The 51,741-nt window shown below is 37.9% G+C and overlaps 2 protein-coding genes across 4 annotated transcripts; one reads left to right on the top strand and one right to left on the bottom strand.

Annotated features, from left to right (window-relative positions):
* Positions 1-9,855: 9,855 nt before the first annotated feature.
* ENKUR (enkurin, TRPC channel interacting protein) lies at positions 9,856-40,787 on the bottom strand. 3 transcript variants are annotated; one of them, XM_081226988.1, is made up of 5 exons: positions 40,711-40,787; positions 31,692-31,837; positions 25,971-26,194; positions 17,134-17,277; positions 9,856-11,177 (listed from the first exon to the last, which is right to left on the bottom strand). In XM_081226988.1, exons 2-5 carry the CDS (start codon positions 31,777-31,779, stop codon positions 11,004-11,006), a joined length of 630 nt encoding a protein of 209 aa, XP_081083114.1. In that variant the 5' UTR covers positions 31,780-31,837; positions 40,711-40,787; the 3' UTR covers positions 9,856-11,003. The 3 variants fall into 3 exon arrangements, with proteins under 3 accessions (XP_081083114.1, XP_081083113.1, XP_081083112.1); XM_081226987.1 differs by lacking the exon at positions 40,711-40,787 and adding an exon at positions 40,421-40,548; XM_081226986.1 differs by lacking the exon at positions 40,711-40,787 and adding an exon at positions 39,980-40,410.
* A 23-nt stretch (positions 40,788-40,810) lies between these two features.
* THNSL1 (threonine synthase like 1) lies at positions 40,811-51,533 on the top strand. Its single transcript, XM_081226985.1, has 2 exons — positions 40,811-40,951; positions 48,037-51,533. Exon 2 carries the CDS (start codon positions 48,085-48,087, stop codon positions 50,314-50,316), a length of 2,232 nt encoding a protein of 743 aa, XP_081083111.1. The 5' UTR covers positions 40,811-40,951; positions 48,037-48,084; the 3' UTR covers positions 50,317-51,533.
* Positions 51,534-51,741: the final 208 nt, after the last annotated feature.

Genomic DNA, 51,741 nt, shown 5'->3' with positions numbered 1-51,741 from the left:
GGCTCAGCGGCCATGGCTCATGGGCCCAGCCCCTCCACAGCATGTGGGATCTTCCCAGACCGGGGCACAAACCCGTGTCCCCTGCATCGGCAGGCGGACTCTCAACCACTGCGCCACCAGGGAAGCCCTGAGCCGGGTTTTAAAAGAAAGGTAACATCTAGGAGGTGGTGTGATGTTTTAGAAGAAGGGCTACTACTATATTACATCTACTTTAAGATGCATATTTTTCACATCAAAACATCTCTGAAATGAGGCTGCCTTAGAATTCATGGTATCTCATAGTCACTATCGACTTGGTGCAGTTGTGATGTTTCATTATACACACATGAGCAAACTGAGTCATTGTCACTTCAGCTGAGTTTTGTCCATTGTTGGCTCTCTCTATATGTCCATTGTTGGCTCTCTATATATGTTGAGTTTAACTGACATTTATAAATGATTATACTACTATTTGTCCTGGAAATGAAAAGTTTTTGTGTCTACAGAAAAGCATGGAAACAAAGCAGAGATATGGGCATGAGAAGGATGAATAAGCAAAATATGATCTTAAGAACATGCAATAGTAAAGTTCAATGTGTAAGGTGGAAGAGGGGATAAAAAAATCACACTACATAAGACCCGCATAAGAATACTGGATAGCAAGTGTAATAATTTTAGAATTAGTTTTCTCTTAACATTTGAATAAAATATCTTGAACACATGAATTCTGATGTGACTTTTAAAAGAATCTAACCATTTAGTTTTTAAAAAATCTAACTCTTAAGATAATTAGCCTCAATGTGTGTATTAAAGGGATTGTAATAATAAAATATCAATCTGAACACTCACTATAATTAAGCTCCATTTACATGAAAAATACGTGAGTCCTAAAACAATACCCAAAGTGCCATATGATGAATCAATGTCAGATAACTGCTTAAAATATACTTAAACTTATGAGATATTACTAGAAACACAAGACTAAATGATGCTAGAATAATGCGTTTTTTACAAAGAGGATTATTCTCTTTAAGGCCTGTGGCTTACATTTTTACTGTATGAAAAGTTTCCATTTTATTTAATTTTCAAAAAGTGTATGGGTCAACTGTCATTAACTTGTTTGGCTAATTCTGAAATAACTAGAAATTTGGAAAACTTGGAACCTTGGCACATTATTTTTTACGTTATAAAATACACTTAGAAGAAATAGAGTCTTTTAAGCTTTACTACTGTATTTTAAATCCCCAAAGGGTGTGTCACAGTGATTTTTGGAAAAGCTATGGGTGCACTGAAAAAGAACTACAGCAGTTTAATGATATAGCAAGATGATGTTCCAAATTCTAAGATAATTTTATAATTTGAAGCCTAACTCACCAGTCTCACTGTCTACCACCCACATACTATAAGGCCTTCATGTTAGTGCTGGACACCATCTTACCACGTGGGTGGCAGCTGCCTGTCATCTCCATAATTCTGAAGAAAAGCCAGGGAATTTGTTTTAAAGTGTTTGTCCAGATGGAACCACATGTGACCTCCAGGGTGCTGGGCCTGAATCCTAGCCTGCTGGCTGTGTACAGCCATAGAGCTTACCCAGGAGAAAATTTCACTGTCTCCTCAAAGCCAATGAAGATAAAAGAAACCTGTGTTAGTCCAAAAAGCACAGCTCATACATGTGGGAATTGCACAAGATTAAGGTTTGTCCTTTGTGTTGTCCTCAAAAAGGCCAGGAGATAGAAAGGAAACCAGACAGCTGCTGGGTCCCTCTGTTTTGTTGCTTTCCTTGCTTAAAAGAAACTTTGAATCCTATTGGTGAATAGGGGGCCTTGAGCCTGTAATAGCAAACTCTGGTTATTATGTCCACTTAGGTGATACAAGAACCACATCATTGGAACAGGATCCTATGAAAGGTAAGACTTGACAGACTTCTGAGACATGAAAGGTCCAATTCCTTTTAATAGTCATGAACAGGGTGGCATAGGCATGATAGGAAAGATTCTTGGGCAGGCTGGGACGCTGTTGACCCTTGTTATTCCACGGCAAAATATTTGGTAAAATTGTCTCTTGTACTGTCAGAAGAGAAACCACATGACTTAGCTACACTCTCAAGGGGGACTGTTTGTAAAAACTTAGGATGTTGTGGTGGGTCGACTACTCCTTGTTTTTAACAAGATACTAAGGAAGAGGAGAACTCAGGCCAGTTTGCACAGAAAGATGGGAGTGAATAGAGTTAAGGGAAGTTCTCTGAATGTGGCCTGCAATCTAAAGTTAATAAATGTGTAGGCTTCCAGTGTTTCTAAGAAAGAGAAGAACACCAAACACAGGAATCAGTAGACTCAGTGCACACCCCACCACTAGGAAGATGAAAGCAGATCTCAGATGGCTGCAATGAACCCAGATTGGAAATTCAACATGGTGTGGCCAAGGACAGGGCAAGGTCCCATATCCATGGCCTCTCTTCCATCCAGAATGAACACACAGGCATAGTGAAAGTCAATAAAACCTCTGCTTTCTTGATGGAACCTACAGATAATGGCTGATAATGAATGATGGGACGATAGAAAAGCTATTCCTTGCCTGAGTGCTTACACTGACTATATGATACCTCTCTTGGCAAGAGTCTTCTGATCTCCACCGACATAACAGAAGAAAACCACATATCTGTTGAATTGGAGTAATTCTCCTATAGACACATATATCATTACTTTTATCTTACACACATATGCCTAGAGTATTATTTGGAAAGTACACAGAGGCTGGTCACAGTGGCTGCTTCTGGGCAGGGAGATTCAGTGGCTACAGGAAAGAAGCATGAGGGAGACTTACTTCTCCTTACTCACCTTTGGGTAGTTATGAATTTTGAATTTTTGACCATGTATATACATCACCTATTCACTCACACACACACACACACACACACACACACACAGAGCAAAATTTAAAAGAGTTTCTAATAAAATTACAAGTGTACATACCTTTTGACCTAGTTATTTTACTCCTGGGAATGATTTTCTACAAATATAGCCAAATGCATAAAATGAGGTAGGTTCAAGGTCAGTTACTTCAGCATTGCTTTTAATAGGAAATACTGAAAAAACTTAAATAACTTAAATGTCCATCAATAGGGTGCTGGTAAAATATATTATATACACCCATACAACTTAATACCATACATCTACAAAAAGGAATGAAGAACATTATGTATTGATAAAAAACGAGCTTACTAACTGAAAAGGCAAGTGTTATTGTGTGCTCTTAGTTGAGTTTTTAAAAAGTGAGAGAAATATGTATGTATATATAATATACATAATTAGGTGTATTTCATGATATATATGTATATATCCATCCATGTATATATGTACATATATCATATATATACACACCCATATAGGTATATATACATTTATACATCCATATATATACATACATATATTCATTTGCTTTTCTTTTAATTTGATTTTTTCTTTTTCTTTTTTTGACCACGCTGCAAGGCTTGCAGGATCTTTTATATATATATATATATATATATATATATATATATATATATATATATATATATATATATATATATATATATATATATATATTACTTATTTTATTTTTGACTGTGTTGGGTCTCGTTGCTGCACGCAGGCTTTCTCTGGTTGCAGCAAGTGGGGGCTACTCTTCGTTGCGGTGTGCGGGCTTCTCACTGCGGTGGCTTCTCTTGTTGTGGAGCACGGGCTCTAGGCTCGCGGGCTTCGGTAGTTGCAGCACGTGGGCTCAGTAGTTGTGGCTCGTGGGGTCTAGAGCGCAGGCTCAGTAGTCGTGGCGCCCAGGCTTAGTTGCTCTGTGGCATGTGGGATCTTCTTGGACTAGGACTTGAACCCGTGTCCCCTGCATTGGCAGGCAGATTCTTAACCATTGTACCACGAGGGAAGTCCATTCATTTGCTTTTATATTTCTGAAAAAGCCCATAAAAAATTGAAGCATTGGCTGTCTCAGGAAAGGAGAACTTGGTGGTAGAGGTTCAGGGGTGGGAGGAATGCTTTTTATTCCAAAAGAATTTCACAGATGTTTTCCACATCAGCAGCATCATTTAGGTAAGTGTATACCCTAACTTCACAGACAACACTCATCTGAGTGCCTAAGTGAGGGCAGGTAAACAAACAAACAAACACCCATCCAGTCTCATTTCCTATAGAGGCAGCATCTTTTAGAATAAAAAGTCTGTATCTAAAGGCCATATCTGCATGTGCAGTTTAAACAAATTATTATGTGCATGGTCTTTTTACACCAATCCTGTGAAACATTATCTTTAGTTTTCAGGGATAATTAGCCTTAACTTAGTCTGTTGCTAATTTCAGTTCTTTCTCATCAAGCACATTATGTGTGAAGAAAAAAATGACCTCATTCAGTTTTTTGTTATTATGAAGACAAGTTTTTTGTTTTTTGTTTTGTTTTGTTTTGTCCCAGATACCGTCTAAAAGCATAGAGGCTCTGGCACGGTCAGAGAGAATCTTCTTCTGTAACTGGAACCACTCTTTCTAGCTAAAGGGATATTATCCCATTTCTTTTTAAACTCCTCCTCCCCTCCCTCTCCCTGTCCCTTTCCCTCTCTCCTGTTCTCCCTTCCGTCCTTTTTCCTTTCAGCACTAGTTTTCTAGAGAGACCATCTACTTAAAATCCTTACAGCAAAGACACACTGTGATTGAAAACCTCAAATGACTATTATTAAGAAAATTTTCATCTAAAAAGATCGGAAAACAAGTGATGGTTTTCACTTAACATTTTTTCCAGTTTGTCAAATGGTGGGTTGAGCTGAGGGCTGGTGAAAATCATTGGCTCTGGATCCTCTAACGATTTTCTGCATTCTCATCAGTCTAAAGACCAAACTTTTGCTTAAGCCAGGTTGCAAATAGTCACATAGTTTTATCGTGATAGGTCATTAGAACCGGAAGGAGGGTGAGACAGAATCTAGTTCAGTTTGCTTTATAGATGGAACTAAGGTTAAGGAACACTAAGTGATTGCCCAAAAGGTCACACACCTTACTGCCAGAGTCAGACCTGCTGATTTTTTTCACCATAGCACATCAGAGCAGGAAGAAAGAAATGCTCCAAAAAAACTACCTTGCTCTTTTTGTCCCTTATAAATGTTTGTCTCCAACTTGGAGTAATCAGTATTTATGAATAGACCACCTTCTGTGAAATTAGATTGCCCTCTTAAGAGTTAATTATGATATTAAGCAGCATTGGCTTCCTTAACTGTTGAAAAATGTCCTTGAGCTGCTGAAAAGTTTCCTTCACTTTGGTAGTCGAATTGTGTTCATGTGGGCTGTATTAATGGGCACCTTAAGTCACATGCTAATTTTGGGACATCGATCAATGAGATTAACATACCTAGAGAGATAAAAGATTGCAACATAAGAGTTTGGACTGCAAATAGAAAACAGGAGCGGAGGAGCCCATAAAGAAGGTGACCTGTATCCTGCTCAGAGCAGGGAAGAGGAAGGCGTGGCCAGGAGTTGAGAATTTCATTCCCATTGTCAAAGTTCTACCTTAGGAAAAGGGTACTCCTTTCTTGAATTTTCTTGGCTTCCTGGTTTTCTTCTGACCTCTTGGGTCGCTCAATCTTTCGTCTCCTTGCTCCTTCCTGCTCTCCCATCTGACTTCTAAACACAAGAGTTGATGGGAGCTCATTCACTGTCTCCTCACTCAATTCTTTGTCCCAAGGTGATCTCATTCACACTGCTGAATTTCAAAATTTATCATTCTACCCCAGATCTCTTTTCTGACTCAAATATCTACCTACCTATCTAAATTTCCAACTAGATGTCACAAGATTATCATAAATACAACATGTCAAAAATCGTATTCGTGGGACTTCCCTGGCCCAGTGGTTAAGACTCCATGCTCCCAATACAGGGGACACGGGTTCGATCCCTGGTTGGGGAACTAAGATCCTGCATGCCGCATGATGTGGCCAAAAAAGAAAGAAAAAGAAAGAAAGAACACTAGCTTAAAAAAAATTGTATTTTTCATTCTTCACCATAACCTCCTCCAATCTGCTCCTCCTTTAGATTTTTCCACCTCAGAAAATGGCGCCCTCACTGCCCAGTTGCTCAAATCAGAAATGTAGCTGTCGTCCTTGAAACCACTCTCTTCTTCTCCTTTCAATCCATCACCAAGTTACATTTTTATTTCTTAAATATTTCTGGAAGCCAACAGCTACTCTTTGCCTTCACTACCACAGCCTTGGTCTATACCACTATCTTCTTTACCTGGAGGACTATGATGGTCTCCTAATTAGTCTCCCCACATTTATTCATTCTTCCACTTTAATCCATATAGCAAGTGATCATTTAAAAATACTCTTTGGGGGCTTCCCTGGTGGTGCAGTGGTTGAGAATCCGCCTGCCGATGCAGGGGACATGGGTTCGTGCCCCGGTCCGGGAAGATCCCACATGCCGCGGAGCGGCTGGGCCCATGAGCCATGGCCGCTGAGCCTGCGCGTCCGGAGCCTGTGCTCCACAACGGGAGAGGCCACAACAGTGAGAGGCCCGTGTATCGCCAAAAAAAAAAAAAAAAAAAAAAATACTCTTTGGGACTTCCCTGGTGGTCCAGCAGTTAAGACTCCGCAGTCCCAACGCAGGGGGCCTGGGTTCGATCCCTGGTCAGGGACTTAGATCCTGCATGCTGCAACTAAAGATCCCACATGTGGCAACGAAGATCCTGCGTGCTGCAACTAAGACCTGGTGCAGCCAAATAAATATTTAAAAAATTAGGGCCTCCCTGGTGGCGCAGTGGTTGAGAGTCCGCCTGCCGATGCAGGGGATACGGGTTCGTGCCCCGGTCCGGGAGGATCCCATATGCCGCAGAGCGGCTGGGCCCGTGGGCCATGGCCGCTGGGCCTGCGTGTCCGGAGCCTGTGCTCCGCAGCGGGAGAGGCCACAACAGTGAGAGGCCCGCATACCGCAAAAAAAAAAAAAAAAAAAAAAAAAAAAAAAAAAAAAATTAAAAAGTAAAAATATTTTTCGCATCGTGCCACCTCCCTGCTTAAAACACACCAATGGCCCCTGCTTCCCTCTTCATCTTCACCTTGAACCTTTCTCCCTTCTCTAAGTACTATCCAGCCCTAATGGCTGCCTTCCTCCTATGGGTTCAGGGTTTCCTGCCCCAGATCCTTTACACATTTTATCCTCTCTGCTTGGATTCTTTTTCCCTCCACAATATTTCTCTTCCCCATCTCTCCTAACTTTTACTCATTTAGTCTATTAAGACTCACTTTAGTCTATTTTTAAGTGTCAGATCCTCAGAAATACATCCCCTTAACTATAAAATCTGATTTAGGACTCACTTTATATTCCCTTGCAAAATAGCCTTCTATTTTTTTTTCTTACCAATCACTAATTTCAATTTCTAATTATAGATGCATTTGTCTGATTACTTCTGTCTTCCAACATAGTTATTTTGTTCACTTTTCTACCCAGCAATCAGAACAGTTCCTGGCGCATTATAGACAGTTAGTATTTGTTGAACGACAATGAATGAGCTTTGTTAGCTGAAGAGATTTTTATAATCTATATTACTATTTTTTTACTCTGTTCTAGCCAAGATACCCTTTTGATTATGATTTTTCTTCCCACATAGCTTGATAACTAGGAGAGAACACACTGATCATTTAAGAGATAGCTCTTAGTTTAAAAAGTGACGTTCACAACACCCTTTCATGATAAAAACACGAAAAAAAAACCCAACAACTAGGAATAAAAGGAACTTATCTTGGGCTTCCCTGGTGGCGCAGTGGTTGAGAGTCTACCTGCCGATGCAGGGGACACGGGTTCGTGCCCCGGTCTGAGAAGATCCCACATGCAGCGGAGCGGCTGGGCCCGTGAGCCATGGCTGCTAAGCCTGCACGTCCGGTGCCTGTGCTCCACAACGGGAGAGGCCATAGCAGTGAGGGGCCCGCGTACCGCAAAAAAAAAAAAAAGGAACTTATCTCAACATAATAAAAGCTATATACTAAAAACCTACAGTGAACATCATGGTGAAAGACTGAAAGCTTTTCCTCTAACATCAGCAACAAGGCAGGGATGCTTGCTTTCCCCACTTCTATTCAACGTAGTACTGGAAGTTCTAGTCAGAGCAACTGGCAAGAAAAAGACATAAAGGCATCCAAGTTGGAAAGGAAAAAGTAAAATTATCTGTAGATTATTTGATATTCCATGTAGAAATCTCTAAAGATTTCACACACAAATAAAACTGTTAGAATTAATGACTGAGCTCAGCAAAGTAGCAAGATATAAGGTCAACACACAAAAGTCAGTTGTATTTCTATAAACAATGAATGACCTAAAAAGGAAATTACAAAAACAATTCCATTCACAATAGCATCAAATATACTTAAGAATGAACTTAACCAAGGAGGTGAAAGACTTGTATAATGAAAATTATAATACATTGCTGAAAGAAATTAAAGAAGACAAAAATAGATGGAAACACATTCCATGTTCATAGATTTGAAGACTTAATATAGTTAAAATGTCAGTACTACTCAAACCAATCTACAGATTCAATGCAATCACTAGCAAAATCCCAATGACCTTTTTTTGCAGAAATAGAAGAACCTATCCTAAATTCATGTGGAATCTCAAGGGACTCCGAATAGCCAAAACGATCTTGAAAAAGAAGAAGAAGACTGAGGATTCAACACTTTCTGATTTTAAAACTTACTAACATCATGTATAAACATTAACTCAAAATGGATCAAAGACCTAAATTTAAGACCTAAAACAATAAAACTCTTGCAAGAAAAAACAGGATAAAACCTTTACAACATTGGATTTGGCAGTGATTTCTTGGATATGACACCAAAGGCACAGGTAACAAAAGAAAAAATAGACCCACTGGACACTTCATGAAAATTGAAAAATTTTGTATATCAAAAGGCACTATCAATAAAGTAAAAAGGCAACCCATAGAAGAAAATATTTGTGAATCCTATATCTGACACGGGATTAATATCCAGAATATATAGGAAATTCCTAAAACTCAGCAACAAAATCAAACAATCCAATTAAAAAATGGGCAAAGGGCATTTCTCCACAGAAGATATACAAATGGCTAATAAGCACAAGAAAAGATACTTAACATCACTAATCAGTAGGGAAATGCAAACCAAACTAAAATGAGGTGCCACCTCACACCTATTAGTATGACTACTACCAAAAAACAGAAAACAACAAGTGTTGGCAAGGATGTGGAGAAATTGGGACACTTGTACAGCATTGGTGGGAATGTAAAATAGTATAGCTGCTGTGGAAAAGAGTATGACATTTCCTCAAAAACTTAAAAATAGAATTACCATATGATTCAGCAAATCTACTTTTGGATATATACCCAAAAGAATTGGAGGCAGGGTCTCTAAGAGATATTTGTATACCTATGTTCATAGCAGCCGTATTCACAACATCTAAAATGTGGAAGCAACCCAAGTGTCCATCAACAGAAGAAAGGATAAGCAAAATGTAGTATATACAGACAGTGGAGTATTATTCAGCCTTAAAAAGGGAGGAAATTCTGCATAAATGAGAATTTATCATATACAGTTGACCCTTGAACAACATGGGTTTGAACTGTGTGGGTGTACTTACACGTGGATTCTTTTCAATAATAAACACTGTGGTACTACACGATCTGTGGTTGGTTGACTCTGAGGATATGGAACCATGGATATGGAGGAACCAAACAGACAGAGGACTAACTATAAGGTATATGCAGATTTTCAACTGTGTGGAGGATCAGCACCTTTAGCCCCTTCATGGTTCAAGGGTCAACTGTACTATTCTTTATTTTATATCTGTCCTAAGGTAATAAAGGAATAAAGAAATGACACCTAGACAGATATGTGAAAAAAAGTTTAAAGTGAGATTTCAAAAATATTTGTATATAAAAATTTTTCTTTAATGAAAGTTAGCTTTTCTACAATGCTCCCAAATTCCGTGTTTGTGAAAAAGCTTGAAAAAATTATCATTTTTTTCTGTGTTGCCAACAGGATAAAAATCAGTGTAAGCAGTAAAAATTGTTATTGCTCTGATATTTTATAGTTTCACATATTTTACCAAATTTCTCTAATTTAAAATTTCATAAAAGAATCTTCTCCTTCTTGGACATTTATAGGCTCATTTATTTTGAGTTGAAGACAGCTCTACTTACATAAACTTATTGCTTAATAAATTATGTAACCTTACAAATAGAAACATTAGAATTCACGAAATAGAGAAAGCCAAAAAGAGAAAGTAATATCCATTTTAGTGAAATACACATAGTAAATTATGGAATAAAGCACCTAGAATAGCAGTTTTTAGAAGCTGGATGTCAGGAAGAAGGCTATTCTCTTCAACAATCCTTAGTGACACAATTTATAAGTTGTCTCCTTGATTTTATGTTATCTTCTTAATTTTTCTTCCTCCAAATGGAAACCTCTCAGCCTATATATAACATTATGGATATTGAAAATATTTATAGCTGTGAATAGCTGCAAATGACATAGGCTACCAGAAAATATATGTAATTTTTGGATCTCTGGAATAATATGTAGAAAATACTTCAGAGTAGTAAAAAAGCTTACACGACTATTTCCAATTCAAAATACTTTACAGTTTTTAACCTTGTATTCCTTGTATTACGCAGTGTAGAAAAAAATGTGAAGTTCTGAGTGTTGACTTTATTTTTCAGGGCCCAGAAATGAATGTTTATGTGAAACAAGTACATAATAATAATGAATTATGCCATCAAACTGGAAAACCTAACATCAAATTTTAATCAGGTTATACATGGAAACCCTGATGCTGGTGAAAAACAATTTTTTTTTCTCTATGTAAGTAAATAATACAACTATTCTTTAAACATTGCCTAAGCGTTTTGGTAAAGATTATTTTTATACTCTTCATGGTATTTTACTTTTTGAAAAAAACTTATGATTTAATTTCTATGTTTTCCGTGGGTTTTTTCTATGTTAAAATGACTGTATTTTTAAAAATCCACTATTACTTATTAGCAATATAAATAATTTTGTGCTTTTCGAAGACACCAATGTCGTGTTCCAGCTGCTTCATCTCTTCTTCCAGCTTCTGCTTGCGAATCTTCTTTGATATGGAGTCGATGAAGACCGGGAGGGACTGAAACTCCTTATGTACTTCTTCCCAGTTCTTTTTCAGCCCCTGCAAATGGTAAAGAAAACTGTACATAGCAAAGTAAACTGAAGAAGCAGAGTAAATAGCAAGGAAAATTGCACTGGGAAGGAAAAATGTAAACAGGTAAAGAAAGCTGACAAAAATAACTAAAAAATGATATGTGTTTATCAAGTTCTTGGCCACAGTAACAAAAAATACTGTACAGAGGCCAAACCCTGTCCTTGATTGTGTGCTCAATTCCCACTGGGAATATTTATTTTCTTTGTTTTTAATGTTACTGTACTTGTTTTTACCATCAAATACGTGTATGCAGAGTTATGAGTAGTATGAAACTAAGCTCATAGCAAATGCTTTGGTAAAAACAGCTTAGAGTTGATGTCCCAAGCAAAAAAAACAATTTTGAACAGGAAATTATTTCTTATAAAAATTTTCATTTTTTTTCTTTAGAAAAAAAAATATTATCCTCATTCTTCAACAAATCACATCAAAACACTTGATTCTGACTTACATGGCCATGTTTTCTTATATCTGACTAAATGGAATTGTATAAAATGCCAAAATTCATTTTTTTTTTTTTGCGTTACGTGGGCCTCTCCCGTTGTGGAGCACAGGCTCCGGATGCGCAGGCTCAGCGGCCATGGCTCAGGGGCCTAGCCACTCCGCGGCATGTGGGATCCTCCCGGACTGGGGCACGAACCCATGTCCCCTGCATCAGCAGGCGGACTCTCAACCACTGCGCCACCAGGGAAGCCCCAAAATTCAATTTAACAAAAGATGATCTTTTATGTGTTTTCAGTATTAGAAAGAATTCTTCCTCCATATAGTTAATGGATCTATACTTTCCATTAATTTATTCTAGAAATGACTGAAATATCATTACATGTAACACATATGCTAATTCAATAATGTAAGTTAACGTTTTATGTTCTCAGAAACCAACAAATTCGAAATTAGGAATCTCTTAGGAGCAATAAAGCTTATTTCCATCTCTGCACAGTTATCATTTCTTATCACAAGGCACTAGAGGCTCCATTGACAAAATGGTCTTAAACTAATTGAACTCATGCAATGAAATTTTATAAATTGACACTTTCTGTTATTCACTATGGGTGTACAAATCACTTTATTTACACAAAAATGAAAAGTAAAACTGAAAGTAAAATTTAAAATATTGCCTGGGGCTTCCCTGGTGGCGCAGTGGTTGAGAGTCCGCTTGCCAATGCAGGGGACACGGGTTTGTACCCCAGTCTGGGAAGATCCCACATGCCACGGAGTGGCTGGGCCCCGTGAGCCATGGCCGTTGAGCCTGCGCGTCCGGAGCCTGTGCTCCGCAACGGGAGAGGCCACAGCAGTGAGAGGCCCGCATACCGCAAAAAAAAATATATTAATAATAAAAAAAAAATAAAATACTGCCTGGAAATTATGATCCCTGACACACAGATGGAAAAACATATCCCATGCAAATGAAGACCAAAAGAAAGCTGGGGTAGCTATACTTATGACAGAAAAAACTGACTTTGAAACAAAGACTGTAATAAGGGACAAAGGGCGTGACATAATGATAAAGGGGTTGGTACAACAAGAGGATATAACATTTATAAATATTTACGTACCCAACATAGGAGCATCAAAATATGAATGCAAATATTAACAAATTGAAAGAAAAAACCAGACAGCAATACTATAATAGTAGGGAACTTTAATATTCCACTTACATCAATGGATAGATCATCCAGACAGAAAATCAGTAAGGAAACATCAGCTTTAAATGACAGGTTAGATCAGATGGACTTCACAGATATATATAAAATTTTCCATCCAAAAGCAACAAATACACATTCTTCTCAAGTGTACACAGAACATTCTCCAGCACAGATCATATGTTAGGCTACAAATCAAGTCTTAATAAATTTAAGAGGATTGAAATCATATCAAACATATTTTCTGACCACAATGGTATGAAACTAGAAATAGACCATAGTCTATTAAGTATGCAATAGCATTATGTTTAAAAAAACAAATACCTTAATAAAAAAAAATACTTTACTGCTAAAAAATGCTAACCATCATCTGGCAGTGCAGGGTTTCCACAAATCTTCAATTTGTAAAAATCTCAGTCTGTGAAGCACAGTAAAATGAAGTGCAATAAAACAAGGTATGCCTGTACCCTAATCAAGTGGGATTTATTCCAGGGAGGCAAGGCTGGTTCAATATTCACAAATCAGTCAATGTGATATACTACATTAATAAAATAAAGGATAAAAATCATATGATCACCTCAACTGATACAAAAAAGCATGATAAAATTCAACCTCCATTTATGATAAAAAAAAAAAAACTTTCAACAAAGTGCATACAGGGGGAACATACCTCAACATAATGAAGGCCAAATACAACAAGCTCACAGCTAACATCATACTCAATGGTGAAAAGCTAAAAGCTTTTCCTCTAAGATGAGGAACAAGACAAAGATGCCCACTTTTGCCACTTTTATTCAACATAGTATTAGAAGTCCTAGCCAGAGCTCAGGAGTAGCATAATTTAAAATTATTGATTAAAAAAAAAAGAAAGAAGATATGGTCCTTGAAAATCATGGCCATACATTTAGATTTATGGGAGAATTAGAAGTGTCTCATATAACAATACCTTCATAATAAGCCCTCACAGTACAAATTTAATCTTGTAAACTTTTCGGGGAGAAAATGGTTTATTTCCACCCTCAGGTAAAAATGACTACAAGTTTGGACACACTTTATAGAAAAGATTTGTTGAGAAAAAAGGCCACAATGTTGAACATTTCTTGAGTGAGATTATATCAAGGATTTGGGAAGGGGAAAAGGTAGAAGCGTCTTCTACATTTTAAAAAGAGGGGGATGGGTTAACACAGTTCTTAATAGTGTATGAGAAGTATTCCAATAAGAAGTCCTCAAAAGAATTCTGTTTTTCTATAGCCTTTCATTATGAAATGGGAATATGTTTCCACAGTGCTCCACAGGGTTGCCTATTGCAGAGAAGAAATCTATGTATTTATAGACTTTGAAATATCAAAGGTTTTTCATAGCTCCTTGGGTGATCTTTCCCTATTCCTTGTGGTCACAGCAGCTACACGTTTTGCAGTATTTCTTTTTAAAGTATAGTTTTCTTTATCTTCCAGTGTGTACAATAACATTTGGATCAAGGTCCACCTCTAGGGATGGGAACTAAATGTGATTGATATTTCATATTATACCGAAATAGCCTCTTAGCGGTTTTGTGGTTATTTCATCTAAAAAAAATCTTTTATCCACTGCAGCGATACTGATTTCCCCTTATCTTTATTTCTTCATTTTTCTCTCTTCTAGTTTAATACTGAAATAATACTGTTAATTTTGGAAAAATGTCACATAGGGAGAAGCGGTCCTAAAATAATAGGAAGTGTGTTCAGGTCCACGCTCCTCTGCTGCCTCCCCCATCCATTCTCCACCTCTGGTTCTGCGCTGTGGCTAGGGGCTGGGCGGGGCTGGGGCTGAGGTATTTATTCCTATGGGCTGCTCCTCCCCCAGCGCTGCTCCCTCCAGCCTCTGCCTGAATTCAGCCAAGGAAGGCACCGGTGGGAGGAGAGCGAGCTTGGGGCATTTCTTCCCCCACCCTGGACATCACCTGGACACGACTGGCCCTTGCATCTGTGACTACAGTGCCTGTCGGGGCCCCTCTTCCAGGCTCCAGTTCCCACCCGGCTCTGGTAATGCTGTTTCCTGCCCCTGCCCTTCCAGCCCAGGGTGGTGGTGATTCCCACTGTCCCTAGTCCTCAGTGTTCCCTGTTGGTCCCCTTAGCCCTGCTTCACCTCTGTAAATAGCTCCTTTGTAAATTCTCTTCAGAATCCCAGCCTAGTAGGTCTTCTATCCCCTGCTGGATCCCGGGTGGGAAGAGCTTCCTTCTGTCACCTCTGATGCACGTGCTTATCATGTGGTAGGAAAACACGGGCCTGGGAACTGGTCGATGTGAGTTTTAGTCCCTCTTCAGCTACTTGATAATGTTGTGACCAGGGGCAAATGTAAACCAACCTCCAAGTTCACTGACAGGAAGGACCACGTCTGTTTTGCTCACAACAGTATATCCCCCAGGCTGGGTACAGTGAGTGGAACATGGTAGATTAGATGTTCAGTAGATGAATGAAGGGATGAATGAACAAATGTGCCCACTTAATACTGATATATTTGCATGTTATATGCTCATCTGTGAAATGAGAAGTCTGGAATAATTAGACCAGATGATCCCTTCCTGGATAATGAGACTGTTATTTTATGAAGAATGAGCAGAATGTGCCCTACTCAAGGACATATGACCATACTGTCATAGAACTACATGCAACTCTTTACCAGGGAAGGGAGCAGGGCTCAGGGCTTGTCAGGAACAGAGCTCCTGGCTTCGTTACCATGGCAGCTACACTACCCAGCTAATAAGGCATCCAAGGGAGGGTCAGCTATTGTCTATCAAAGTGTCTACAAAGAAACTCTGTAGTGACCACATCAGGAAGCTGAGGGCTGCTGACCCACTAAGGACGTGCCCGAGGGAAGAGCCTTTGCCTTCCCAGGGAAGTTCTTCCTTTCTTTTCCTATTTTTCTTAGATATAAAAACCTGGCTTTCACAAAAGCATGTATGTTTTAAGAACGGCAGAATCTGATGGAGGGAGGGAAGGAGGGAGGGAGAGAAGGAGGGAGGGAACCAAAGAGCAGTGCTTTTCCTGAAAATGACGGGCCGAGTCCCACTTCCACGTGGGCCAGCCTTCTTGCCTGTCTGTCTTCCTTCCTTCTCTCCAGCGCACCATTATTAATCACCTGTGTTTACACTGGGCACTAGGTTAGGCATTGCAGAGATTGCTGGCAACAAAGAGACAGGGTCCCTGCCCTCGGGCCACTCCTGCTGTCTGGGATATCCTCTTACTCTGCAGTTTAAGGCACAGCTAAAGACCTACCTACATCCTGCACTGGATGTTCATGCCTGAGAACCTTATAAAACATATGATCTATACACACACACCTTTCTATATGTACATATATACACAGCACCTCTCATCAATTAAATTACAATATTATCCATAGCAGAAATTTCATTTTATGCCCCTTGGGGCTTAGCATGATACTCTATGCAGAACAGACATTTAATAAATGTTTATTGATGATTGGGATGACACTGATAAAATGCTAAGATTTTATAACAGCATATGAATCCATTTTTCAATAGAAATTAATGTTGTAAAAATAGGTTTTTTTCTGTTTTGAAAAGGTCACTAGAAATGACTTTGTAGAAAGCTTTCAAAGTAACAAAACAAAGAATAAAGTACTATTTTTACCTCTATAAGAGAACACAACTATAGAACAGAGTCAGTAGGTGCTAATAAATACTCTCTAAAGATGATGGAGCAACGGTGCTCACATCCCCCAATATTTTAAATGCTTCAGATAGAAGTCTTGCATTAAAAACTCCAGTGTAAGTGTCTTTAAGTCTGTTTTACTCCAAATAAAGAAAACATATGTAAAGCCTAACACCTGGTTATTTTAAAATCTGGACACTTGCTTATAAGAAAAAAAAAGTTGGTCTAGGGACAGTTTCAATTATTCTAGAGCTCCACCTAGTGAAAAATATCTACCTTATGGATATTATTTTTGAAAAATTCAGGGGCATGGGGATGAAAATCAAAATGCTTTTTTACTTTATTTATGCACGTTCGTTGAAGGAGAAACTTAGCTTGCTTATGACACTATTTCAGGAAGAAACAGAAGCTCACTTAGCTGGAAACAAATTATTATTCAACAATCCCTATATCACAACTTTTTGCTCTCCCCAGAGAGCCAGCTTTGTTGCATGCAGTTGTCACTATAAGCAAAAGAGAGTGTTCTGATTTCAAAATCAAAGTGCTGGCCTTAATAATCACTGATGGTAGACCTTTCTTTCAGAGATGTTTTAAAAAGTTACACATGAAGGTAAACTACAGACGCTTACCTGCAGAACTGCCTCCCTTTCTTCATCAGATAGCCTCTTTATAGCTGCTTCCCTGAGGTTTTCCTGGATATAGTTATATTCTTCCTGGGCTTTCTTCACTTCTTCATTTCGCTTACGTATATATTCAGGCGTGACACCATAACCCTGGTAAGGATTTTTCAGGAAAAAAAAATCAACATCCTGAAAGTAATCTTATATATGTGTACATACCAACCAATGATTAGGAGCAAAAGAAAAGTTACAGACTTAAAGCCTTTGCGCAAAACACTGCAAGTTAACAAAAGTCAGTGATTTTTTTTTTTCCTATTTGGAACTAGTTGATTCTGGTCATTTAAAACCATCTGTGCTGTTATCATGGCTGTTTGTTTTCCCTCTTTTGAATGTTCCCAGTGCCTGTTCTTGGCTGATGACTTGGCCCTTACTTTACCCCAAAGAACTGGATTTTCTTTATTTCTTTTAGGTGCTTCAGATTTTACCTTGAAATATCTCAAATATCTTAAGGTCTCTTGTGCATGATCTCGTTAAAAAAAAAAAAAGGAAGATAAATGCTTCCAATGCATTGTAAGAACAAACTCTTAAAGATGCTAGGCACATCTGCTTTACGAAAAAATTGACGTGGGCCCCTAAGGTTGTTTTTGGAACTACAAAATACAATCTTAGGCTCCTGGGCTGCTTACAAGGACTGACAGTGAGGCAATCAGCTATGATTCTTTCAAGTTAGTAAATGTGTCGATACCACTGTGTAGAGAAACAGACCTACTCCCTGTTCATTCTTCAAATAATTATTTGAGGATGTACTTGGTGCTAGCTACACTAGTGAATAAGAAAGGCAAAGTTTCTGTCCTCATGGAATGTGCATTCTGTAGTGAGAGGAAACTCACCAAAAATAAAGTATAAAATAATATATATAAGTGCTCCACAGTAAATACAGTAAGAAAAAAGAAAGTCATGAGAGCTATTTGAGATAAATAAAGATGTCAGAGAAGACCAGAGGGCAGACAGCAGAAGCAAGAAGAACTACAATCCTGCAGTCTGTGGAACAAAAACCACATTCACAGAAAGATAGACAAGATGAAAAGGCAGAGAGCTATGTACCAGATGAAGGAACAAGATAAAACCCCAGAAAAACAACTAAATGAAGTGGAGATAGGTATCCTTCCAGGAAAAAGAATTCAGAATAATGATAGTGAAGATGATCCAGGACCTTGGAAAAAGAATGGAGGCAAAGATCAAGAAGATGCAAGAAATGTTTAACAAAGACCTAGAAGAATTAAAGAACAAACAAACAGAGATGAACAATACAATAACTGAAATGAAAAATACACTAGAAGGAATCAATAGCAGAAGAACTGTGGCAGAAGAAGGGATAAGTGACCTGGAAGACAGAAGGGTGGAATTCACTGCCACAGAACAGAATAAAGAAAAAAGAATGAAAAGAAATGAAGACAGCCTAAGAGACCTCTGAGACAACATTAAACGCAACAACATTTGCATTATAGGGGTCCCAGAAGGAGAAGAGAGAGAGAAAGGACCCGAGAAAATATCTGAACAGATTATAGTCGAAAAATTCCCTAACATGGGAAAGGAAATGGCCACCCAAGTCTAGGAAGTGCAGAGAGTCCCAGACAAGATAAACCCAAGGAGAAACATGCCGAGACACATAGTAATCAAACTGACAAAAATTAAAGACAAAGAAAAGTTACTGAAAGCAGCAAAGGAAAAATGACAAATAACATACAAAGGAACTCCCACCAGGTTAACAACTGATTTCTCAGCAGAAACTCTATAAGCCAGAAGGGAGTGGCATGATATATTTAAAGTGATGAAAGGGAAGAACCTACAACCAAGATTAGTCTACCCAGCAAGGATCTCATTCAGATTCGATGGAGAAATCAAAAGCTTTACAGACAAGCAAAAGCTAAGAGAATTCAGCACCACCAAACCAGCCCTACAACAAATGCTAAAGGAACTTTTCTAAGTGGGAAACACAAGAGAAGAAAAGGACCTACAAAAGCAAATGCATCACAGTTAAGAAAATGGTAATAGGAACATACACATGGATAATTACCTTAAACATGAATGGATTAAATCCTCCAACCAAAAGACACGGGCTTGCTGAATGGATACAAAAACAAGACCCATATATATGCTGTCTACAAGAGACCCACTTCAGACCTAGGGACACATAAAGACTGAAAATGAGGGGATGGAAAAAGATATTCCATGCAAATGTAAATCAAAAGAAAGCTGGAGTAACAATATTCATATCAGATAAAATAGACTTTAAAATAAAGAATGTTACAAGAGACAAGGAAGGACACTAAATAACGATCAAGGGATCATTCCAAGAAAAAGATATAACAATTATAAATATATATGCACCCAACATAGGAGCACCTCAATACATAAGGCAACCGCTAACAGCTATAAAAGAGGAAATCGACAGTAACACAATAATAGTGGGACACTTTAACACCTCACTTACACCAATGGACAGATCATCCAAAGAGAAAATTAATAAGGAAACACAGCTTTAAATGACACAATAGACCAGATAGATTTCATTGATATTTATAGGACATTCCATCCAAAAACAGAAGATTACACTTTCTTTTCAAGTGCATATAGAACATTCTCCAGGATAGATCACATCCTGGGTCACAAATCAAGCCTCAGTAAAGTTAAGAAAATTGAAATCATATCAAGCATCTTTTCTGACCACAACGCTATGAGATTAGAAATCAATTACAGGGAAAAAACCCATAAAAAACACAAACACATGGAGGATAAACAATACATTACTAAATAACCAAGAAATCAAAGAGGAAATCAAAAAATACGTAAAAACAAATGACAATGAAAACACGATGATCCAAAACCTATGGGATGCAGCAAAAGCAGTTCTAACAGGGAAGTTTACAGCAATACAAGCCTACCTCAAGAAACAAGAAAAATCTCAAATAAACAATCTAACCTTACACCTAAAGGAAATACAGAAAGAAGAACAAACAAAACCCAAAGTTAGTAGAAGGAAAGAAATCATAAAGAGCAGAAATAAATGAAATAGAAACAAAGAAAACAACAGCAAAGGTCAATAAAAATAAAAGCTGGTTCTTTGAGAAGATAAACAAAATCGACAAACCATTGGCCAGACTCATCAAGAAAAAGACGGGGAGGACTCAAATCAATAAAATTAGAAATGAAAAAGGAGAAGTTACAACAGACACCGCAGAAATACAAAGCATCCTAAGAGACTACTACAAGCAACTCTATGCCAATAAAATGGACAGCCTGGAAGAAATGGACAAAGTCTTAGAAAGGTATAACCTTCCAAGACTGAACCAGGAAGAAATAGAAATTATGAACAGACCAATCACAAGTAATGAAATTGAAACTGTGATTAAAAATCTTCCAACAAACAAAAGTCCAGGACCAGTTGGCTTCACAGGTGAATTCTATCAAATATTTAGAGAAGAGCTAACACCCATGCTTCTCAAACTCTTCCAAAAAATTGCAGAGGAAGGAACACCCCCAAACTCATTCTACGAGGCCACCATCACCCTGATACCAAAACCAGACAAAGATACTACAAAAAAAGAAAACTACAGACCAATATCACTGATGAATATAGTCAAGAAAATACTAGCAAACAAAATCCGACAACACATTAAAAGGCTCATACACCATGATCAAGTACGGTTTATCCAGGGATGCAATGATTCTTCAATATATGCAAATCAACCAATGTGATACACCATATTAACAAACTGAAGAATAAAAACCATATGATCATCTCAATAGATGCAGAAAAAGCTTCTGACAAATTCAACACCCATTTATGATAAAAACTCTCCAGAAAGTGGGCATAGAGGGAACCTACCTCAACACAGTAAAGGCCATATAAGACAAACCCACAGCAAATATCAGTCTCAATGGTGAAAAACTGAAAGCATTTCCTCTAAGATCAGGAACAAGACAAGGATGTCCACTCTCGCCACTATTACTCAACACAGTTTTGGAATTCCTAGCCATGGCAATCAGAGAAGAAAAATAAAAGGAATACAAATTGGAAAAGAAGAAGTAAAACTGTCACTGTTTGCAGATGTCATGACACTATACACAGAGGATCCTAAAGATGCCACCAGAAAACTACTAGAGCTAATCAACGAATTTGGTAAAGTTGTAAATAATTACATAATTAATGCACAGAAATCTCTTGCATTCTTATACACTAATGATGAAAAATCTGAAAGAGAAATTAAGGAAACACTCCCATTTACCACTGCAACAAAAAGAATAAAATACCTAGGAATAAACCTACCAAGGGAGACAAAAGACCTGTATGCAGAAAACTATAAGACACTGATGAAAGAAATTAAAGATGATGCAAACAGATGGAGAGATATACCATGTTCTTGGATTGGAAGAATCAATATTGTGAAAATGACTATACTACCCAAAGCAATCTACAGATTCAACGCAATCCCTATCAAATTACTAATGGCATTTTTTACGGAACTAGAACAAAAAATCTTAAAATTTGTATGGAGACACAAAAGACCCCGAATAGCCAAAGCAGTCTTGAGGGAAAAAAACAGAGCTGGAGGAATCAGACTCCTTGACTTCAGACTATACTACAAAGCTACAGTAATCGAGACAATATGGTACTGGCACAAAAACAGAAATATAGATCAATGGAACAGGATAGAAAGCCCAGAGGTAAAGCCACGCACATATGGTCACCTTATCTTTGATAAAGGAGGCAAGAATATACAGTGGAGAAAAGACAGCCTCTTCAATAAGTGGTGCTGGGAAAACTGCACAGCTACATGTAAAAGAATGAAATTAAAACACTCCCTAACACCATACACAAAAATAAACTCAAAATGGATTAGAGACCTAAATGTAAGACTGGACACTATAAAACTCTCAGAGGAAAACATAGGAAGAACACTCTTTGACATAAATCACAGCAAGATCTTTTTTGATCCACCTTCTAGAGTAATGGAAATAAAAACAAAAATACACAAATGGGACCTAATGAAACTTCAAAGCTTTTGCACAGCAAAGGAAACCATAAACAAGATGAAAAGACAACCCTCAGAATGGGAGAAAATATTTGCAAACGAATCACTGGACAAAGGATTAATCTCCAAAATATATAAACAGCTCGTGCAGCTCAATATTAATGAAACAAACAACCCAATCAAAAAATGGGCAGAAGACCTAAATAGACATTTCTCCAAAGAAGACATTCAGATGGCCAAGAAGCACATTAAAAAAGTGCTCAACATCACTAATTATTAGAAGAATGCAAATCAAAATTACAATGAGGTATCACCTCACACCAGTTGGAATGGGCATCATCAGAAAATCTGCAAATAACAAATGCTGGAGAGGGTGTGGAGAAAAGGGAACCCTCTTGCACTGTTGGTGAGAATGTAAGTTGATACAGCCACTATGGAGAACAGTATGGAGGTTCCTTAAAAATCTAAAAATAGAATTAACATATGACCCAGCAATCCCACTACTGGCATATACCCAGAGAAAACCATAATTCAAAAGGACCAATGCACCCCAATGTTCATTGCAGCACTATTTACAATAGCCAGGACAAGGAAGCAACCTAAATGCCCATTGACAGACAAATGGATAAAGAAGATGTGGTACATATATGCAATGGAATATTACTCAGCCATAAAAAGGAAAGATATTAGGTCATTTGTAGAGACATGGATGGATCTAGAGACTGTCATACAGAGTGAAGTAAGTCAGAAAGAGAAAAACAAATATCGTATATTTCCATATAGGTGGAACCTAGAAAAATGGTACAGATGAACCAGTTTGCAGGGCAGAAACAGAGACAGAGATGTAGAGAACAAACATATGGACACCAAGGGGGGAAAGTGGCAGGAGGGTGGTGGTGGCGGGATGAACTGGGAGATTGGGATTGACATGTATACACTAATATGTATAAAATGGATGACTAATAAGGACCTGATGTATAAAAAAATAAAATTAAGTTGAAAAAGAAAAAGATGTCAGGGAAGACCTCTCTGAGGAAGTAGCTGTTGCAAGATATGAGTCATTAAAACTATACACAAATATTCTGGTTCTTCTCCTTCTAGGCACTTGGTATGACAATATTTTCCTGCTCCCCTTCAAGTAAGATGCAGCCATGTGACCTGAATTTCCCCGTGTGAGTAGATGAAATGTCCTTTTTGGGTAGAAGGCTCATAAACTAATGGTTGACTTGTCATGTTCTTTTTCTCTCTGGTATGGTGATGGGTGATGTTTTGGGTTGCCTGGGTCCTGGAATGAGGACAAGAAGCAGAGCTCCCAGCAATCCTCAATGGACAGGTAGCACAAGCAAGCAATAAAACTTAGTTGCTTTTAGCTACTAAAATTTGGGGGTTGTTAACCACAGCACAACCTAACCTAATGCTGACAACAAGGGATAGAAATCCTAGCTACAAATGTGTTCTGGAAAGTTGCAAAGCACTATACAAATAGACTCTAAGAGCTCAGTATTCTGGTAAGTTAGTTTCATGGTAACCAGTTCAATCCATTTCAGGAAACACCGAGGGCAACACCTCATTTCAGCTCAGTACAATCACTGAGGTTCCCAATGATGACTGTGTAATCACAAGTGATTAAATTATATTTGGCATACTCTGCTTAGGAAAAAGAACTACCTCACAAATGGGTAAACGCTGCAGTGATCTGAAATATTCCCATGTGCTGGATCATTGAGGGCTAATGCATACTATTAATATTAATAATTGCATATATTATAATATCTGCTCTTTACTGAACTTCTATTAGGTACCAGGTATTGTGTCAAGTGCTTAGTATATTTCATATCATTTAATCCTCACCATGCTGTGATAAATCTAATAACTTGTTAAAAATCACAGAGTTAAGTAGTGGCAGAGTTAGAATTTGAAATGCTTGTCTTCCTATTATTCCTATGTAACTTAGGCAAACATCCATGCTTCAGTTTGCTTACACAAAATATTCTCATGGCACAAATGGACATGTAATACTTTATTTGGAACTAAAACATGAGGTTCATTCACTTTTAAAAAATGGCCTTGCCTTTAAAAGGACTTACTATCTCACTTACCAATAATAGATTTTAAAGCTTAACTCAGATAAGTAGAAAGTAAGTTGAGTTAGTCCTTCGTCAGCCCTGACTGGTTAGCCATCGAGAGTACACTAGGAGCAGAGAATTTGCGTGGCTTCGTAGACAAGCACAGGTAGACTAACCTCGTATTTTTCTGTCTCTGTGATAGAGACTCTCAATTTCCTGTTCAAGGCAGAAAATGTATTGAAGTGGACAGCTTAGGTGGAAGGCAGCCAGTGTGGCGGTTTGTGGCATAACCATCAAAGGAGAAGGGCTTTTACGTGATGGTAGAGAAATGATGGATTGGAAATGGCTTTAAAGAGCCAGGAGAATGAAATTTCTGCTTTTCCACACCCTACGGGACAAGGACCCTGAAGAGCCTCCAGGGGCCATAGAAGGAGGCCGTATCCAGAGAAACCTGAAATCTTTCTAAGCATGAGCTGTCAACTCCCAGAAAGGTCTTCCAAAGGTGCCTCAGCCAGCTGAGGGACAAGGGTTTCTCAGGGAATAAGTAGTGTTCTCTGACAACAGCCTTGAGGTTCCTGTTTTGATGGTGAACAGTCATTGGATTCACCATGGTAGATCACTGGATGACCTCAGTACAAGCCCCTCTTACATCAATGTTACAATTTCCTCTTTTTCTCTTCGTTTCTTCCTTATTTCCTTCCCAAGTTATTATTATGCATTATTATTCTTTAGAATTTTGTACTCATATTATACTATGTGTGTTTCCAGCACTTTTGTGCTCTATAAGTATGCAAAGTAAAATAGGTCTTATATAAGGTATTTTTCAAAAGCTTTTTAAATTTTAAAGTTCTATATTTAAACTGCTAAACCCAAGCTTCTATAATTTTCAACAATGAAATTATATGCCTATCTGATAAGCACCTTTTCAGATAGAAATGAAGGTCCTGAAAAGACTAAATATTGTACAGTACTTTCAAGGTCTGCTTTACTCCAAACCAAACACAAATGAGTTCAAACTGAAATAGTCCTGTGAATTATTTACAGCACACTGATAGGACGGATGGTTCTAAAGTTGTTTTCCTCTTCATTTCTCTCATTCTGTTAACAAGATAATGTAAACGAATGACTAAATCTTAGGATCTTCTGAAAGGTTATTCCTTCTAGATTTATAGTAACAACTGTGCTTCTAGTGACAATCCCACCTCACCGAAAAGGAGTACCTTTTAGAGAATGTTTGCTATAAATGTTAAATATATTAATATTGAAATTACATAAAACAATTATAGTTCCCCTCTACTGAACTATATGTTGCTGTTCATTCCAAATTCTCTGTAATTTCATCACACTAGATTTGGACCAAACACAGACTTCAGAGGAATGAGAACTGGCAATCTAGATAATTTGTCCAGTGAGAGCACTGTTTTTTTTAATTGAAGTACAGTTGATTTACAATATTATATTAGTTTTAGGTGTACAACGTAGTGGTTCAAAATTTTTATAGATATAAACTCCATTTAAAGTTATTATAAAATGTTAGCTATATTTCCCTTGTATCTTATTTATTTTATCCATAGTAATCTGTACCTCTTAATCCCCTACCCCTTTCCAAACCCTTCCCCTTTCCCTCTCCCCACTGGTAACCATTAGTTTGTCAGTGAGGGCACTATTAGTGATAATACAGACAAGCATTATAATACCATATTTAAATTATCTATCAGATCTTATTAATATATCACAAGGCTACCTTTTTATTGATGTACTTTGGAACTAGTCCTGAAGTTTCAAGGTCATGCTTGTCTCCAGTTCTTTTGTCAACATAGATTGGTTTAGGTTTTTTAGCCACTCCCATAATGACATCGGCTGCATTTGTATTTATAAAATTTTTTTCACTCTGTATTCCCATGACTGGATGGTCCATCCTCAACGGCACAGGAGGCTTTCTGGGCTCATTCCGTTCAAACTTTTTTTCTGTTAAACATAATATTTCCTTGTTAATATTAAACTATAAATGTGGCTACTCAGTACTACTTATAGCATCCAGATATTTTACCACTAGTATATTAGAGTTTTATTAATAATATATTCAAATATTTAAGGTAAAAATCAGTAATCATACATGCAAAAAATTAAACGTGACATAATCAATTAATATGTTGATTATATGTCTCTTGTATATAAAAATCTAAGGGAAGAAAATAAACACCCCAAATCATATGCTAGCTAAAACATTTTTATTAGCTATAATAAAAATATTTTCTTATAAAGATTTCAATGACAAATGTTCAGTATGCCCATTGAAAAAAGTCCAAAGAAACATTAAAACTTTTTTCTGAGTACCTTCAATATTATGAGTAATTGCCTCTTCAGAGGAAAGTTACTGTAAAATCACCAAGTAAATAAATCAAACGTGATGATCTGATGTATCCAAGAATCTGTGGATGTTTTTCACTAAAACTATTATTATTATAAGGTATAAAAATCATGTAATAGCTATGTACCTAACATGCAGCTTAAGAAATTATAAATGACCAATACTACTGAGGTTTCCTATTCACTCCTCCCTGATTACAGCTCACCTCCTAAAATAACTGCTATCAAAAGTTACTTATCTCTACCACATTCTCTTCATTAGCAGTAGATGAAACTGGCCATTTTTACACAGTCTCTTTGACTTGACTGTTCCAACTTATCTATTTTGATACAGCCACATCAAAGTGGTTTGTCAAAATGTTAAAATGTAAAAGAATTACACTTTATTTCCAAGAACCGAAGGCAACAACTATCTTGACAAAACCTTACTCAAAGGCTTCCCTGGTGGTGCAGTGGTTAAGAATCTGCCTACCAATGCAGGGGACAAGGGTTCCAGCCCTGGTCCTGGAAGATCCCACATGTTGCAGAGCAACTAAGCCCGTGAGCCACAACTACTGAGCCCACGTGCCACAAGGACTGAAGCCCACCTGCCTAGAGCCCATGCTCCGCAATAAGAGAAGCCACCGCAATGAGAAGCCCACGCACCACAACAAAGAGTAGCCCCCGCTCGCCGCAACTAGAGAAAGCCTGCGCGCAGCAACGAAGACCCAATGCAGCCGAAAACAAGTAAATTAAATAAATAAAAAACAACAATAAAAAACCCCACTGTACTCAAATCTTAACCCCATCACAATTACTATGGACTTTGACTTTATTCATTTCTGTACTGTTTGAACTTTTAAATCATTTTATATAACTTTTATTATCAGAAAAAAACAATACTTATTATTAAAAGTTTATGAACTGGATTAATCTCTTATTATAGGCTGAATTGTGTCCCCCCCGCCATATTCATACGTTGAAGCCCTAAATGCCAGTACCTCAGAATGGGACTGTAGTTGTACATGCTTTTAAAGAGGGACTTAAGTTAAAATGAGGTCATTAGGGTGAACCCTAATCCAATATGACTGATGTCCTTGTAAAAGGAGGAAATTTGGACACAAACACACACAGAAGGAAGCCATGTGAAGACACAGGGAGAAGACAGTGATCTATAAGTCAAGGAGAGATGGCTCATAAGAAATGAATCTTGGAAACATCCTGATCTTGTTTTTTTGTTCGTTTGTTTTGTTTTGTTATTGGTTTTGTTTTGGGGGTTTTTTGGCCATTCCGTGTGGCATGTGGGATCTTAGTTCCCCAACCAGGGATCAAACCCATACCCCCTGCAGTGGAAGCTCAGGGACCACCAGGGAATTCCCAGTTAGACCCTGATTTTGGACTCTAGCTCTCAGAGTTGTCACAAAATAAATTTGTTTAAGCTACCCCATACCTGTTATGGTAGCAGCCCCAGCAAACCAATATACCCCCTGATAATTCTACACACCCCCCAGGAAACATTATAAAGGAGGTTTTGAATGTTCACTTATTCATTAATTCATGCAATATATTTTTGTTAAGCAATTACTATGTCCCCAGGTAATGCTCTAGGAACTGCGGGTACAGGAGTGAACAGAAGAGACCAAGTCCCCTTTCTCATGGAGTTTACATTATAGTGGGGGATGAAAAAATAAAATATTAATATGCAGACTATAATGTATATATTAGCTTGAACTATATGTAAAATTGTTTACTGTTTTTGACCTACAAAAATGGTTACCTTCTTCCTATTTAACATACGACTGAGATGTTGTAAGCATTGTCAGAAATTGAATTAGGGAGTTCTTCCAAAGCCCGGAGCAGAGAATAAGCCTGTTACAACCCAAATAGCTCCCTTCTACCAGATACACCCAAGTCAGGTTGGGTGTATCAAGTAAGGTTGACATAATCCGTTTGCCTAAAAACCCAGAGGCATACATCTTACAGATGTTCACATGGGAAACATTTAGATTCCAGATTTAATTATGAGTTGAAAGCGCATGCAAAGGACTCCCGTAACGATAGCTTTAGAAACGCACTTAAGAGGCAAAACTGAATTCTCAGACAATGAGGCAACAGTTTAGAAGGACTGATAATTCGTTCTTAGTTGAGTAAAGTGTATTATAAATCCTGGTTGGTTGTGTTTATGCACCGGATGGAGCCTAAAGCCCACACCCATCTTACCCTTGTATTATATCCATCAATATCTAAACATCATATGTTTTTCATCCGAGGAGTAGGGGTTGGCAATGTGGGGTGGCTCGGAAAAAGGGGCGAGGATGTCTCTTTACAAATTATTCGGTGGTAATGTTAATAAGTCTGAAAACCAAATGACTGGGTTTCTTTTTAGGCTATAATAAAATGACAATATCAACACGGTCTGTAGTCATGCAGATGTTCTACTACTTAAATTTAGAGAAATCTTCTTGTACCTGTTAGGTATTTTTCAGTGTGTCTAGCAAATTATTGTGTTCAGAATGGCAGAATATTCACCAAGAGACTGGCAGTAGCCTTGGCCTATATTACCTTTAACTTTGTCTCATTGGACGGGGCTTTTAAAGCTCTTGCAATGCCCTGAATTTCTTAATTATTCTTAAGGCCAATGAAATTTTGTGTTTGTTTTGCCTTATAATGTTTATAAGAAAAGAGACAGAATTCTTCCCTTTCTCCTTATTTGAAACTTAGGATTTATACAGTTAGGTTATGTAATATGCTTAACCTTGGAGAGGATTCATGAGGACCTAAGTAATATCATTGGTTCTAAGGCACTTAAAGTATTAAATTCCATTTTAAGACTTTCCAGTGTTCTCAAGTGCTTTTGGGTCACAAAATAACAAGACTCCACTGAAGGGAGCTACAAGAGAGGCTTCTGAAGACATGAATTTCAGCATGAATGTTGTATTTTCAGACTTGCTTCTTTCACCTTTCCCAATAATGCCCTCATCCTCTGTCACGGCATGAGGGTTATGAGAGAGGGTTGTGCGACACATAATATTGTCATAGGGAGAAGTAGTTTCATTTTTGTCAAAAGGCACACCCTAGTTGGGCTTGAGATATTGCATTATTTCCCTGATGCCAGAAGATGGGAAGAGGCTTTTTTTGGGCTGTTGGGTCTTCATTGCTGCGCACGTGCGTTCTCTAGGTGCGGCGAGCGGGGGCTACTCTTTGTTGCAGTGCGCGGGCTTCTCATTGCGGTGGCTTCTCTTGTTGCGGAGCTCGGGCTCTAGGCGTGCGGGCTTCAGTAGTTGTGGCATGCGGGCTCAGTAGTTGTGGCTCACAGGCTTAGCTGCTCCATGGCATGTGGGATCTTCCCCAACCAGGGCTCAAACCCGTGTCCCTGCATTGGCAGGCAGATTCTTAACCACTGCACCACCATGGAAGTCACCGAGGCTAACTTTTTAAAATAGATAGACTCATTGCCCTCTTCTCTTTATTATCTGAAAACATCAGGGAAGACATACCCAAGATGGGAAGAAGTTGCTTCCATGAATACCAATAACAATTCCTTTTTCATCCACTCTCCACTTACCTGATGGCCTTTTCCCTTGATATCCATATTCTCTATGACCACAATTGACTACATAATTTGTGAGGCCCAGTACAAAATGAAAATGTGGGGCTTCTTGATAAAAAATTATTAGGCATTTCAAGATGGCAAAAGCAGAGCATTAAACCAAGTGTGGGATCCTCTGAAGCACAGGGCCCTTTGTGCCTGTACAGGTAGCATGCCCAGGAAACTGGCTCTCATTCATGAAGGCTCCTCCATTACATCTAACTCTTTCATTGTCCTAATGGTCTTAGAGATCGGAGAGAGTTAAAGCCCATACTCAAGGCTAAAATGAGCCTGATAGTTGCTTCGACAACTGACAGTAATGGTTGTAGTTTTCATCTCTTTCAGAAAAGACCAGACAGGCCTTAGATGCTGAGCTATCTTGCCCACTGAGGTTTAGAACTCTTCTTATGATCATTGTTATTGAAGTCATATAGCTAGTTATGAAGATGGTGGGGCATGTGGTGCTGGAGGTGGGGTTTTATCAGATAGTCCAAGATGTAGCTCAAGATGCTTGCACCATCAAAGGAAAGTCTATTTAGGGGGCAACTTGGCATTCTCCACTCTCTTTTTCTACTACATTGTGGGGTTTTTTTTTTTTTTTTTTTTTTGCGGTAGGTGGGCCTCTCACTGTTGTGGCCTCTCCCCTTGCAGAGCACAGGCTCCGGATGCGCAGGCTCAGCAGCCATGGCTCACGGGCCTAGCCGCTCTGCGGCATGTGGGATCTTCCCAGACCGGGGCACGAACCCGTGTCCCCTGCATCGGCAGGCGGACTCTCAACCACTGCGCCACCAGGGAAGCCCTACATTGTGGGGTTTTTTGAGAACTTTTATTTAAAATATTTTTTCACTGAAGTATAGTTGATGTATAATACTGATATTATATAAGTTACAGGTGTACAATATAGTGATTTTTAAAGGTCATACTCCATTTATAGTTATTATAAAATATTGGCTATATCCCCTGTGTTGTACGATATATCCTTGTAACTTATTTTATACATAACATTGTATCTCTTAACCCCCTGCTTCTGTTTTGCTCCCTCCCTCTTCCCTCTCATCACTGATAACCACTGGTTTGTTCTGTGAGTCTGCTTCTGTTCTGTTATATTCACAAGTTTGTCGTATTTTTTAGATTCCACACATACGTGATGTCATACATTTCCCTGGCTGACTTATTTCACTTAGCATAATACCCTCCAAGTCCACCCACGTTGCTGCAAATGGCAGTATTTCATTCTTCATTATGGTTGAGTAGTATTCCATTGTATGCATATACCACATCTTCTTTATCTATTAATCTGCTGATGGGCACTTAGGTTGCTTCTATGTCTTGGCAACTGTAAATAATACTGCTATGAACACTGGGGTGCATCTACTATGTTCTTGACTTCTGCTTTCTCCTAGCCTCTCAAATTCTGTTTAATATGAGGTAAAGTTGTTATCACTGTAAACATTTAATATTCACAGACAAAATAATTTTAAATTATCTGCTAACACTTTTAATATTAAAAAGAGTGATAAAACCTACTGGGTGGTAGAGTTTTTTCCTTTGAATGTTTCTTCAGGAAATCCTTTGGAGAAGGTACTTCAAGTTTTGCTGGTCCCATAGTTTTCATTGCAGTTTTAAATTTTTGCTTGTCATCTTTTACAGCTGCCTTAAAAACTGATACATACCTAAAATTAAAAGAAAAAGTTGTAGCATTTACATTTCTAGTAAAAATTATTTAAAGTTTAAAAAAAGGATATACATTTCTAATTTATATATATCTATATTCATTTGGAGATAGCCATAAAGCATAATTACCTGAATTATCTGAGCCCTGTCCATCAGGCTTAAGCAAGCTACATGGAACCTTTGCCCTAAGAAAAACGTGCCAGGATAAAGATGGTCATAGTATTTCCTTATTATCCTTTGAATATCTGTAGCATCTACAGTGACGTCCCCTCTCCCATTCCTTATATTGGTAATTTATGTCTTCTCTCTTTTTTTTTTTTTTTTGCTGATAAGTCTAGCTAAGGGCTTATTAATTTTATTGATTTCTTAAAAAAACAGCTTTTCATTGATTTTCTTTAATGTTCACGTTTTCCATTTCAATGATTTCTGCACTGATCTTTACTATTTATTTGGAGTTTAATTTGCTTTTCTTTTTCAATTTTTTCTTTTAGTTTCTTAAGGTACAAGTTTAGATATTTGACTTTAAACCTTTATACTTATCTAATAGAAGCTATAAAATTAAAAAATACCTTTTTAATTCCCTTCTGATATCTTCTTTGGCTTAGGAGTTTGTTTAGATGTGTTTTGCTTAATCTCCAAATATTGGGGGATTTTCCAGATACCTCTTTGATTTCTAATTAATTTCTACTGTGGTTAAAGAATATAATTGTAAAATTTCAATCCTTTAAGATTTTCTGGCACTTGTTTTATGACACAAAGCATAGTCTATCTTGGTAAATGTTCTACATACACTGGAAAAGAAAGTGCACACTGCTGCTGTTGGCTGGAGTGTTCTATAAATGACAATTAGGTCAAACTGGTTGGAAGTATTTTCAAGTGTTCTAATAATCATTGAAAGAGAGATGAAATCTCTGACTATAATTGTGGATTTGTCTATTTCTTCTTTTAGTTCTATCGGGTTTTGCTTCATGTATTTTGAAGCTCTATTAGTAGGTGCACAGCATTTAGAATACCTTCTTGAAATACTAATCTCTTCAATATTATGAAATAATATTCTATATCCCTTTTAAAATTCTGTACTCTAAAAATCTACCCTGTCTGATATTAATATAACCATTCCACATTCCTTTGATTTATGGTAACAGTATTTTTCCATTCTTTGACTTTTTACTTACTTGTGTCTTTATTTTTAAGGGGATTTTCTTATGGAAAGTGTAGAATTTTTATCCTTTCAAAGGGTTTCATTTCTTTGGTGTATTTAGACCATTCACATTTAATGTGATTTTAAAAATATGTTTGTGTTTAAATTTTCCATCTTGCTATTTGTTTTCTACATACCCCATTGCTGGTTCTTCCTTATTTTATTCTGCCTTATTTTTTGTTTTTGTTTTATTTTGTGGAAGTTCTAAGGTTTAAAATATACATGTTTAACTGATCACAGCCTACCTTCAAGTATTATTATGTCACTTCACATAGGACATGAGAACCTTACAAAAGAATACTTGCATTTACCTCTCCCCCACCTTTATCCTAATGTTATATGCGTGTTATGAAACCCGTAATTCAATTGTGATTACTTTCCCTTTAAAAAGCCAAATAAATTAAAAAGAAATTCAGAAATAAATTTAAAAAGAAGAAACTTTAATATTTACCCATATGTTTACCATTTTATGTGTTCTTTATTTCATTGTGTAAATCCAAATTTCCAAGTCATACCCTTTTCTTATGCATTATGGACTTTTAAACTTCTGGCTTCCACTGTTTCTGATATTTGCTGACCTTCTTTCTTCCTCTGTATGTAATGTTTCTTTTTTCCTTGGCTGTTTTTAGGATTTTTCTCTTTATTACTGGTTTTAAGAAATTTTATGTTAATGGCCCTTGGTATGGTTTCCTCCCCCTCCTCCTTCTCCTTTTCCTGCTTGGGGTTCATTATGATTCTTGGATTTGTGGATTTAGAGATTTCATTAATTTTGTCAAAATTTTGACCATTATTCAAATATTTCTTCTGTATCTCTCTACTCTCCTTCTGGGATTCTAATTACACTTGTGTTAGGTTGCTTGATGTTGTCCATAGCTCACTGATTCTGTTTTCCTTTTCAGTTTTTTTTCCTCTCATTTCCATTTTGTATTGTTCTAGTATTACTATGTCTTCAAATTCAACAATATTTTCTTCTTCAGTGTCTTAGCTGCTGTTATTCCCATTAAGTATACTATTTTCATTTTAGACATGGTATTACTTATGTCCTCAAGTTAGATTTGGGGTTTTATTTACCCTTCAATTTCTCTCCATATCTTGCTCATGTTTTCCTCTGCCTTTTTGAACACATGGAGAATATTTAAAATAGTGGTTTTAATCTCCTTGTCTACTAATTCTCTCATTGATGTCATTTCTTTGTCTGTTTGTATTGACTGATTTTTCTCTTGGTTATACATTGTATTTCTGGGTCCAGGAGCTTTTAGTCTATTTCTGATTTGGCCCTACTACTAAGGCAATATATTTCTGAGGGCACTACTCAATCCCTTGCATCTTAGGAGGAGTTTCCACTCTGGTTGGTGGGAATATAAACTTTATCTGGCTCTGCTGCCTTCTGTTGGTTATTTCCCTGGCCTTGGTAGTTTCAACATATGAAAGTACTGTCAACCAGAGACTTCAGGGAAATTCACCTGCATACTTCTATAGTTCTCTATATATGTAGTTCTTTCCTCTCTAGCACTCTTGTGCTGTGAACGCTACCTGCCTTGACCACCTCAGACTCTGAACTCTGTTTCTTTAACTCAAGGAAACAGCTGGATTTTGTTTTAATTTCTCTTTCCTGGACTTTTGTCTGGAGATTCTCTCCATAGAGTATGTTGGGACAATTGTAGGGCTTGTTTCCTTTCTCTTAGGGATGACTGCTCTGCGTTGCTTGTCCAGTGCCTGAAAAACCATTGTTTTACATATATTTTTCTGGTGTTTTAGTTGTTTAAGGTGAGAGGGTAAATTCCACTCTTGATTGGAAGCAGAAGTTCAGCTATACCACTTTTTTTTTTTTGAGTTCTAGTGTTTTTTTTTTTTATTTTATTTATTTATGGCTGTGTTGGGTCTTCATTTCTGTGCGAGGGCTTTCTCTAGTTGTGGCAAGCGGGGTCCACTCTTCATCGCGGTGCGCGGGCCTCTCACCATCGCGGCCTCTCTTGTTGCGGAGCACAGGCTCCAGACGCGCAGGCTCAGTAATTGTGGCTCACGGGCTTAGTTGCTCCACGGCATGTGGGATCTTCCCAGACCAGGGCTCGAACCCGTGTCCCCTGCATTGGCAGGCAGACTCTCAACCACTGCGCCACCAGGGAAGCCCGAGCTATACCACTTTTAATACTTTGTATTCTCATCTTACTATGTAGGTAAGTTTGGGTGGAGAAACATTAAATTGTTTCTTGCTTTTAGAAGACTTTCCTTCATCATGAACTAAATGGCTGGGGATTAATTATGGTCCAAACTGAATGAGCTCACTAGATACCATCAGGAAATAATGTTCAATCCAAATCTGTGCCTTGAAATTCCCATGGAAGTTAGAAATGGCAGATATGATCCCTTAATAAAATAACTTCCTCTGCAGTAAAAAGGAGTGCATATACTCTCACCTTTTTAAAATTTGCAATCTTGCGATTCATTACACTATTTTCTGTGAGTTGAAAGCTTACCATCCGTTATAGAAAACAAGATATTCTATTCTATATGAATAATAATTTTTTAATTTTTCCAAATTACAAAAATTTTTTTAAATGATGAAACTAATGTAATGGTATATGTCAATTATACCTCAACAACAGCAAAAAGGAATAAAGATCTAGGTTCCCTCCATCTCCTCAATTCATTTTCCAGAAAAAATTATGTTTTCTATATCTCTATTTATGTATGAATTGTAACTTGATTTTTAAAACCTAATATAGGGGCTTCCCTGGTGGCTCAGTGGTTAAAAATCCGCCTGCCAATGCAGCGGACACGCGTTCAAGCCCTGGTCTGGGAAGATCCCACATGCCACGGAGCAACTAAGCCCGTGTGCCACAACTACTGAGCCTCTGCTCTAGAGCCCGTGAGCCACAACTACTGAGCCCGTGTGCCACAACTACTGAAGCCCGTGCACCACAACGAAGAGTAGTCCCTGCCCACTACAACTAGAGAAAGCCCACGCACAGCAACGAAGACCCAACACAGCCAAAAATAAATAAATAAATTTATTTTTAAAAATACTTAATATAATGTGATACCTTTCCACGTTAGTACACATAAAGTTTACTTTCTTTTCTTTTTTTTATTGCATGAAAGAGTCTTTAAATTCTATAGCACTTTACAATTTTCAAAAGTTTCACCCACATTGTTTCATATAATCCCATAATAATCCTTTTTCCCCCCACCCTCTATATTACCCCTCCCCCCTTCCCTCTCCCCACTGGTAACCACTAGTTTGTTCTCTATATCTGTGAGTCTGCTTCTTTTTTGTTTTATTCACTAATTTGTTGTATTTTTTAGACTCCACATATGAGTGATATCATACAGTATTTGTCCTTCTCTGTCAGACTTATTACACTTAGTGTAATGCCCTCCAAGTCCATGCATGTTGCTGCAAATGGCAAAATTTCATTCTTTTTTTTATGGTGGAGCAGTATTCCATTGTATATATATACCACATCCTCTTTATCCATCCATTTATTGATGGACACTTAGCTTGCTTCCATTATACTTTCTTTTCAATAGCTGCATTTTATACTATTTTCTGGATAGTGTGGTTTTATTATAAAGATCCAGAGGGTGACTTTATTAGACAACTGGCCTTATTTTCTACTTTTTATTAGATGTGGGCTATAGATTAATTATTCTAAAGTTAAAGTTATCTTTAATAGACGTATCGTACTTGCACTTATTTTCTTGCCAAGAGTCACCACATAGTCATATTAAATCTGTAGATACACAGTTCTAAAGCAGTTTATCTTAAAGAGCACACAGAGAAATACAGACCAAGAGTTGGTACAGTCTGATAATGCTTGTTTGAGATTTTTTTTTATCCTAATGGGTTAGATGAACATCTGGTTAACTACTGTTTTTTGTTTGTTTTGTTTTGTTTATTTATTTATTTTTTGCGGTACGCGGGCCTCTCACTGTTGTGGCCTCTCCCATGGCGGAGCACAGGCTCCGGACGTGCAGGCTCAGTGGCCATGGCTCATGGGCCCAGCCGCTCTGCAGCATGTGGGATCTTCCTGGACCGGGGCACGAACCCGCATCCCCTGCATCAGCAGGCAGACTCTCAACCACTGCGCCACCAGGGAAGCCCCTGTTTGTTTTGTTTTAAATGTCAGGCCAATATTACTGCAGCACTGGTCAATTGTGTAGAATTTTGGGACCTAGACTGCTCATAGCTCATTGTTCAACTGGAAGAGGGTGCCCTTCATCCCACTTTGATTACATATATCCATTTTCTAAATTCTCATTTAGCATCTGCATCTCTCATTAGGGTTTTCAACAATATATGGTTTTATTGTTAACCAGCATTTTAATGTTTATCTTTCAGTTCCCCAAGGAGCCTGTAACCTCTGAGGTAAGGGAGATCACAGTGCTGTCAACTGTTGGTTTCCCCAAGGAATCCACCTCTTTGTGAAAGCTGGACGATCATCTTGCCAGTCTTGCAAAGAGCTGCAGTGAGCTTTACTGAAGCTGGGTTTATAACTCAGTGATGCAAACAAGGCTCACAGCTTAATATATTTCTTTCTTAGCATGAATTTGTACTGCAGTCAGGGGATTGGGTAAGGGCAAGTTTGTGTTACTGTGGTGAGAAAGAATTGGTTAAATGTTTTATTATGCTCTGTTTTTTATAAATTAGTGTTTTGCATGCATGACATCTTGTCAAATTAAAAACTCATGGTTGGGGCTTCCCTGGTGGCGCAGTGGTTGAGACTCCGCCTGCCGATGCAAGGGTCACGGGTTCGTGCCCCGGTCCGGGGAGATCCCACATGCCACGGAGCGGCTGGGCCCGTGAGCCATGGCCGCTGAGCCTGCGCGTCCGGAGCCTGTGCTCCGCAACGGGAGAGGCCACAACAGTAAGAGGCCCGCGTACCGCAAAAAAATAAGTTACATAAACAAACAAACAAACAAACGGGTAAATAAAAACTCATGGTTGTGCTGACAGTGTAGGCTAACTTCACCCTGATGCAATGGGTTCTTTGCCATCACATTTGGATGCCTTCTATCCCTTTCACCGTAGGTTAGTTTTTTCTCCTCGCTCCTTCAGAGTAAACCAAGGAGTTTGTGCTGTCACTCCAACACTGCCCAAGGGCAACGTTACACACTAATAGGGGTTCAGGAAGTGCTTGCCAAATGAAAAAGATTTTTCCTATAAAATTTCTTGAAAAAGTCACCTAGGTGCAGTAAAGCTTTTAAATTTACGAAAAAACAAAACACCTATTGAATAAACTATCTTAACATTCAAATACAGTATTCAGTGGAAAATATAATCTGCCAGTGAGTTATACAGAGAAGCTTTATCTTGTACAATGTACAGGAATTTTCGACCAGAAGTCCATTCAGCAATAGTTAATTTGAACACTCCTGATAAGCTCTGCAACTGTACCATATCTTACTGTGAATTCCTATTTCTAATTTCTACTAGATTTTGAGACGCTAATGAAAAACAAAATAGGTATTGGTTTGGTTAAAAACAGATACTCAGGCTTAAAAATGGAAGAATCTGCCCTCTTGTTGAAGATGTTATGCACCCCAAGTAATTACTAGTAAAGATAATTGATAATTAGATGGGAAAGACCTTAAAGATTATCTAGTTCATTTAGTTTGTTTTACAGATCAGAAAACAAATGAAAATGTATTCATGATCACAAAACCAATTAGTTGCAGAGCCTGTTTTTTTTTGTTGTTTTTAGCCCAGTGCTCTTGCAATGCGGTTTTGACTTGGATCAGGAAAAAGAGAAAGGTAAAAGCTGCAAAAATCCTAGGAGGAATGAGATTTTCTCTATCAGTTACCTTCTTTTCTCCTCATAGCTTTAAGTAAGTGCTAAGTCCCAGGAGACTAACTGGGAAATTTACTGTGTGGTTACCTTTTCAAAATTTCGGGAATTAAAGGGGGTCCTAAGACCTACATGAAAGTCTTAACTCAATTACGTATTTTTGGGTCTCTATCAATCCACTCTTCCTTCCATCAACTATCAGATCAAGAAAAGACCTTAGACGGACTTCCCTGGTGGCACAGTGGTTAAGAATCCACCTGCCAATGCAGGGGACACGGGTTCGAGCCCTGGTCCAGTAAGATTCCACACGCTGTGGAGCAACTAAGCCTGTGTGCCACAACTACTGAGTCTGCGCTCTAGAGCCCGCGAGCCACAACTACTGAAGCCCGTGTGCTACAACTACTGAAGCCCACGCGCCTAGAGCCTGTGCTCCGCAACAAGAGAAGCCACCGCAGTGAGAAGCCTGCGCACAGCAACAAAGAGTAGCCCCCACTCGCCGCAACTAGAGAAACCCTGCATGCAGTAATGAAGACCCAATGAACCAAAAATAATAAATAATTTTTTTAAAAAATAAAGAAAATGACAACTTGGTTTTAAAAAAAAAAACCTTAGAAACGATCTCATGCATTTATTTTGTTTCACCAATCAAAAAACTGAGGCTCAGAAACAAACAGGAATTTATATTTGACAATACTCTTGGGGAAAAAAGATAAGTATTATCCCTTTATAGAGGGAGCAGCAGTGTAGTCAGGAACAAAACAACGAACTCCTGAAACCAAGTTTCAAGTATCCTAACACAGGATAATAAAATTGTGATTTTTCTCTTTTCAACCATAAGAAATTTCAGGCTATGTTGTATGCCACATCATACACGAACAATTAAATTACAAACAATCACACACGTATTAAAAGGAGGCTAACATAAGAAAACGGCCCTCTCACAGCACCAGGCCGCCCTCTCTGTGAATTGTGAGATGCTAAATACTTATATTTTGCAAACTCTTCTTTAAGAAGTTGTCATCCAAGGCTACTTCATTGAGACAAAAACACGTTATCTCGTTTTGAAAGTGATATGATGCTTATTTAATCCTGAAATGGAACAGTAATTCCCCACTCTTGTTTCAAGCGGTAATCTTTGCTTACCCACGTACCTAGGAGGCCGGGGAGGTTCCTTCCAGTCACTGGGTATGAGGTTATAAATGCTCTCAGAAGAGCACATTGGATCCATGGCCACCAAATGAGTCCTTAAAACTACTCAGCTTTTTTCTCATTATACCAATATCTCCATCCCTTTCTTCATCGCTTCCCCTTTCCTCTCCTAATCTCTTGCCTTCTCAAGGAACTAAGGCTTCTCTCTTTCACAATTCCCCTTTGACGTCTACTTAGCTGTCCTCTCTTGGGAAGAAAATAAAATATCTCTTCTATTACTCTTGGGATCACTTAGCGTTGTTGACGGCGCGACTGCCCTGGAAACAGTTACTAGGCAACGGGGAAGTGGAAGGTGGCCCTGCAAACTACCTTTCCTCTCTTCCCTCTCTCTGCAGCTCCTTTTCTCTCAGAGAAGTTCAACCTAAAAACCAGTTTATATGTACCTTTGGGAGTAAAGGGGTGAAGAGTGGCGTCCCCTTAAAAATGTTGCTCTTTCCTGTTTCTGTATATTTGGAGAAAAAGACAAACTCTAGCAGAGACACGTGCTGCATCGAAGCTGGCGTGCCGGCGCCGCACAATAACATTCTTGTGCGCAGGTGCCAACACGGTGGGGGCGGGGCGAGCGGCTGAGGGCACGCTGACGCACGTCCGACGTCGGGAGCGGGACGAGGGAGGGAGGAGCCCTAGGAGCGGAGCCGGCTCAGGTGGGTGGAGCGCGGGACGAGTCACTTACCCGGTCCTGGGCTGCTGCGGCCGTGGGCGTGGCACGAGGACGCGGAGGCCGACCTCGGCGCAGGCGCAAAGGCCGCTGTGCAGGAGCCGAGTGGGCCTAGCGAGGCCTGGGCTCAAAGCTGTGGGCCGTCCTGGGCGGGCGCCTGAGGTGTGGGGTTGCGGCCCGAGGCGGCACTGGCGGCTCCCGGACGCTCCTTCCCATTTCCTTTCCTTTCCCCCGTCTTCTCAGTGTGATTTTCTTGGTGAGTTATTTGAGGAGAAAGGGAAACTGTAGAAACCAGTCCGTTCCCATCGCATGCCTTTCCCGCTCCGTGCCTTCCCCTTTGCGCTGCTCGGCGGTGATCCCAGCGCTCTGTCCGCGCCCGCCTTCTCGGCTGCTTACGTCCCGGGCTCAGCCCTGCCGCCACCTGCGCGGGCGCGCCCGCGCCCTGCCGTCCTCCCGGTTCACCTGTCACGGCCCGTCCTCCCCTGGGCCACCTGCCTCTCTTTCTCCTGCACCTCGCCCCTTCTCCGCCAGTTTACCTCTTGATCGGGCCCCTCCTCTTAGGTCTTTGTTTTTTAAACGAGAAGCCTAAACCTGACGGAGAAGCCTTTTAAACGGGCCCTTCAGTTGTTGCTTTTTTTTTTTTTTTTTGGTGTCCCTTTTTGAAAACGATCTTAGAAGAGGTTTTATTCCGTTTGAACCATTTGGTCTTCCGTGAACCTACTTATTCGCATATGACTTCTGAAGGAAGCTCACCATCCCGAGGCTTTGAAAGACATTTTGGCAATATAGTTTTGAACCAACCTTATAGAGGCCACTCTGCCCGAAGGGACTAAGGATGCTCCAAGATAAGAGAAGGCCAGTTTTGGTCATCTCACTGCCAGGGTGCTCGGTGGAGGGATTAAAACAGCCTGGTGGGGCTTCCCTGGTGGCGCAGTGGTTGAGAGTCCGCCTGCCGATGCAGGGGACGCGGGTTCGTGCCCCGGTCCGGGAGGATCCCGCATGCCGCGGAGCGGCTGGGCCCGTGAGCCATGGCCGCTGAGCCTGCGCGTCCGGAGCCTGTGCTCCGCAACGGGAGAGGCCACAACAGTGAGAGGCCCGCGTACCGCAAAAAACAAACAAAAACAGCCTGGTGGCTTGGTTACCTTAAAAAGGTTTGCTGAATGTGTGGGTCCTTATCATCTTGGGCTCTTAGTGAATTTCATTAGCCAAGAATAAATTTAGTTTTTTCTTATCCAGTTGGTCAGGTTTTTATTTTTTATCCCAGGCGTTTAACAAACATTTTACTTCAGATGATCGGCAGCTTGTGGGTGATGCTCCTGTTCTTCACATCGGATTTTCTGTTTTGAAACAAAACAGTTTATATGTATATGCCACTTTGACCTTTTCCTTTCCACTTTTGAGTATTTTACGTTTCTGGGTTTTTTGCTTAGCATGTATAGAGAAGAATAATGTTCTCTATATATGCTAAGATTTGAACTAAGGACTCAGAATGATAATACCGTTAAGCCAAGTGGACAGTCATTGGCCAAAGTTTATAAATTTTCTAACTAGAAGGAACGCTTTGGGACTGTTTATGTGAATCAGTTCCTAAAAGAGCCAATAAAGGCAAAGCATGATTTCTCCAGTTAGTAAGCACCCACTGGCTTTAGCTAGTCTTGACTTTCTGCTGTTACTGAATACAGTAATTTCACTGATGTCAGTATATTTATTATGGTTTTAAAAATACTAAACAGAATTTAAGGTCTCAATGTAGTGTATTCAGTGCACCGTCTTAATGAAGTTGTTAAATCAGTTGGAAAGGAACTTTTTTTCCTTTAGATACTTGGTCTGTAATTCTTCTTGCATTTTGAAAGTATGTTTACAAAGAATGCATTTCTAATTTTTATAATTCCCTCAAAATGGCAGTCCTGTTCAAGGAAATGCCTATGTTCAGTATGTCCACAGAGAATTAGTATTGGTGTACCATCAGAGGTTGTGAACTTTTTCTGTAAAGGGCTAGATAATAAATATTTTAGGCCTTTGCAGCCCAGATGGATCCTTTCGAAACGACTCAGCTCTACCATTATAGCTCAAAAGCAGCCAAAGACAATACTTAACAAATGAAAAAAAATGAATGAGCAAAGTTTTGTTCCCATGAAACTTAATTTACAAAAATAGGGGTGGGCCAAATTTGGCCTGTGGGTTGTAGTTTGCACAGACCCCTTATATGAATGAATGGTTGTACACACAAATTAGGTTTTTTCTCTAAGTATTATTTTAATCTACTTAAATGAATAAAATGGGCAGAGGTGGGAATATAAATAGGACAATTGGGAGGAAAATAAACCCTTTCTAAAGACATATTCTTTACAATATTTTTCTAAGTTATAGAATTGCAAAGGGTACTTAAAGAGGCTTTTGAATTAGATAACACAAGACCTTAAAAGATATCTAAAAGCGTAAGACTACCAACAGGAAAGCCTTAGTCATCTTGATTCTAAGATAAAGGCAAAGATGAGTGGTGAACTTGGAAAATGCTTTGATTGTAAGACCCCTGTGATTACCACATGGCACTGAAGTGTGGTCCTTCCTCCTAGCTGTTTCAGTCAGCTGACTGACTGAAGCCTTGTTAAGAGGATTTTTACTTAGTAGTCAGAAGCAGCAAAGCTTCTAACCTTCTGCTGGTTAGTTTATATCCTAATATATTTGCATTTTTTCGTATTATGGGAAAACAATTTATTGTAAAAATGCAGTAATTTTTAAGGAATTTTTAAAAAACCTTAGAATGTCTTTCTTCATAAAATAGTGGACTAGATTTAGTCATCCTTAGAAATGTAAATAGAGATTGTATTAAAACAGGATGACAAGTATAATCATGGCATAAATATTTTCAAAAGTTCATTGAACTGTAGCCAGTTCTCATCATGAAATAATTTTTGAAGTGCTATGTCTTATGTTTTATTTTGGGAGAGTAATAGCAAATATTTTAAATGGGTAACAAATGCTAAATCATTTTCACTAAATAGATTTTGACAATTTCCCAGAAGTATTCTAGGTAATTTTATAATGGAATTGAAATTGTCTGGACTATTTTGGAAGTAAAAATTGATAATGGGTTTAATATGATTTTGGCTGATTATCAATCATCTAGTGGTAAATGTAGAAAAATATCACTGTAAATAGTTTCCTGAAAATTAATATGTATTTCTGTTTTAAAAGTGTATAACTTTGTTATCATTCTTAGGAAATAATTTAAAAACCTTTTAAAAAGTGGTTTCTGTACTTCTTTTCCTTGAATTCTTCAGTTTTGATCAGCTTGCCACATTAAAATTGTTAAATTTCATACGTCGAGGTCACACAGTACTTAAATTAATATGTACATGTGGACATTCTGTTTTTGTTTTTTAAAGTTCTTGCTGTGATACTGACACATCACTGCCTTTCCATTTATCTATTTGAATGGCAAGTGTCTTTCATGTCAAAAAAGTGTCCATTGGAACTAGTGGATCAAAAAACTCCACTGTAAGTGATAAAACCTATTTAAAAATTATTAATGTATAATGGAGTGGTATATATCTTCTATCCCCTGAGAAATTAGAGAGTTTACTAAACTATTTTTGTGTAGAACTTGGCTCTACAAAAAATATTTGAGAACATCAATGATTCAGTAAAACCTGAGTACTTAATGATCAAGAGATTTAGTCTTTAAGTACTGTTTTTGTTTCTTGACTCTTATGTGATTGACTTGCATTTAATTTGAAATAGTTTTGTTCTTGGGCTGAAGAAAAATTGCCTATTCATAACCCCTGTACTGAAAAACGTATTAAAATATAAGTAAATGAAAAAGTCTAATAGCATGGCTTTGAATCATAAAGGAAAATGATATGCAGTTGGTCCTCACTTTTCACAAGTTCTATATTTGTGAATTCTGCTAGCTAAAATTTATTTATAACCCCAAATTAATACTTGTAGCACTTTTGCAATCATTAATGGTCACGTGCACAGTGGTGAAAAATTTGAGTCATGAGATATACATTCCAAGCTGGAGTTAAGGTGATGCTCTGCCTTCTTGGTTCAGCTCCTACTATAAACAAGTGTCTTTTTTGAATTCTATTTAAGTGCCACATTTTTTGCATTTTTGTGCTTCTAGCTGGTGATTTTGCTGGTTAAAATGGCCCCCAAGCAGAGCGCTGAAGTGCTGCTCGTGTTCCTAAGGCACTAAGGCCATGATGTCCCTTACAGAGAAAATGTGTATGTTAGATAAGTTTCCTTCAGGTGTGTGTTAAAGGCTGAGTTCAATGGTAATGAATCACTATGTATATATATTAAATAAGATGTCTTTAAGCAGAAACACATAAAACATTACGTATTGATCGGTTGTCAAAAATGTTGTGACCAGAGGCTCACAGGAACCTAACCCTGTACTTCCCCTAGGAGTAATGGTTCAGTATTCACTAATTCATATTCATGGGGACGTGATAGAACATAACTACCATGAATAATGAAAATTGACTATATTACCTCTTAAGTAAAAATGCAGTTTCCAGATAAAAGTTACATGCTGTGGGCATTATTCCATCTTCTCTTGTCTTTCAGTTTGCTTACAGTGGATGTTGAAACCCTAAAATGAGTTAGTGGCTAAATGTTACAAAATTTAGTATGTAGCTTCTTTAATTTTCTTTAAAACTGATAATGTTAGAGCACTTAATACCTGCCTTCTGCTAGTTTCAGGAAGATTTTTATGGTGAAGTAATATTGATACAGAATTAATAAGTTGAACTGTCACAATTTTCTACTTTGAATTCATATAAAACAAAGGAAGAATAAGGTTACGAAAGATAAGGTGAAAGATAAGGTGAAGTTAACATGCATAATGTTTGTGTTACAGTCTTCTGCTTTTAATGGAGTTGATGTTAAGCATTGTAGCAACCAACATAAAGTGGAAAAGATCAGATAAAAGATTTAATGTCCATAAAAACAAACCAGCTACTCAGGTAATACACAATTATTACCAATATAGACCTCAGAAAGTTATGCATTGGGAACTGAAAAAGAAGACACTCTGTTATAAGCAAAAGCCACCTGAATAGGAGGTTAATCAGGCTGTTGTATACAGTGTCCTCAAAATCATGTGTTAAAGAAGAGTTCCAGAATAAAAGTAGTTTAATACAAGAAATTGCTGATAGGGTTCAAGTGTACAGTTCTCTGATCCTTGGTTTGTTTCAGGGAAAGGATTAGACTGTGCTTGACAAAACAGTTCTTGATTCACGGATGAGTACCCCTGTTTTCTCTGAAGGTTTATAAACAAACCAAACCATAAAAAAAATGCCTAGCTTTGTGCCTAGATATTTTGATTCAATTTATATGTTTTTAGTCTATTGTCATTGAGTGACAGTGGTTAATATTACTATATAAATGGTCTTATGTGCCGGCCACCATGCTATGTGCTTTGAATTTATTATAAAATCATTTAAATAGCCAAGAGGTACCCATGTGTGGCAGACACTTTGCACTTTTTACAGGAGATATTATTGCATCTAAATCATGTAGTGATTCAGATGGATAAAACAACCTAAAAGAGTAATTCAGATACTCATTTCATAGCTTCAGTCCACTGATCACTAAACATACAGTTAAATCATTGAAAGTTTTAGGTGTCATGTGAAAGATTTATATTTATCATTTGGTTATGTTGTCTTATATATTGCTTTGTGGCAGAAATTCGGTACTGTCTAGTAAAACTTTTTTTTTTAGTAAAATTATTTTTTATCATAAGATGCACATATTGGAAAAAAAGACAGTATTTTAATCTTTTAATAATAGTTTTAGGGAACCATGAAAAGGGTCAGCTTATTATTTTTCTGTACTTAAAAAATTTCAGATGGACATTTTAACAATAGACTGTGTGGAATTTTATGATACTGTTATGATTAACTTGAAATTTTTTCCCTTATAGATTCCACTTTTTGCAAAGATGGCTTTGCCTCAGCATCCAGAAACTCTTCACCTAAGATTGGTCCCTGTGTGTCATATGTTTACAAGTCAGTGGGAGTTTAGCACATACAAGCTGAAAAGCCAAATAAGGAAATGTATTCCTTCTCTTAAAAGTTCTAATTTAAGTTAAATTCAGTGTTAGCTTAAAATAGTTTAAATGTTTTATTAGAGAACAGTTTGAGTAGCATAGATGATCAGAGTGGTAAATGATTGAAAGTTTTCAGAATATGTCTAAATGTACGATCTGACATTTAATGTGGCTTAGTTGCATATTGGTTCTACCACAGAACACGTGAAAAGCTCCACTACATGTCTGTAAAGTTACTTTAGTCAATTTAAATAAACATTGCAGCAGTTATTAAATGGTACTTTACATATGACTAAAACTTTGACTTGTCTTGCATACATTTGTGTTTTAATGGTGAGTATATTTCCAAAGACAGGGATTTGACCAGTATGGGGAATTACAGAGCTTCTCTGGATGCCAGAATAGCTTGTCCTTTTATCATTGGAAACATTCCTGAGTTTCTTTGCTATCACTCTGGAGTCTGGAATTTGAGTTAAGTCTCTCCATTGATGATGTCTATAGGACAGAAATTAAAGTGATGGTCCCATGCAGAGAAGGTTATAGATATGGAGCCTTTGACTTTGCTGCTGATTATCAATCTTTCTTAAGTATTTGCATAATGTTATATCTTTCACTGGCTTTTTTTAAGGCCTTCAACATGAAAAATATGTAAAAATGATTCTTAACAGTGTGCATGTAAAAGGCATATAAGAAAGAAAATGTCATACCTTTGCCCTATAGTTTGGAAAATTATTTAAGCATCTGATTTATTTATTTTATAAGCAAATATTTTATTCTGGCTTCTTGTGAATTCTTTGACTAAGAAATTTATGAGTAACATGATAATCTATCAATATTTTCATATAACTAAAGAGAAATTAAATATAAAGAGTATTGTTCAGCTTTTTGAATTGCAAGTAAATAGCATTCCAACTCCAAATAATCCTTATTTACATGGGTTATAAACCATGAGACAGTTTTCATTATAGGAAAATACTAATTTGATTTAGTATCTTTTTGAAAAAGCATCTATGATACGGCACTTTCTGAATAAAGTGTTGCTCATAGTTACAAATTGTTAAAGTTTTGATTACTCAATGTCTTGAGACTTGAAAAGATTGTTAAAAGGATAATATGAAATAAATGAGAATTTGGGTTCGAATACTTTTTTAAATATCCCATAAATTTGGAAGAATTTTAAACAGTGTATGTACTGTGGGCATGGTTATACTTAATGCTATTGGGATAGTCTTTTGAAATTAGTAACCAAATGTCTTTTTTGTTGTTTTTATGTTTGAAAGGGCCAAAGCCAGTTTTTAGGTTGGCTTGCGCAGAAAAGTGAAAAGAGAATGCTCCACTTTAACCGATGTCAGCATCTGAAACAAATAACTCAGAAATGCTTTTCTAGTACACATGTGAAAACGGATAAACATGCACAGCTATTTCTTTCAAGAACCTTTGCACTTGCAGAAGTAAGGAAGTCATGGCACTCAACCTGCTCTCTTGTTGGAGACAAAAATATTATCCTGATGGGACCACCCGGTGCTGGGAAAACAACAGTAGGCAGAATAATAGGTCAGAAACTAGGTTGTTGTGTCATAGATGTGGATGATGATATCCTTGAAAAAACCTGGAATATGAGTGTGTCTGAAAAATTGCAGGATGTTGGTAATGAGCAATTTTTAGAAGAGGAAGGAAAAGCTGTGTTAAACTTCTCTGCATCTGGAAGTGTGATTTCCCTTACTGGGTCCAACCCAATGCATGATGCTAGCATGTGGCACCTGAAGAAAAATGGAATAATTGTTTATCTGGATGTACCGCCAATAGATATAGTTAGTCGTCTAAAATTAATGAAAATAGATAGGATTGTAGGTCAGAGTTCTGGAACATCTCTGAAAGACTTACTTAAGTTTAGAAGACAGTATTATAAGAAGTGGTACGATGCTCGTGTTTTATGTGAAAATGGGGCTTCCCCGGAGGAGGTAGCTGACAAAGTGCTGAATGCAGTTAAAAGATACCAAGATGTGGACTCAGAAACATTCATTTCCACAAGACATATTTGGCCTAAAGACTGGGAACAGAAGGTCCCAACAAAATTCTTCAGTGAAGCTGTGACTGAGGGGTTAGCTCCTGATGGTGGACTTTTTGTTCCTGAGAAGGAGTTTCCAAAATTAAACTGTGGGGAGTGGAAAAGCCTCGTAGGAGCAACGTACATAGAAAGAGCACAAATACTCTTGGAAAAATGTATACATCCTGCTGACATACCTGCTTCCAGGTTGGGAGAAATGATTGAAACTGCTTATGGGGAAAACTTTGCCTGCTCAAAAATTGCCCCTGTCAGGCACCTGTCAGGTAACCAGTTCATCCTGGAGTTGTTCCATGGACCAACGGGATCATTTAAAGATTTGTCTTTACAGCTCATGCCCCATCTTTTTGCACACTGTATTCCACCAAGTTGTAATTACATGATACTTGTAGCCACCTCAGGAGACACCGGGAGTGCAGTCTTAAATGGCTTTAGTCGTCTTAGTAAGAATGACAAGCAAAGAATAGCTGTGGCCACATTTTTTCCTGAGGATGGAGTAAGTGATTTTCAAAAAGCGCAAATAATTGGCAGTCAGAACGAAAATGGATGGGCAGTAGGTGTCAAGTCAGATTTTGATTTTTGCCAGACATCTATAAAAAGGATTTTTCAAGATTCTGATTTTACTGGCTTTCTTACTGTGGAATATGGAACAGTCTTAAGTTCAGCTAATTCCATAAACTGGGGCCGACTGCTTCCCCAAGTAGTTTATCATGCTTCTGCATACCTTGATCTCATTAGCCAAGGATTTATTTCTTTTGGAAGCCCAGTCGATGTGTGTATTCCCACAGGAAACTTTGGTAACATTTTAGCAGCAGTGTATGCCAAAACCATGGGAATCCCTATTCGAAAATTTATTTGTGCTTCTAATCAGAACCATGTTTTGACTGATTTTATAAAAACAGGACATTATGATCTAAGGGAAAGAAAATTAGCACATACCTTTTCACCAGCAATTGATATTCTCAAATCTTCAAACCTGGAGCGACATTTACACTTGATGGCTAATAAAGATGGACAATTAATGACAAGATTATTTAATCAATTAGAAGAGCAGCATCACTTCCAGATAGAAAAGACTCTAGTTGAGAAAGTTCAGCAGGATTTTGTAGCTGACTGGTGCTCTGAGGGAGAGTGCCTAGCAGCTATTCACTCTACCTACAATACTTCCGGGTATATTTTGGATCCACACACTGCTGTTGCAAAAGTAGTTGCAGACAGAATGCAAGATAAAACCTGCCCAGTGATCGTCTCATCTACAGCTCATTACTCAAAGTTTGCACCTGCTATCATGCAGGCTTTAAAGATCAAAGAAATCAGTCAGACTTCATCAAGTCAGGTTTATTTACTGAGTTCATACAATGCATTACCTCCACCTCATGAGGCTTTATTAGAGAGAACAAAACAGCAAGAGAAGATGGAGTGCCAGGTCTGTGCAGCTGATGTGAATGTCCTGAAGAGTCACGTGGAAAAACTAGCACAAAATCACTTCATATAGAAGTTTTCTGAGTAAAAAAAATGTTCTGGTGATAAGCATACAATAATCACAAAAGTTGATTTGGAATACAAATAACATTTTGTTTTTTATGTAAATATGTATGTCTATATGTAGATCTGTTATCTTTCGGAATTTCAATAGCCTAATCTCTAGATCTGAACATTATACCTACACATGCTCCTTGGATCCTTAATCTGGAAGTGACAGAAAGGTAGCATAGTGTACAGACCCTTGTGCTGTGCTTTGCACTCATGAGGGATATATCAGTTTCTACGCCCTCACCCCCACTTTTAAGCAGACCAAAATGTCTGGTATTCAATTCAATCAATCTGGCAATTAAAATATTTAAGCATAGTTGTTACGTAGTACATCTGTAACCATTACCAGTTCTCTATTGAATAGAAAGATAATTTACCACTCTAATGGTTAACTTCTGTGGAGGAAGTAGTAAGCTCATCTATTAAGAAAGGACTAGTAGTGTTTTTGACTCTCCATTTCGGACTTGTAATTAATTATGTGTATTCTATGCCACCCAGATTAGATAAGTGCTCTGGCCTTCACTCCCCTTTGGATATGTATAGTTAAGGTGATGTAGTTTGAAAACCAAGGCACAAGATTTAAATCCACGATGTAATAATCAACAGAACTACTTAGTAGTGGATACGGAAATAAAATGATGTATCTATTTCAAGAGAAAAGCTTTCCAACATTCAGAGTATTTGAATAGTCTTCATGGAAGTATGTTTCTAGTTCTACCAGTTTTCCTGTATTATTTGGACTCCATTCCCATATAATTTGTCTATTGTCTCTCTTTTCAATGAACATTGTCTTTTTTGATAACTAAAATCACATACAGTTGATGCACATATTTAGTTTTTCCTTGTTTGTAGTAACAATACATTATAAACGTGATTTACATTTGTGAATTTCCTGGATGTTTTATTTCTGAATTAAAGATTATCAGTGAAAGGACCTGTTAGTGTAATGGACTACTCTCAACCACAAGATGGCATTCCTAACATAATTTGTCTTTGCTGGTAACATTCTGCTTCATTTTCTGGGAGAACTACCTCCATAAAGAAACATATTACAAGTTGTCAAGAAAAAAATGTAATCGTTCAATGAGCAGAAACAATCTGTTTAAAAAATTAAACTAATTATGTTAACTTTGGATCTATGGCTTCTAAAATGTATATTTTAAAACCAAAACTTGAAAACCAAGAGCCGTTACAAGAAAATAATGGAAGATTCAGTTTACTTATTCACATAGGTCTTAGTTATTTTATCATTTGCTTTTAAGGATATTTGTTTCAGTAAATGATATGTTTAGAAAACGCATGTAAATTTTCCTGTGTGTATGAGAATGCAGTATTTTTCTGAAAGTGGGAGGGACAGTGTTTAAAAAAAATGACATGGGGCTTCCCT

The sequence above is a fragment of the Mesoplodon bidens genome (genome assembly GCF_964165515.1).
Source record: "Mesoplodon bidens genome assembly, chromosome: 3".
In the NCBI taxonomy this organism is placed as follows: Eukaryota; Metazoa; Chordata; class Mammalia; order Artiodactyla; family Ziphiidae; genus Mesoplodon; species Mesoplodon bidens.
This window is presented reverse-complemented; position numbering and strand designations above follow the sequence as displayed.

What these genes read in the sequence shown, in the direction of transcription:
- ENKUR (XM_081226986.1), bottom strand. Translation starts at nt 40,056, where the DNA reads ATGGATCCAATGTGCTCTTCTGAGAGCATTTATAACCTCATACCCAGT. An exon ending in GGAAAAAACTCTACCACCCA is followed by an intron (nt 26,195 to 31,691) that starts GTAGGTTTTATC and finishes TATGTTTAACAG; the next exon opens with AAAAAAAGTTTGAACGGAAT. An exon ending in AAAGGGAGGCAGTTCTGCAG is followed by an intron (nt 11,178 to 17,133) that starts GTAAGCGTCTGT and finishes TACCATTTGCAG; the next exon opens with GGGCTGAAAAAGAACTGGGA.
- THNSL1 (XM_081226985.1), top strand. Translation starts at nt 48,085, where the DNA reads ATGCTCCACTTTAACCGATGTCAGCATCTGAAACAAATAACTCAGAAA.